The sequence below is a fragment of the Enoplosus armatus genome, chromosome 10, assembly GCF_043641665.1.
Source record: "Enoplosus armatus isolate fEnoArm2 chromosome 10, fEnoArm2.hap1, whole genome shotgun sequence".
In the NCBI taxonomy this organism is placed as follows: domain Eukaryota; kingdom Metazoa; phylum Chordata; class Actinopteri; order Centrarchiformes; family Enoplosidae; genus Enoplosus; species Enoplosus armatus.
Window position 1 is genome coordinate 20,135,481 of NC_092189.1, and position 67,231 is coordinate 20,202,711.

General features: G+C 39.1%; 2 protein-coding genes across 2 annotated transcripts; one reads left to right on the forward strand and one right to left on the reverse strand.

Annotated features, from left to right (window-relative positions):
• Nucleotides 1-18,576: 18,576 nt before the first annotated feature.
• gask1b (golgi associated kinase 1B) lies at nucleotides 18,577-25,935 on the reverse strand. Its single transcript, XM_070913714.1, has 4 exons — nucleotides 25,016-25,935; nucleotides 23,219-23,436; nucleotides 21,264-21,490; nucleotides 18,577-18,820 (listed from the first exon to the last, which is right to left on the reverse strand). The coding sequence occupies exons 1-4, from the start codon at nucleotides 25,893-25,895 to the stop codon at nucleotides 18,613-18,615; spliced, it is 1,533 nt and encodes a 510-aa protein (XP_070769815.1). The 5' UTR covers nucleotides 25,896-25,935; the 3' UTR covers nucleotides 18,577-18,612.
• A 1,252-nt stretch (nucleotides 25,936-27,187) lies between these two features.
• Nucleotides 27,188-33,142, forward strand: tmem144b (transmembrane protein 144b). The gene is made up of 12 exons (XM_070913706.1): nucleotides 27,188-27,278; nucleotides 27,380-27,547; nucleotides 27,669-27,791; nucleotides 28,400-28,499; nucleotides 28,648-28,728; nucleotides 28,863-28,941; nucleotides 29,173-29,252; nucleotides 29,810-29,928; nucleotides 30,221-30,340; nucleotides 31,349-31,446; nucleotides 32,805-32,858; nucleotides 33,059-33,142. The coding sequence occupies exons 1-12, from the start codon at nucleotides 27,188-27,190 to the stop codon at nucleotides 33,140-33,142; spliced, it is 1,197 nt and encodes a 398-aa protein (XP_070769807.1).
• The last annotated feature ends 34,089 nt before the right edge of the window (nucleotides 33,143-67,231 follow it).

Genomic DNA, 67,231 nt, shown 5'->3' on the forward strand with positions numbered 1-67,231 from the left:
CACCTCAGATCGTCTCTGTCCACCTTCCCTTCGGTCCTCTCTCCATTCTTCTTTCTTCTCAGCTCCTTTCACACACTTTATTTAGGCTTCCTGAGTGGGTGATATTTAATGCATTAACAGCTGGTGGTTGACACGATGTGCCTCTCGCAGCACAAACTGTTCCTCAGCAGTACATATTTGGCAGATGACTCATTTTATCTGGATCCTTTTTTTTTTTCTCCAACAGCTAACTGATGATGTGATGCCCGCTGTAATGGTGCATCAATAAAACTGCAGCTGGAAGAACAATTAAGTGTGAGAGGGTTATGCTTTGATGTTTCTGACATGATCGCAGGGGGAAAATAAATACAGACGTAAATCCATTTGCTTAAGCTGTAAAGCAGTGCCTGTTTTCCACTGTTTATGGAAAAATATTATAATAATATTTATAATAATGACACTGCTGCCGTTTGTTATTTGTTGTGTGTAGATGAAGCTGAAGTTTGTATTCATTCAAAGTTATCTAATACTGTATTTGACCACAGTTCACCCAAAATTTGGATGTCTATTTTATTACTTTTGATTGATCGATTCTTATTTGGGATAAGTTAAAATAAATGATAATAAAATATGAAAACAGAGATGTAGCCAAGCGCTTATGCAGCCACAAAATAATGAATTAATGTCAAAAAGAGATTATAACAATGACCAAAAAGGTGTAGGCAAAACTACCTACCATTCTTACATATCAACTATTTTAAAGGAGTCGTGCAACATTTTGGGAAATACTTATTTGCTTTCTTGTTGAGATGAGAAGATTTATATCACTCTCATAATTGTATGTAAAGTATGAAGCTTAAAGACAGCTTAAAGGCTGGAGACAGGGGGAAGCAGCTCTCCTCTAAAGCTCACTACTTAAACACGTTATATCTCATTTGTTAAATCTGTGCAAAAACCAACGTGTATTGTGGTTTTGCAGAGGGTTATGAGCTGAACCATTTTCAGCCATGTATCCATTACCTATTTCAGCTCTTTATCCATTGCTTTTAGCTAACTAACTCGTTTTCACACATTCTCCATCACAGCTCGTAGTGATCAGGTGTTACAGCTGACTCAATATGTGTATATACAAATATATTTAACCCTCTGATGCACAACATATTCAAAACCTTTTAATGCACAACATGGGTCAGAAATGTTCATTTTCAATGGTATTTAATACATAGCTGAATCCTTCTTTGTCATATATTTTTAACAAAATGGTGTCTTCACCCAGGATTTTAAGAAATTAGTAATTCTTTTGTTTGTATTGTTATAAGTCATTATATTATTTGCTCTGTCTTGCTATGTAGTGACAAAAAAAATGTTCTTTTCATGTCTAGCTGAGACTTGCAGACATGGGCAATTTCTACACGTTCAACATGTTCCTTTGTTGTTTTCTCATCACAATCATAACAATCATAACAAAAACCTCGGTGTGTTTGTGCTATGATCTTTGCACGTGGGTCTGTTGCACTTACTTTGACTTGACTCACTTTTTGAACAATGTAGTGAGCTATACTGATAAATACTGTGCTGTCGCAAAGCCCTGGTCCTCTTGTCATTTAACTGCAGAAGACTTTGGATGTCCTATCTCCTGACACTCATTGTGGCCTTATACAATGGACTTAACATCTCTCTCACTCTCTCACTCACTCACTCATGTTCTCTCTCACCAACTCACTCTTCTGGCTAAAACACCATAGGTCAACAGCTAGCTTTAACAACAGGTTACCAGCTAGTTAGCTAAAACAATAGCTCACAATAATGATTTTTAACATATAACTGTGCTTTTCTCATATCTTTATAACCTTATACACATTTACAGATATTATGTATGGGTACATGATGTGTATTCTGAGGTGAAAAGTATAATGAAATTAAATGTGTGTCGACAATTCCATTGAGAATACGTACAGATCATTTTTGACCCACATCAAAATAAGTTTTTGTGATGTTAAAAAAATATTGAGAAATAAAATGCATAACATGCAAAATAATTTGCTCTGGTCACTTTTTAGGGTTCAGAGGGTTAATCAAATCGTAACTTCTGTCTTTAATTATCTTGTTAATTTACCTACTTTTTATCTTTCTACATACTCTTTGGCTGCTGCAGAAGCACCTCGTATAAGTACCCCTGGTTGGGAATCACTGGAACATCAGTCTTTGGCTACTCTGGGTAATAACTCCTAATTATTCCTAAAATGACATAAGATTCCTATATACTTATTGTGAGAGAGACATTGGATATTACAGAAATGAAAACATGATACCCATCTAACCTGTGTATGGGCTTCCTGGGTGCACTGAATGCCAGAAGATGTGTGGCATGTAAATGAAACATGATATCAGGTTTGCTGTGATGCAGGTGGGAGGAAGCAATCTCATTCTGACTGGGACATGATGGATGTTCCTCCCACATATCCAAGGTTTCAGCCCTGCCCCCTGTCATGTTCAATCCCCCAAAGCAATGACATCTCTTTTTCTTTCTCTCTCTGTCTTCCCTCCTTCTTCTTACTGTTTGTCTGTCTTACTGCCTTGTTCTTTTCCTATGACTTTGTCTGTGTCACCATTTCTGTAGAAAGCCTTTTCTCTACTCGCTGTCTTTGTTTTTCTATCATGGTGTCAAGTGTGTGGTGGGGGTTGTGTGTGTTAGGTGTTGGTGGCCGGAGTGTGTATGTGTGTGTTTGTGTGTACGTGTATATGTATATGTGTGGGGTTGAAGGGCTCTTGCAGTTTTAAACCCTTAACGCTCAGTTCATTCAGATTAACACGTTATTTCTCACTTGTTTGATCCGTACAAAAAACCAAAGAGTAAAGATGCCCAACCAAGAAACAGCCTTTCACATCAGTCCCTATAAAACCACAACTTGTAATTTTTACACTGGTTTTGTACAGATTTAACAAAAGAGATATTACATGCTAATTGATGAGCTTTAGAGGTGCTGGTAGGCAGATTTTTGTTTGGACAGAATGGTCAATTTGAGAGTGGTATCAATCTTCTCATCCAGCTTTCGTCAAGATTACAAATAAGTGTAGTTTAGTGTAAGTGTTCCTTTAAGATGTTAAAAGTTTTGAAACAGGTTATAAATTAAAAAAAAATCTGTCTTTATGAATCTTTTTTCTCTGCCTCTTTCTCTAGATATTTCTCTTGTATATTCTGTGTGTCCCTGTTTTCTGTTTGTCCTCTCCTCTGAAAGATTAACACAGTATTGCAACTCTTCCTTTTCCTCCTTTGTCTCTCGCTTTCTCCCTCGTTTCTTTTACTATCTCCAGTCCCCAGAGGAGGAGAGAGCAGAGGGAAGGCCCTGCTGCCGACTTTGTACTGTCCAAATGTTATTTCATCTCATTTATCAGTGCCAGCTTCTCCCCTCAGTGGAGAGGCAGGATGCTGGAGAGAGGGAGGTGATGAAAGCGTTTTGATAGACAAGCTAAATTACCGGCAGTCCCAATTCCCCCTGGACCTTTTTCTCTTGGATACCATGAAATCTGTGGTGCCATAATTTCAGTGTTAATTAAGCTTTCTTAAGATGTCATTTGAAATATAGCAGCACTCAAAAGGATAAAAGAAATCACATTTTACAACAAGGATTGTGTTAAACGGAAATTGCCTCTCATGTGTGAAGAGAGGCAGGTTCTCACCATAAATGTGGCTGCGTGCGTTTACATTGCAAGCTGTGTTTAAGTCCAAATTTCCACTAAAATTAGATTCTTCTATTCTAGGATGAAACCCATATGCAGAGTGAATGGCCAGTCAAAAACCTCATGCAACGACACACCTGTTTCTGTACCATTGCTTCTGCTGCTTTCAGAATGTGCCTTTGAGGCATCTCAAGGCATCTCACACATCAGCGTCACATCAGCTTTCCTGTTTTTGTTGTCTTAATTCTGTCTTCCATAATGGCACCAATGGCTCAGCCCATTTGCTGTGTCACCAAACCTAAAATATATATATAATATATGTGAATGATACAGGATTTATGTTTTGTCATGACAGCTCTGACCTAGAATTAAATATGATTCAGAAATTAAACATGTTATTCCAGCTGCTGCTTTTTGCTTCAAATCAGAAAACATCAGAGCAGTGATGAAAAACATTTAACGACTGGGACATTTTAGCTGCAGTTTGGAAGTAAATTTTATCATCCTGTGCTTCAGTGTCGGCACGTGAGAAGTTCCCCTTCGGGCCACCCACATAAACATGCATGTGTGCTGTTTAAATCAGCAAGCGGGTCACTTTGACACATCTCAAGCCCGATACGGAGCAATTAATTTCAAGAGATCAAAACTGCTATTCATGGGTGCATATTTAGCATTTTCCAACAGTTTCTGGAATGAGGCATTTATGTCAAACTATCTGTGTAAAGTGGTGACAGCTGCCTGCCAACTGGTGTCCTGTCTCATTATCTCACACCTATCTTGAACTCATGCTGTTAAGAAAAGTACCTGACATCCCCAAAGTCAGATGAAGGGACTTTACTGTCGGATGTATTATAGTCAATTCGGAAAGATCTACAGGGTTCAAAAAGTCCATAAGAAAAACTGCAAAGAGGACGACACCAAAGATTTTGAGAGGAATTAATTGTGGAAACTGGAATTTCAAACTTGGCACACACACACATAGAAACAAATAATGAACACACACATATACTGAACGCTTTTAAAATGTCCTACACAAGAGATTTACTATATTTACTACTTGAATAAACTATCTCGCTGTAAGATTCTCACAATCCTTAACACCAGGGTTACAAATGACCTTTACTTTAAGTTGTTTTTTGGTTTATAGGATAGCCGGGTAGCCTGGTGGGCCCTGCTGTTCAACCATGTGTCCTTGAGCAACACGCTGTAAAACTACCTGTGACATGTCCGTCATATTAACCCATGTGTCTTCATGTAAAAAGTCCATGGAGGGCTAAAAGTTATTTATCTCAGTCAACCTTTGTCCTCTCTCTCTGCAGCTCAACAGAGAATTGAAAACAAAAACGCTGCATTTTCAGACAAAGGTTAGAGATGTGAAGTGGAGCATTCAGCCATTGTCAGTTTGTCACTGTCAGCTGGGCCACCAGAGAGCTTCACCCTGTGAGGCGGGAGGGGTTTGACACAAGGAGGTCAAGGTATTTCTAGTTTCTCATCTCCCAAAGGAGAAGGCATCTTGTCAGAAAACCGCATGAACAGAGAGACAAGAGAGAAGACACTCTGTGGATGTAAACGATGCATTTTTCATCACGCAGCGTTCATGGTGGCCCTGTTTAGCTGGGTGGGTAGAACATGGCACTGCAAGAATTTGAGACTATTAGCTCCCTTGTTCCAGCCATGCAACAATAATTTGAAATCATTGGGACATTTTGGATAATAGCATCCACCATCATGTAGTTAACCCTTACCTCTTGTATACTGTATTGTCTGTATTTACTTACTAATTTTGATAATAAAAATATTATTATTATTATCATTATTCTTCAGGCAAAGCGTAAAAAAACATTTGGAGGGAAGGCTGTCCTCAGAAAACACACTGAGCAAACTTCCAGGTGCTGCCAGGAGTGTGTAGGATGTTAACCACAAAATCTGGTCTGCACCACAGAGACCTGGATCAAATCCACAAGAGCCAGAACTCAAGGATACCCTTCACACAGAGGACAAGAGATGAGAGATGCTAAGAGGGGGTAAAGCCTGCGAAAAGCAGCCAGGGACTGAAACCTGGCACAACATTGTTTCACGAGATCGCATCTGGAGGATTGGAAGGCTTTGATCGTTCTGCCTGTTATTAAGATGTGTTTATTACTTGAGGTAGAATATTAATAGTATTAACATTTTGTAAGAGGTGGGAGGGGGCTGCGAGTGCGCATGTGCATGCAAGGGTGCATGTGTCTGCTCACATGTGTGAGACACGACTTCCCACATCCAGGCGGTTGCTATGGAAACTATCCCACAAGTGCAAGAAACACTTCATTACTAAAGTGATTTGAGGCAGATAGAGAGCGCTGTTGAAAACTTCTTTGGGCTTATATTTACTAGCCTCCCGGGAAGCAACAGTTCATCAGTTCAGAGTGAGCATGAACAGAAAAGACGGTACAATCAGCAGCCGGAGGGAAATGCCGTTCGCATTCAAGGTTAATACAGCAAGAATATCAACATGTAGCACCGTCACTACATCCAACAAAGACTTCAACAAACAATCTTATTCTATATTATCAGACTTTCCAGTGTATGAACCAGAATGACATGTTTCTCTCCTGCTTAGTCAAAGTCAAATTCAACTAGATTTTGACCATTTGACCTCAGGGTACAATAAATCTATTTATTATTATAGTTTTGTTTTGTTTTTTCATAATGTTTATAATCCTGTGTGTACACCAAAATATGTAGCACAGTTTCTAGTATACATTAAATCCCAAATTGCCAACCACTCCCTCCTCTGTTTTCTCATTCACTTTCGGCTCCTGTTGCTTCCCCCAGTGTATGCATAAAGAAAAGCACTCACAGCTGCAGCCTAATATCTTATTTATGACACTTTTTATCCCATTTTTATGCATATACAATATAATGTGCTTTTAACATTGGAATCCCTGCATACTAAGTGCTTAAGCAAAATCTTACTTCATTACTTATGTTTGGAAATGTTGGGAGTGAGCTGAGCTGAGGGAAGGATGACTGAATAATTAATCAGCTCAAAGAAGAATGCACAATGCACAAGAATTGTTGATATTAGGAGTGTGTGTAGTTGCTAGATCAAAATGACTGCATGTCTGAGTTCACAATATTCTCACTCGTGAAATGTCTCAGTTTCTCTTAAAGTTGTACATAATCAAGATGTTTAACTTCCTGACTGGCTCACAAAATGTAACCCTGCCTGAACCCCAAATGCATTTTTTTGGATTGTAAAACATACTAGTAGTTTATTTGTTCTTATTAATCATTTATTATTTATACTTCTTTTGTGCATGAATTATTCAGCTAAATGTTTAATGAGTCTCCTTTGCCACTGTAGTGGGTCCTGCTGCTTTTCCATGGTGTCTAGAATAAAACTTTCAACTTTGAATTCTGAGACATTGTGGCATTTGAATAACATAAAGACAATGACAATCATTTCAGAATATTACTTATTGGTGATTTCAGTGTATACCTAAATCCTAAAACACTTTTAGGGCACAAAAACATAAGGTAAGGGATGGTTTCTGGTCATGGTTAAAAGAAACTGAATTTGGAGACATGATTCAAACCACAGTCTCCAGTTTCAAAGTCAGAAACTTTGTATATCCAACCACTGATATGCTCCCTAAGGGGTTTTGCTATACTTGTGATGACAGTCATTCCCACAATCACAAGATGTCAGAAGAATGTAAACAAAGGTTGCTTTAAGCATCTGAACAAATGACCAATGACATTGTTCTTGTGGAGAGGACAGTGTCAAAACTGGCTTTACCAACGGACTCAATGCACACACTCTAACGGGTCTCTAAAGACCTGTATAAATTAATAAACCCTTATTATTCACACATCATATCACAGGCACTGCACTCATTTCTGATCTGCTTTGTATTCTCACATTCACCTGCACTCATAATACCTGTATTAACTTTGCTAAGTTTGATTCATTTTGCTTCAAAGACCACTGAAACCTGATCTTATGTTATTTCAGCGTCCTCATTTTGTCCCTCACTGTCTTAGCAAAACAGCTCAAACTGTTCACTCATTCAGCCACTAGAGGGCAGCACAGTAGCTCTTTGAAAATGACTGTCCTCAGAACTCCAGTGCTGCCACCAAAATAACCTCATTAATAAGTGAGTTTGTTCAGCTTCCACAGGGACACGCCTGTGATGACAGACTGGAGAGGATCACTTCACTCTGCCACGTACCACTGACCAGCTCATTTATCTGACGTCTTGACGGTCTGTGGTATGCAGCAGCACCCGAGGCGCGTGTTGATGTAGGCCGTATCAGTGTTGGAGAGGATATTTTCCGCTGTGAATACAATGAAAAGAAGAAAAGAAAACAGAATCTGCTGCTTTGAAGATGGAAACCTTTACTGAGACTTTAGGCAGTTAAACAGTAATGTGTGGCCAATACTGAGATCTTCTGTTTGTAATTCTCTAGGTGGCACTGTTGTCCTGTGTTTATGGAGGATCCTTGTACTCATACTGTGGTTCTTCTTTGTATAGAATAACTGTACACTGCTGTTCCCCTTGTATGATGTCACTGAAATTTTTATTTTTTTCTTTCAGTTACATAAAACATCATATAACATGTAAACAAAGATGGGTTTTCAGTTGCTTAGAGAAGTATTCTTTTACACTTTTTTAAATAAACGTTTTGACTCTCTCCAGTCCCTAAACAAGGCTAAATATGTCCCGCACCTCTCTGTATTGGACATCCAGACATTCATTTGTTCCATTATCTTCCCTTTTGACATGAGAAACAAACTTATTTTTTAAATGTCTGACTGCTCCCTTAAAAATCCCAGAGTTTTGAGTATTGTGTTTGTTCAGGCAGACTAATTAAGTCACACTTGTATTAACTGATCTGCATCAGCTGTTTCATTTAGCATCAGTTGCTCATTGATACATCAGCTGATCAACTATCAGCTTACTAGTAACAACCCATTATATTCATACAGGTGTAACTGACAGTTCTCACTATTGTCACTCTGCTGATGCCGTCAAGCCAAACTTGGAATTGGTGCAACTTGACCGACCCAGCTTCATGTTTATGTCTTGAACCACTTTGGTGTTGTTGACTTTGCTGATTGCCATCTGATGTTCATAGATTTACAGCTGCTTATCGCTCAATCTTGTATTTAATTCGATTAAATCCTTATTTTACACATATATAAACAGCATAAAAACTAAAAATAGGAGTGAGACCTCATACCAAATAAGAATTAAAAAAAAGACCAATATAAAATCATAGATTTGTTCAATTAAAATGTGCATGAATAAAATGAATGTCAAGTCTTTTGTTCCATCTCTCTTTCCCTTGTTTCTTGTTATCACTCTTCTGTGTCATAAAGGCACAAAAAATGCCCAAAACTACTTTAAAAAAGACACCCACAAAATGAACAGAGCAATGCAACACCACATGTCTGTGACTGAAATGAACTAATAACTGACTTGACCAGCAACTGAGAGTAAACAGCTATACGAACTTCACCGAAGAAGACATGAAACAAAAATTGTTGCATTTTCAGTTTGAGTTTCAGCCACTGTTTATGAGTCAGTACAACACAAACTAAGAATCTTCCTGTTCAACATTTTCTTGGCTTGTGATGCCAGAGAGGACGGAGACTACTGGGCATGACCACTGCACTGAACCTGCCGCACCCTGAGGCTGGTCTCAGTCATTTCCTTTTTGGCCTGCTCTGGGTGCCTGCTCAGCCCGGGCCAGACTGTTCCTGTTTGGATTCCTGCTGGAACGGGCAACATTCACCATGGAAGATTTAGTTTGGAGCGTTGCCTCAGCCACAGTGGTGATACATTCTTCCCTCTTCCTTCTTCATACATGCTGAAGAGGTGAAGCCCCGCCTGAGACTCACATGAAGTGGAAGAAGGTCTTCCTCTGCTCTGTGAAGCAATGCCTGCATAGAGTCACTGTGTGCTGTTACTGGAAAATACAAATTAATGTTTTTCAAAGAGTCTTCATCATTTGATATTTTCATGTTCTATGTGTATGTAGTATATTTTCTTTTATGTCATTCATTTTACAAGTTCTAAATAAATAAGATTGTATAAGGAAGGTCACATGGTGCGGCTGAAACAAAGGCATTTTCACAGACATAGAAAAAATCGCCTCCATCAGTTTTAGAATAAAGAGTTCCTGGATGTATATAACAGCTAGCTCTTACAGAGCAGTTTACGATGAGTTTTACAGAAGAGTAACAGCTTTAATACAGTTTGAGGCCTCAAAGTCACAATGACCTGAAGTATGGAAATAATAATGTTTTATTTCTTCCTCTAAGACTAGTCTTAATTCACGTCTTTGAGAGCAGCCCAAACAGTGAAAAATAAATCCTGAACTCTGTCCCCTTCTCGTCTGCAAAAACTTGCTTTGCTTCTCCCCCGCATTCTTTTATTAAGTCATCATCATATTCTTCTATCGGTGACATTTCCTTTGAAAACAGTTGAGTCATTGTCGCAGGGAAGTTTGCAAGACACTAATAGTGTCTGGCAAGTTTAGATTAATGGCCTTTTTAGTTCTAAAGAGAGCTGTGCTCTGACTAAGGCCAAGGTTTCCCAGGGCTCATTTTATGCGCATGGCCTCACCTTTATGCAGCACTTTGCCAGAATAGCACCTTCATCATAAATATTAGCATGGCAGGACTAACTTTATCACTGAAGCTGTTGTCTTGGTGGTTAATGTGTGAAGACAAGCCACTGTTGGACATTAAATCAAGGGCAGTAGGTGCACTCAGCACAGTGCACATTACAGGAATAACCATACCAGTGACCACAATATATAAAGTGTAAATTATCAATGAAATAACCAAACAAACTTAAGGTTTTGCTGCCATTTAAATAAATTCAGGTGTCAGATGAAAATGTGGTCCTATGCTTCATGTGGCTAAGTGTATGAAGCATGGTTATGGTTAAAACAATAACATTTAGTTGGTAGGAGACGGGACATTAATCACAGTCTTTGTACACTTTCCAAAAGTGTGTTCAAATTGTACTGCTCTAGAGTGCTTTACAGTGTTTATTCCCCCCAAAAAGCCAATGTACCACTTGTTTAGAAATTAGCTGTAGCTAGCTAGCGATGTGAGCACCGACAGTGTGTGTGTTTGTGTGAAAGTTCAGCCTCTGACTGAACTTCAATAAAGCCTCGGGATGAGTACATTTTTGCTCAAGTTAAAACATTTCCAACTTGCCTTTGTGAATATTTGCACCACCAAGAGCTCATTCAGAGCCCTTTAATTGAGTTTTTATGCATTTGAGGAGAATGTAATCCGTGATATCCCCTGCTGTGGTCTTTGGATAGACTGACAACCTAGATACTCTCCTGCTTATATACGCATGCCTTGATTTCCCTTCCCTGGTATAGAATATACAGTAAATGCCTCCTCTGTGACATAAGATCTTTCTATGGCCCATGAGTGAGGCCCAGTCAAGTTCAAAGTGCTGCTGCTGGAACAGTTTTGACCCCAGATAGACGAGTCAGGAATAGGGTAGGTGAGGAATGTTTGGTGCCTCTCTCTTCAGGCTGTTCACACCTTCAGTCAGTGACTGCACATGGTTGTGTCAGTTTAATAGAGGAGTATAGTGTCTTGTGTTTGGCCAGTTTGCTTTATTAGGGTTGTTTTCTGCCTTTTCCTCTCCTCTGGCTGCTCGTTTGTTTGCTGCGACGTTTGCCTGTAGAGATGATTGGTGGACTGTTGGTCGCTGAGAAATGCACCATGTGAGTCTCCAGGGAACAAAATGGGACTCTATTATATAGACACTACAGCACTCATAAGCTCTACAGCACATGTCGAGTGTTTCTAACTGTAGGTTTTTATTCCAAAAACAATGTCAGGTCATTTCAAGAGGGATGACTAACCAGTGAAATCGTCTGCTGTAGACTTTGGGTGGAAACAAAACCCATATTCTCTCTTTTTTATATTGGGTGCCTATATGCATAAACTAACTCTAACTCTAAACACTTCTGACTCAGAAAACAACTATTGAGAAAAGTGGTAGTTGAGGATGTTTGAATCTTGCAACCTGTTATTTTGGTTTGAGATGAAGGCTTTGTCTGCCAATTGCAGATATTTTAGAAAAGTGGACATCACATGCTCATGAAATGCTGCCAAGTAGAGCAGAGCTCTTAACTGTGAGGAAAATGATTGCAGCATTATAAAGGCAATCACCGTGCTGAGCCCCAGAAAAACAGTTCATGTTCATGACTCATTAAGAAGATATCACCAGATTTGGAACCATCGCTCATCTTATTATGTTTCCTTCACAATCTAAACTATTTTCCCATCATGTGATACATTGGCACCTAATGTCTTAAATCATATGAGCAATCATCCTCAATGGTCTCATTCAGAGTCTGCTGCATGCTCCACATGCCACACCTCTCTCATCACAAGATCTCTAAATATAGAATGTGACATATTCAGCCCACAACTGTTTGATTGCCCCATATATCTCTGGGAGCAGATGTTTGAAATGCCAGTCCACGGAGATGCCTCACCCCAGTTTTCAGGATGTACTCTCATTCCTTTAATGTAGCTTGACGGCTTTAGATGTCTCTGACCTTAAATGATATGATGACCTGTTACAACCTGTTACAACCTGTAAAACCTGCGATGATATTCTATTTTCATGGTCAGCTTGTATGTTTTTATGTCATTGCTCATTATTTTTTTTAACATGGACTACAGCAGATGTGGAGGAGTAGTGAACCATCGATGAATTCCATCAATATAAGCTTCGGTGGAGAGTTTTAGTCATCCTATTCCCCAGGGGAGAGTTCCCCTGGAGTGTTCCTGGGTATTATTTGGGGGAAAACACTGAATAGTATTTTGTAATGAATAATGTTAAATGTAGAGATACTAAAGGCTGAAAATGTGAAAATATTGATAACTAACTAACTAACATTAGTCTCTGGAGTGCCCAATACACTTTACACTTTATTCAACAACTACAAACCATATATATGCCTGTACTTGAAGGCTGGAATACCAACCAGGAAAAGTGGGCAACTGTGTGTCAAGTAGTTTGTGGTAATTTACTTAATTCAAATTTGTTTGTTAATACTGAACCACTAAAGTACATTATAAGGCAACAACTAATTAAGACTTAATAATAAATCTTGCCCCATCTCAGGGGCCCTGAGTTAAAATGCAGTTTTAAGGCCTTCATTATTTTATAGTTTATATTGTACATTTTATTAATAAATGTGTACTTAATCAAGTTACCACAAACTAACTACCAATCACTAAATAATACAATGCACAAAGAGTGGGCTGTGCTGTGTTTGCTGCAGTTAACATAACAATGGGCTTGACATGCAGTGCAAAGAGACCAAACCAAGGCAAGTACAAATCACAGTCTACGTCAAGCATTCATGTCAAGACTGTATTGTCAGATTTATATGTTAACAGGGTAATTACTCCCCTAAACATTCCCTTTGCAGTTGTAAAATAAAAGCGGGGTTGGGGTAGACAAGTGGTTGGAGAGGTTGCCTTGTAACTGACACTTGGATTGATCCTCTATGACCTCAGATGTCTCGCTCAAATGTCCTTGAGCGACACACTGAATTTGAACCAGCTCGAGGGAAAATGATCTGCCACTGACCTCCTTCAGAATCAGAAATATGAAAAGTAAGTAGGAAACATGAAGCTTAGTTCTGGTCTTACATGGAATAATTCATCCATGCAGCTGGCAGGAGCCTTTGCACTGTGCTTGTATTCCCTATAATCCTATCTTGGATGTGATCAAAGATTCACCTCATCGCACTAAAGAAAGCTGCTCACTCGCCTTCCTCTTGATCCGTCACAGATGAGCCTTTAGCTATTCACCTTCACCTCCTCACATACATCTCATTCCATTAAAATCAATTAAATCAATTAAAATCAAGGTCTGTTGCTATTACAGAGCTTGAGTAAAGTTGTTTCTCGACCCACTGCTTTCATTAAATCGGCTTTAAAATATTATTGACAAAGAGTGTCCGTACACCACCTCTGGCAAAACTATTTCATTTGGTTGCATTCTTACCTGACAGAGAGGCTTCTACTTGAATAGGCTTCAATCTGAGCTGCAGCCATAGTTTTAAGTGAACTTTTGGCGGGATTATTCACTTATTTGTGACACGTATTTACTCATGACATTTATTTCTAAAGAATCAGACGACCAGAAACACAATAGCTGCCCCAGGAGGCTACGCTTAAAGTTTTCAATGATTGGCATTACACAAAAACTGTACTTATGGAAACAGACAAAGCTATATGGTTTGGACAATAGGTGAAACAAACAATCAATATAGCCTGAATCAGAAATGTGCTTAGAAATGAACAAAAACCAGGAAGAAACAAAGGTTTAGTTTTTGTCTTCTGCTGCATTCAAACAAAAACAGAATAAAAACAGATATTTCAGAGAATAAACAGAAACCAAAGTTATAGGAGGAGACGTGTGTCATTTCAACTGACAAGTGGTAGGATATTGAAGTGAGAGGTAAGATTTGCAGCATCAGATATTTTCAGAGTTAAATCCCCTCAGACTGGATCTTTTTCACAAAGAGGGTGTGAGATTAAAAGATCCTGGTAGCTTGCCAGGCCTGTAAAAAATGTTTCTACATGTAGATAAGTCATCAATAAGTCATGTCATGTTATTCACTGTGTGCCCTGATTCCATAAATCTCCAAGTAAAGAATGATGTGGCTATTTAGTGAAACAAGCAAGCTTTGACATGACTTCATCTGACACATGTTGACATTCTTTCAATTTCTCCTCTAAAGTCCTTATCAGCATGAAGAGAATTTCCTCCAGCAGTGTTGGAGGCAACGTGGCAGGACATTTTGTTGTGTCTGGTGGTTTTTTTGTTAAAAGGCACAAAAGAAAATCATTTGTGGGATTTTTTTGTTATCTTCCCATGTAATCTACTTCTGGAGAGCTCAGTGATCGCCCAGGTTCTGTGTTGTTGAAACACTCCAGGAGACTTTTGGCTGTGGAAATCAGTGAAATGTTCCAGATGATTTCCAAGAGTACATGGTTCAAGAATTATAAAGGCCTTTAAGAACACAGCGAGATATGTTAGCTTCAAAGAAACACTAAAGTTGCTCTGGATGAAATGGAAAAGCAGACATGTCTTATCAGAGTGAGTGGGACTGCAACAGATAAAAGAAATCCCACAACACAAAATGGGTAACCCATAGATTTGATATGAGAAGACTGATACCACTCTCTTATCTCTCCGTTAAGTGTGAAGCTGGAGCCAGTTAGCTTAGCTTAGCATGGGGGAAACAGCTAGCCTGGAACACAGCCCCACATTAAACCACAAATAGTTATTTTTACACTTGGGTTTTTGTATAATGAGTAAGTCACTCTCAACACTATTCCCTGTGGGCACATGATTTTTTGTCAGAGTTCAGTGAGGGTCAGTGGCAAACTCCGGAGAGCAGGGAATGGGTAAAGTGACATCATGGTAAACCAGAGTGATTATCAGCTCTGAGCTGAGGTTACGAGTATAAAGAGCTCCTCTGTTTGGAGTCTGACCAGGCAGCAGCCAGCTGGGCACAGCTGAGATGAACCGTCCCAAATTATTCTCATCCACTGCTTCAAAGACAAAATCTTCTCAATTTCTACACTGCCTCGGAAGGAAGAAGAGCAGAAATGTTTAACTGAATGTAGGGTAAGACGAAGAGGTGAAGGGAGAAGAAGAAAAGCAGATACACTGTAAGATAAATATAGCAAAAGGCTCATTATCTGTGGAAACAAGAGTGAACATGCCTGTCATATAGAAAAAAGAAACATTCATTTAATACACTTCACAAAACATTCCTGAAGATAAACTTTGTTAAGTTTCTTCAAAACTGTTGAAAGAATGATCCAATTTACCAGCTTATCAAATACACAGACTTCCTCTGTACTTGAGCCAAAACCTGCTTAATGAAAAAAAAAGTCCAAAGCCCAGTGCCTATTTAAAGTTTCTGTTCCTTAAAGGAAAATGCAGTGTTTGCAAATCGTATGTCCTCAGGCAAGTTGTTCGAATTTGAATACTTTAAAGTGATACTTTTTTTTTTCATCTTATTAAACTTTTACAATACATTTAACTAATTCATTCATTCGTCTGTTCACGATAAATTACAGTGTCTGTGTTTTGCTAAATGAGCCTTAACCTCTAACAGTTAATGTAATCAGCGAAGTATGTTAACAAATATGAGGGGCAAATGTAGCTATGATAATGAGCATAGCACAGTGTTATTCTATATCACTGCATTGGTGCATGCTATTATATCTATTCTAGAAAGGCCAGTAACTTCTGGTCCCAGCCAAGAAAGAGTCCACAATCCATGAAATCCCCCATGAAATGGTGAATTGTCAAGTTTACACTTCACTTTTTGTACAGATAAAACTAAAGAGATATAATGTGTTCATTCGTGAGCTGTAGAGGTGCTACTCGGCAGATTGTGTTAACTTTGGAGAAAGCCAGGTTACCTGTTTGTCCCTGTTTCCAGTCATTAGGTCAACGTGAGAGTGTAATTTCACCACTTTAACAATTTATCAAAAACTTTTAAGCACATTTTTATTCAGCGACCCAGAGAGTTGTTCACACACTTCATCACATGAGACAAGGTCACAAGTGCAACTATTGCAGTAGTTTGGACATCATGTCAGTTCCTTCTCTCCAACCAAGTGTGGAAAAGATTCCATCGATTTTAAGGATTTAAATTTCTGGATTTCAATAACGTATCACTCTGAAAAAGGAATAGTGTCTCTGGAATAAGTCTTTTTTTTCTCCATACCTGCAGTGTATTTCTCTGCTGATATTAGATAATGCTGCACACTATTGCTTACTTGAAGAGAGGACTTTTACTTCATCCTCATATGCATTATGATAGAATGATATTTTTCATGAGTGAAAACTAAGACTTGGCTGAGTGTGTCTGAGTTGACTGGCTAAGTAGCTGCTTGTAAAGGCTTGCTTGTCAGTTTGGAGTGCAGCACTTGACCTGCAGAACTTAACACACTGTTTTTGCAGTGGTCTAATTTCACTGAGTGGGACTGAATGTGGGGACATGGGAAACTGTCCGGGAGGGTCCAGGTCCTAATGCCTGTCTATGTGTCTGGGCGTGTCTTTACGTATATTGTTGCATAAATACGTTGGTCAAAAGTCATCTTTTGTCTGCGTGTATGTTATTGTGTGAGAATATGCATACACACGTGTGTAAAGAAAGTAAGTTCCGCTGCAGAGCACTCTGGGAACTAGAGGGGTCTTTCTAACACAAACACACCGAGGCATGGACCCCAGTGACGCACTAATGCGGGTGCAGAGGGGTTAAAATAACAGCCGAGTGAATGCCCGGCACGAACACGAGAAAATAACCCACAAAGCCCCGTCGACTCCATCTCTCAGAGCCCAAAGCACACTGTTTACGACAGCATGAAAAGCAGTCGCCACACTCTAGCTCAGATTTCAGAGCCACAGACTATTTCTGACCATGCTTTGACTGATACTGAGTGGACATGAGAGGAAAAATGTCTTTGCTAATGTACTTTTATAGATTGTATATACTTTTAATAGGTATTTGACGGTGACTTTGTCATTAAAGACAAGTGCCAAACGTTTTATACAATCAATGCAAATGAAATTGCAGGCCTCTCTGTGACGGACAAATGACCTGACAAAGTCTTGTCATGTTACAGTGAAATTGAAATGAAAAGCTAAAAATTACTGACTGAAAAATGTGCTTAATTCCCTTAAAAATTATTTTATTGATGAAAACTCAAATATTTGACAAATAAATGTTTTTATTGACCATCCGATGCTCAAACATCTTTCGACAATTGAAAAAAGAAAGTACAAAAATAAATAAATACAGTGAAATTGGTTACAGCTAAAGGTGTTTTTGTAGTTTTGTATTGTAAATAAGAGTGCATATAAAAGAGGATTAACACATCTGACTTCTCATTGTCTCACTGAAGTTCTTCAGTGTATACAGTCACTAGTTATTTCCAAACATGTTTCATAACATACGTTCATGACAATAAGTGATGTTGTATTGGATCTTAAAAGCATAAAATTGTGATAACTCTTTGACTTCTTGAGAGTTTTATAAAAAGAAAAGAATAAATGTTTAAGACTATACACGAGATTAAATAACTCATTCAATACTTTTTTTCAGTGTATAATGTGTGACCTCAATCAAGCTAAGTGGGTCTGGGTTGGATCTAAGGCTTTATAAAGATGTCAATTCCTGACACAAAGAGAAGAAAATAAGGTATAATTTAGTGCATTCCATTCATACGCAATGCAAATTGCACTTGCTTGAAGGCCTAAGCGGGAGTTCAAACTGCAGCATACTCTGTACATAATGACGGCAGCGTATTCGCCTCTGGGGGAGAAAGACATGAAGACTCGAAAGAAGGACAAGTTTCCTTAAGTTCAGGCTGATTTTAAATGTCAAAACTCTCTCAGTATCTTGTGCAAATGATGATGTTTCCTTAACCACAAATGACTTGAATGGCTTGCTATTACGCAGCTATCAACAACACAACTTATGAAAGGATAGTGGGCAATTTCTAATAAGTCCTTCATTAGCAATATGATAACTGTTATTTTTACAAATATATAAAGAAAAAAGATATAATTACTCATTAATCTTTTTTTTTTCCGATATTTCACTGTGAAATTAATAGTCCTGAGGATTAGGGCCAGTTTTTCTTGACAGCATATGCTCTCATGCCCTCGTGATATAAGATGATATCAAAGAATTGCAGCAAATTACAATTTTAGACATTAGCTAATGTTTTTATCCAGACCCACATAGAAAATGTGAGTGGATGAAGCTCCAGTGTCTTCTTAAAGGACATTCTGAAAGGACACAGTGAAGTCACAGAGATAAAGCCATTACCTCATCTGTCTCAGTAATTTGGCTACTTGGCCGGTGTGACTCCCATCACACATTCATTGTTATGACTTTGATCCCATGAGCGTTGATGTAGGTGAGGAGGACCTTGGCCCGCCTCTCAACTACATCGATCAGCTTGTCGATGCCCTGCCGGCCGCCCTGGCTCTCCCAGTATATCTGGTCAAGGAACAGAGACTGGAGGAGCTTCTCCCTCAGCCTCCTGCTCCTCAGCACTGATACTGCCTGCTCTGGAAGCCTGGAAAGACAGAAAAAGAGTCAGGAAGAAGTGCAATCAAATTAGAGTTTTAGTTTCAGGTATAGGTCTCAGAGGCAGAGCTGCTCTTGGCTGGGAGCAGAAATAATTTGATTTGTTCTCAGTGGGGGAAGCCATAGTACCTTGTTTTTATGGATTTTATATGTCAACCTTGCCAAAAATAGAAACAGCAGAACATTGCAATGTTAAGAAGGTAATTGTAACCAGAAGAAAACAATAACAACAGCTGTAGAGAAAGAACAATGAGGAAAAAAGCAAGTTGATAACCTTATAACTCCAAGCTACATTTTCTGCCCTCTATGGATTACATGTAGGTGCACAGCTATGCAACAGGCTAATCAAAGGGTCCAAGACAGGAGTTGGCGTTTGCACCTGCAAGAGCTAACTTTGTGTAGTCTGTGTTACCATTATTACTGCTGACAGAAGTAGCATTTCTGAGCAGGGAACCCATATAGCTTCAGAGAGTTATGGCTTTGGAGAGTATAAGGCTGGGTTGGTTAGCCCCAAACTGATCACAGGAAAACATATTTAATAGTAAAATAGTTATGAATGAAGCCCCAACAGATAGTTCAATGTTTACTTGGTCATAGATTTAACAAAACACTGCATGTACCAATGTCAGTTAGCTAAACTGTGGTTGCTATGGAGCTGTGCCTGTGGGCGTTGTTAATAGCAACAGCATGTTTCACTAAAACCACCTTCTGCTGTATGTTGACTACAGCTTTCCATTAGCTTTACCTAATTCAAATCATACAAACAGTGTTTCTTTGCTTCTCTGTAGTTTAAATTACACTTACTCAGTCACATCTTCAGCACTGGTGGCCTCTGAGGACATTTGTATGACTAAAACTTCAGTTTCAGTGACAGTGATAGTGCAGGCTGAAGGTTAGTATTTATTATATAGTATTTTTTTGACATTTTAAAAGCTTACAAGTGGGTAAAAGCTCCACTCATGCAAATGAGATACCAGCAGAGATGAAAAATGAGACCAGTACATCATGTTAGGCTGTGCGGCAGCTGGCTGCAGCAGTCAGGTTTGGAGTTTGTTCGTAGGCGCAGTCATTTTCTTTCACTGAAGTATGAATGTGGGCGACTGACACCTCATATGTTTTCAACAAGAACGAGACAAATCTACCTGAGATGCAGCATGACTACAAGCCTGTTCTCAGTATGGCTGGTAGATGGTTTTGAATGAACAAAACTAGAAGTGCTATTCTCAGCTTGACCCGATTTTGAGTGGATTTTATGACTGCCTGGAGTCCTGCCTCAGATAAACAAGAGAGAAAGATGGAACATGATCATGTGGACTTTGAAGATGACTGGAGAAGAGCCACGGAGAGACTGCTAAGCAGTTGTTGAGTAAGTTTAGGTTTTCAAGCAGCTCAGCTATTCCAATAAACTGCGATACTGAATGTTGTACATGTCAGTTTGGAATGTGCCTGAAATAAAACGTCAAACATCAGTTTATTTAGCTTTGATAAAAGTCAAAGAGATAAACCCTCAGATATTAATGACATCTTGTGGTCTTGCAGCCTAAAGTCAACAGCTAAATTTTGACTTATGTTGCCTTTATACCTGATTTGAATGACAGAAGCTGCAGTTTTGATGAGGATCACAAGGATCCATGAGTGGGGAAGGGACAGGAGCGTCCCTGCCAAACCACAGTTTCCGTTCTGTCTCCTCAGTGGTATGACTCATTGATTTATTGATCAAAAGATAGATGAAACGACAGCAATGTCTCTGCAGAGTAGTTTGGAATCGGTGGATGATAAACAGAGAGATCACGTTATCATGCTTCCCAGATTCATCTCCAAAACACACATTTATTTGGTTGACCCAGATCTAAATATTTACAATTCTGTGACACTGTCGGACGTAAAAGGTTAAAGGATGTTTTTTTTTAACATTTCGCCTAGATCAAAAAGATCAAAACAGGATTTTTAAAAGTTTAAAAATGACATTTTATAGTTTGTAGGAACTGCTACTTGTGCAAAACTTTAAATTGGAAGTGGAAAAGTGGAATTTTTTCAACCATGTTGTTAAAGGGGAAAAAATATAGAAACTCAGGAAAACAGCTATTGAAAACAACCCAAGACACCAATCACTTGTGCTCCAACAGGATACAACCAATCCTCTCTATGGAACCTGTGGTGGTCCTGACCTCTCGTAAATTTCACCTACAAACACAAATGAATCTTAAAAGTTCTTATTTTGCTCATACACACTCCAAGTTAAGTTATGTGTATGAACTGTCATGAACAAGGCCCATTGTTTACTGAAATACACGTTGCTGTTGACTTTTTCAACTGTCAAAAGTCTGACTGAAATGTTTAATATATTAATTTAACAGAGCAATAAACACAAAACCACTGAAATCATCAGTACTCACCACATAATAGATGTTTTTTTTGTGATCCAAACTTACTCTTTGATTCCTTCAAGGAGCCTGAAGTCCAGGTTGTCCTCATTGCGGTCGAAGAACCCCCTGTTGTTGGTGAAGACCAGGTGTCTCGGGTCATGACCCCTGTGGATGATGTTGGTCAGTTGTATGTGGTTCTGGTCCCCACATTCAGCATGGTGGCCAAGTTCCATGCACACATCCTCCTGCCTGGGCCTGAACCCACAGCAGCTCTGATCCAGACGGCTGTGAATCTGAAAAAGAAAGTCCATGTTTCTTCAGAGAATATTTGTAGTTGATTGAGAATATAATCACTCAGCTTGATATTCATAGAGTCCTTTGTGTGTTTGATGACCCTGATGTAAGGGTTCTTCTGTCCTTGAAGAAGCTTATATTGCCGGACTCCCTTTTATACAGTCTCACAGACTACATAGTCATTTTATTACAAGATAAAAGAATTAAAATGGTTGGGCCAAGAAAAAAATCCTATAAAATCTCTTAAAACTTATTCAACAGGTTGGTCTGTGTAGTGGCTCTTTGGCATGAGTACTGCTTTTTTATTAGACCACTGGACTGCTGAGTGACATGACTGCACAGGGAACTGCTTCCTCCACAAGGCTTCAACCCATCCTTCACTCTCTATATGTTAAACCATTTGATCGGCGGATGTTTTAGAAGTAAAACCAATGGTGCAGCATCTGAGATGTCACTCATAGGTTTCAGCTTCAGGTGACACCTGTTTGAGAAACCTGGGGGTTGGGGGTGACTTGGGTCTATGAGCATCCGCCAAGGCATGGAGCTGAAATACCTCCAGGATACCTGTCAATCACGCCAACAAGCCCCTGAACATACCTTTCTGTAAGCCCTAATTCCTTCAAACAAAAACTTTTAGCCTGTCTAAACCCAGCATCCATTGTAATGCACTTCAAATGTTTAATGGCTTCAGCCAATGAAAATACAGTTTTAAAATTTGACTTTGACTTCAGCCTAGTAACTAAGGACTCTAACTAACCAGTAAATGTCAAGTTTCGACATTTCAGTCAACGCGTCAACACTATCATTTCAATCTAAGCATGTTTTTTTCACAATAGTTACTTTTACTTTTACTGAACTTCCAGAAAGTGAATACTAGGATTTTGGGGATGAGAAGGAAAATCCTGTCAGGAATTAATTCAGTTAATGTGGACATTAGGAAAACGAACAACTGTAATATAACATGTTATATGAAAATTATGATATTTCCTGTGTTATACCTGTAAGTGCTGGGGGAACTGTCTCTAAGATCTAAAACCACCAAGACACTCATCACAAGAGGTGAAGTTATCTGTTAGATATTTATAGATATCATATTTTTAAAGAGAGATATGTTGGATGTTTTCTCACTCACTTCATAAGGGCTATTAGAGGAACCGCAGGAGTTCCACTTTGGCTTCAGTATTCAGCCATGGTTGTCACTTGGACTGTACACCGCCTATGACATCAATAGTTGTGATTTGTCTGTTATCCAGAATCAAACAAATGGAATCACTTCTATATATCAGTTCACTTATGTCTTGACAAGATGTTTTGTATGCCCTGTGGAATCACTTTCTCTTAAGCGCTGATTTAGTAGTTCTAAAGGCATCAAAACTATAATTAAGTATGTATTTTCCAATTCCTCACCCTACTATGTTTCCTACTATGATGTGTTCTCAATGCTAACATCTGATCAGATATCCAGGCCTCCCAGACAGGAAACAAGACATCTCTTCAGCCAAAGGACAATACCTCTGAGGATATTTAACCTATTTTCTTCCACAGTAACAGCTGTTGGAGCATATTGCTGATGTCAAAAAGATGTTTGCTAAGTAATTTTTGGAATTCAATAAAGCCTGGGGAGGCTGTGACTGCATAAAAGCAAACAGAAGGACAGGAAAGTTGCAGACATGATTTTTTCACATTCAGAGAAATGTTTTTTTCATTTTTCAAACTGCTTTCGTTACCTGTAACAAGAAGTCAAACAGAGCTAGTTTACTCCATTCATAGTGATGAACTGTGGAGCAGCCGGAGTCAGGCTTTGGGCTGATGTTTTTATGCCAACACCTCTGTTTCAGTGAGCTCTGGTACTCCCCCCACGTTAACCTCACAGCGGACCAGCCTACAGCAAGGCCTTCTGGGTAGAGAGATGCATCCCATGACACCACTGGACAGGGTTGGCCATCTGAAGAGGGAGGATAAAAGGATTATATCATCAGGTTTCAGCAACTGTTCGGTCTCAGTGAGTTTTTTTTAACCTATTTTTATCCAGGAAAAGCTGACTGAGTAATGCGTACACGTCATCAGTGGTGCTCTCACTGGCTTTTATTCAGTCTACCTTGATGTAAATGAGCAGATCAAGACAGGAGAGAGACAGTCCAGGAATTGCAAATGGTGACCAGTCTGCTTCGTAATGTAACACACAGCTACCACAACTCACTATCCTCAGTGATGTTACTGTTAGTGGAATGATGTTTTCATTTTGCTTAATACTTTTCTCCACAACCCAAGGCCCAAAACTGGACTAATATGCCGTTTATGGTTCTCAGTACAACCATAAACGTTTTATACAGCATTTATTTTAAGATTCAGCGTTGATGAAACCACTAACAAATCAGACTCTCAGAAACTTGATGTTGCAAAGTGGAAATAAAATGGAATAATGGTGACGTGGGAAAGAGAGGAAAGTGCACAATGGTTCTCTGTCTCCTGCTGTGTTTATGTCCCTTAATTCTTACTTACTTGGAAGAGCTCATTACAGTGTGTTTTTCTTTTCCGCAAAACTTTGAGAATGGCAAAGAATGTTGCAATTACTTTCCCGGTGAATCATAATACATTTTATTATACTGCTTTATGTATTTTTAAGATGTAGCACAGCTTTTGTAATTCAATCTGGTCTCAAGACATTTGAAAATGAAAGGGTATGAGGAACAGGTCCGGTCTATCAAATGAGGATTCCCTCAGTCTTATGCATCTATTGGCAACGCTCTGTCTTATTACTGTAGTATTTTGCCATGGAAATGTATGGACATTGTTTATTGCCAATTTCGGCATTGAATACGTCTACACTGGCTCTGGTTTCAGTCTGGTCTCCAAAGAATCTAGTCCTGACCCATGTGGTCTTGATAACCATCCTGCTGACACTCAGGACAATGTGCAGTGTGTGGCTCATACGCACACGGCTGTTGGGTCATCAGTGCCCATCTCTTCCACAACTAGACCACAATTTCAGAGCACCTGATTTAATGGATCCTTTATTTAACTCACCCATTGCATTCAGTGACTCGACATTCAAAAGGGTTAAACTGTAAGATTAGTCTGTAGGTTGCAGATACAGGTACAGGTTACAGGTACTTACAGTATAAATGGTAAAGGCTTTACCTCCAGGACAACCTAAATCTATGACAAATCTGCACAGAGCCACTTAATCAGGCTGGTATTATTCATTCATTTCGATCTATTTCTCCATAGAACTGATTACAGTGCTGTGGCACTGCTTGTTTCCTGAGTACGTAGAAAGGAGTTCCACCCTGAGTGAGGAAACCAACCCATCAAATTAGAAAATGTCATTTATTTTCCTCAGACATAACCATCCCCACCTCCCTAGTGCTCTCTCTCTCTCTCTCTGTCTCTCTCTCTCTCTGGTGATGATCATCATCAGTGAAACACACTCAGTACAGTTATGTATTAACTTGGTTTTGAAAGGTTTCATCCATCTTCCGTCAGGAAAAAAGGAAACTTTGTCCTCGTGTCTGTTGACATACCGCGTAAAAAGCTGAACTTTCTGCTTACAGCTGGTAGTGTCCTGTTGAGCCCCAGCACTCTGTCCAGATGGAAAGCGAAGACCTCGGTGGTGTCCACGGGGCTGTTGATTACTCCACACTGCCCTCCACATACATTGTTCCGTTTTTGGTTGGTCATTGAAACGTTTGTCTCGCCCTCAAATAACAGAAATGATGGAGAGTCTCCATGAGAAACTTCTTTGATGCGCAAAACTTTGCCATCCGCAAGAAAGCGCATGGCTTTCACGTCCTGTGGACTGAACCATGGCGGTGCCCTCTGGCTGTAAATTCGGATAGAACTAACGTGAGAGTCTGTCTGTGCATCGTTATGAGATTTATGGATTATATCCAAAGATTTATAATCAACATCCCTGGTTTCTCCCCACGAAGTCTTGGGTGCAAAGTTGCGCTTGGTTTGGCCCGCGTCCCGCTCCAAAGTGCCAAGTTTGTTCTGCGTAAAAGCTGAATTAGCGGACTTGTTCCTTCTTGCTTTTCTCCTCAGTTTTGGTCTGATTGTACCCCGAATATTTGCGGGCTTCCGGCGCTTAGACTTTAGCGTTATGTACACCACGTTGGACCGTGTCGGGACCACAAAGCTCGCACCGGTCTGCAGTTCCACAGAGTCTGGCAACGCATCACTGATATCCAAATTGTACAATCCACGGGTGTGCCGGTACTTGTCTTTATCAGTCCTTCTGTCCCGATGCTGCTGGGAGTATCCAACTTGTGAAACCACAAAAAACAAATAGACAACACAAACGCTCGCAATGATCAAACTCCTTTTTGAAAGAGGGCACCTCCGAAAGCTGCTGGCCAGTCTTAGAAAAGGGAAGCACAGCCAGTGAAAGCGAGACTTCCCCATTAGAACTTATGGTATGATCATGGTGGAGTGTCTCCTTTGCAGCAAACTCAAACCAGGGAGGAGCGCACAACTTCCGAAACTCATTTTGGAAGGGAGGATTTGTGGCCACACAGTGCAGGAGACAACAGTGTAGGGGATGGACGGCCTGGGAAACCACCCTCCAACCCAACATGAGGCGGCCGGATTTTTTTCCCTTTCTTCTTTCAGATATGATCCTATGATGTGGTAAAAAAATGAAGGGACACCTTATGCATGTAATTCACTTCATAGTCTGCATCAGCCTGATGCTGCTCATTGAACAAAGCATCGGATTCCTGTGAGAAAACTTTAGAAAATGTTCAGCAAAAGCTAAAAAGAAAAGTAGCATATGAAGTTGTCCTATATTTTGGATAGCCTCCCGTGCAAATCCTTCAGCCCAATATGAGCTCATACGAATAGGAATATTAGTGTCAGTATTAAAATGCCATAAGAATTATTACACATTATCTGATTAAATCTAAACACAGAAGTTTCAGGTGATGTTAATGAGTTACATGCTTTAAGTTGAAGTACAAAGAATATTTGATCCATTACACATCCGCGCGTTTTAGGCGACATCTGCTGGTCCATTTCTTTAATTCTTAATTAGCTGAGTGCAGACTATTGCGATCGTGGAGACACGGTGGAACAGAGTAGAAGGGTGAAAGGGGAAACAGCAGGAAACAAAATATCCCCTCTTGTGGTAGGGAAGTGCATGCTACAGGATTTCCTGATCAGAATAAATACAGGTTTAAATATAGAAGTATTGTGTTGTGGCCTATAACGACTACTGATGTCCAGATAAGCGCTGTCCTCCTCAGCATGCAGGCGAATGACTCTTCAAACCCGAACAACCATATCCTTTGTTTATCCTTTGCTTATTTAATTGTTAATCGTTCATTTTATTTAGTTATTTAGTTATTTAATCAATTTCACACTAATTCAGTCAATATGATATTTTACTACATGCTACAAATGTGAGTAAAACTGCAACCTGTAATTTATTTACAGTCTCTCGGCAGATAAAAAATAGCTCATGAAATCACAAATTATTTCAGACAACCGACATAATGGAAGTCTTCATATTGAAGTGCTTTTTTCCCGCCTGCTCCTCTGTGTTTGCGTCATGGGCATGTGTCCACTGTCAGACTGAGTGATGAGATAATTCGCAGCACCTGGCTGAGTGTCAGTCACCGCTGCAGACACACACGGCCTCTGGTGGTTTTTAACACTGTGGACCGGCTATATCACGGAAACAAATATTAAGTTTTAACATGCTTGAAGCTAAACACCCACCTTTGCTTTTATTTGTTACCGCATTATTGATGGTGAGCTGTCACAGCACTGAGCATGCCGCTGAACCAGGTATGTAAACTATAATTGGTCTGTGATGAGGAAGCCTGAGGCTGCTGAGTTGCCAGAAATCAACCATCTTGGATGTTTGTTTTGCTTTAAAATTCCTCCAGCTGCCAAATGTGGCGAAAATGCCGCAACTTGCAAGCTGGAAACATCTGATTTCACCTTTAACTCAACCAATATGACTCAATTCGGTTATGGAATTGCTGCAAATGTGGTTGCTGTGCTGTTGTATGGAAGCAACTTTGTTCCTGTCAAAAGAATAGAGACAGGAGATGGTAAGCATACAGGGCTTGCTTTTCTTTACAAAGGTTTAACATTATTAAATACTTTAATTTAATTATTAAATCGAGTTTTGAGTAAAGGCCCTCATGAGAATTTGCCCTGTTGTGTTTACAGGAATGTTTTTTCAATGGGTAACCTGTGCAGCCATATGGGTTGTATCTATGGTTGGAGACTTGATGCTTCAGTCGCCCAAATTCTACCCTTTTGCAATGCTTGGAGGTGTCATCTGGGCTACAGGTAATGTCTCAAGAGAGCAAGACTTCAAACTCAAGTGTTTCTTCATGTGGTTGAGTGCAGTTTGGTCTCATAGGATCAAGTGTCTTTCAAGTGTCCAGCTGGACGTTGGGATGCAGCATCTTAAAGCATCCAATTTAAAGAGTCTGTCTTCTGCCGTCCACCTTAAAATGATAACATTGGTACTCCTGTGAGAGATGACACCAACTTTGAGAACACTGAAAGACAGTGTGTCCCAATTTCATTCAATATATTAATACTACAAAGTACACTTTAATGTTGACAGTGCACTATTTTGGTTTAGTTTAAGCACAGTGACGGAACGCTTTATTTGTCATTTTTTACTTAAAACATGGTTAGAACCAGCACAGTATGAAACTGGGACATTACCAGATTTACTGTAAGCACTAGACATACATCTTTTGATTTAGAGTTGACTGATACAGGGAAAACTCAAATTGTATGGAAAACTGATTCATCACTGAATGTGCACGGCAGTCTTTTGTCAAGAGAGTAGACGGCACCAGCCTCACAGAGAGAAAACACATGGGAGGTTCACACTATCTATAAGACATGCATGTTGCCAACTTTTTCTCCCATGTCATCTGCAGGGAATATAGCAGTTGTTCCAATTGTTAAAGCGATTGGCCTCGCTCTTGGGATTTTAATTTGGGGATCCTCAAGTTTGTTGATGGGCTGGGCCAGTTCAAGGTGAGTCTGGTTAATATATGCTCTTCCAGCCAGAATGGAAAATAAAAGTCCTTTCTTTTGGTGACTTTTAAATTAAATCAACTAACTTTAAAAAACGGCATTCTGGGACATTCAGGCATGTGAGTGTGAGTGTGTCCGTCTTTCACAGATTTGGCTGGTTTGGGATTACTGCTCAGGATGTTTCCAGGCCGATATTAAATTATTGTGGAGCTGGGTTGTGTGTGCTCAGGTAAACTGTATATGGAAGTAAAATCTCTTGCCAGCAGGATTGTCTAATAGCTGCAACAAGAACAAAAAACGTTGGTGGTGTTTCATTGTCGGCTTTGTTTTGCATGACAGACATGACTTTTGTGTTTGTTCCAGTGGCCTGATCTTTTTCTTTGTGAAAACGGACGTGGAACTGCATCCCAACTCTGAATCAATGCCATTACTTATTGACAGGGTGAGTACATTGATTGGATGTCAGTTTATTTTTCGAGAACAAATTTCTGACATCATACTTAAAGCAAATTTAAATCTACCAATATTCTCTCAAGGAGAATCTAGATCAATTCTTGCCACATGGTTTCTCAAAGTGAGTTGTGATGACTTTGTCTTGTTTTGTGTGCTCTGATGGTGTCATTGTTTTGAAAGACAACATGACTCCATATTAGGATGCTGTTCCTTTCTGCAGAGAACAAATTCAAGCAGCTATGGACCAAGTTCTTCAGAGTTCTGGATAGATGTCATCGGACCAAAGACCAAGCGGTTCATGTGAGCTCAACTCATTTGCAGTCAGTGGGCTGTGTGCACAAACAATGCGCTTGCAAGCTAAAAGCACAGACAAGGGAAGGTTGTTGAAACATTGATTTTGATTAAAGTATCAATAGAAATATTGTTTCCCAAAGTGTGTCTTGTTGAGCTGACAAACAGGAAGCCGTTCTTTGACTTAGTGAGTAATTTCGTAATTAAGACTTTGATCCCACTGGGGAAATGGGCTGCAGCAGCCAAATAATACAATAAGCAGGGGGAAATGTAAGCACTCAATGAAATGAATAATTCAAACAGCAAACATGATAGATTAAAAGTGTGAATGAGTATAGCATCAGTAGTGTAAGAAATGCCGTCTCCATTGTCCACTTTTAAATTGTTTGCTTAAAATTAAATGTTAAATATATGTATACATATACACATGCGCATTTAAATGTAAAGAATCCATTTTCATCAGCATTGTGTGTAATGTTTAAATTAGTATTAAAAATTCAACGACATGTCAGTGGAGATTTGAAACCCATCCATCATGCAGTTTCTCAGTCTCATTCTTTCATCAGTGGCTGCCTGCTTGCCGTTGTGTCAGGTCTGCTGTACGGGTCCTCCTTTGCGCCCATCCTCTACATTAAGAGCCATTCATCGAGCCATGACAGCATGTTCCATGGAGCCAGTGTCTATGGTATGTTTGATAACTGCCTTCACTTCTACATTTTTTTTAAGCTACTATTGATATATCTTACTTAAAGACTAAATGGAAAAAAGATTGAAACATCCTCTCAGGTTTAAGACTGTACCACATTGTAATAAATAAAATGTCTTGCTGCTGTTTTTATATCGCTTCAGCTCTTGACTGCATTGATTGATCTCTTTAAAACAAAGGAATGCAATAGATTTTAGCTGTTTTTAATGTAAACCTACAGGGACAAACACAAATGATGTAAAACTGTCAATTCTTGTTTCAACTTCTTCAGACCTCGACTATGTTTACGCGCAGTGCTCTGGCATTTTTGTTGCAAGCACAGTGTACTTTGCCATCTACTGTGCTGCCATGAATAACAAGCCCAGGGTCTACTCCAGAGCCATCCTTCCAGGTAACGCGCAGTTTACCAGTACTGTGACATAAGCATTATCTTTTGAGTCATTATTAATTTAAGATTACTTTACACTTTATAAGGGGGGACCTGTACAAGATAAATCTGAGGAGTCACAAGATCACAAACATCTCCCTTTTTTTATTTTCTTAAAACAAGTGAAAAAAATCTGCCAGTGTAGTGAGAATGTTTCTTTTTCTTTCCAACGTAAATTCATGATCAAAGAAATATTAAAGAAAAACACAGCATTGTGTGAATTCCTTTCGGACATGTTTTCTTGTCAAATACTAGATATTTTCACCTCTTCAGGCCACTAAAAATCATGCAAATGAAACTGTCTAAAAAGGAAGTCTGCTGATGACTCATGTCCAAACTCAGCCCATAACTTGTGATGAGGGGTTGCAAGACATCTCTTCATTTTAATGGGCCATAAGCCAACCACAAACTGCTTCCTCAGAATTGGCATCTGGTTTTTCACACTGTTCAGCTCAGACAGGGAGTCTAAAACTAGGGGTCCTGGCTATAGTAGGACACCATTTTCCGTCAGCTGACTTATTTCTGTGAACCACTAAGCTGTCATGCACAAGGGGCCAACAGAGTGTTTAATAATAGCTCCAGTTTGACTCTCACCAAGTCAGGAAGAATAAGAGGAAATGCAGAAGCTTCCTTTGCCAACCTGCATGTGCAAACACAACCACTCAGGGGAATATTTGGAAATGTTGGTTCAGGCAAAACTGCTTGGGGCAAACATGTCCACTCGGGCCCAAAACCTGGCATGCAGTGTGGCTTTTGAGTTTAGATAAGTACTTTGGTTTACATCTTCGTGGGTGGCCTACAGAGGCTACCCACTGAGCCTACTTTCATGGGAGCCACTCTTCAATTTGTGAGCCTGGCACTTATTCTCATCTCCATTTGTTTTTGTATACTTTTGTACTACTGTTATACCTACCTATATTTTGCACTTGACTCAAGCAAAAGTACACTCCCTTGTCTCCTTTTGCTCTTCAGGTCTACTGTCTGGATTGATGTGGGCATTGGGCACATACTGCTGGTTCCTGGCCAATAACTACCTGAGTGCGGTCATTACCTTTCCTATCGTCAGTGCAGTAAGTGCATCACATCCGAACAGCTGAGTGGGCTGGTTGATGGAATGAACACTTTCTTTAAAACCACTTGAACTGGCAGATGCAAATTGATTATTTGCATACTGCTATATGTTGAGAGAGAACATCACACTGAGTAACACTCAAGGCTTGTTCAGAGGTTTCAGGTATGCTTAACATCCATCAACATCCCAGTGTAATCTGATGAAGAGACACTTGAGATGTTCAGCTGCAAACCTAAACAGACCAGCATGGTGAATGGCTCAGGTCACCCAAAAGATTTCTTTGCATCTGCTAGTGGTATCGGGTAATGCATAATTTATCTGTGGACATTTTGAGTGTCCAGAATAAAAAAAAAGTTAATGTCCAAGAAGAGCATGACTATTCAGTAAATGCAGTGGCAATCTGCATATTATCATTTTTTGTGTACAAGATTTTTTGGCCTGATGGTGTAGCAAAAATGTCAAAGGCACAAAAAAGGATTCATCCTCTGGGGACCATAGAAATCGAGCCATTATTTTTCATTATAGGTTTTAATGAAAGAAAAGTGTTGGTCAAGGGGGATATTCTGACCCAAATGAAAGGTGACAGGGTCACCAAAAGTCATCCATAGGTTTTTCTCTGGGGCCAATTTTAATGGCAGTTGTTGAGACGTCTTGCTCCAGACTCAGTGTTGGATGGATCAACCTGCTGTCCTTGAGCCCTGGTGAGGCAAAACTAATGCCATCCTGCATCACGTTTACATTCATGCTTTTTCACTTGTCAGCATATAGTTTGGTTCAGTCACTGAATGTAATGAACATGGTCGCCTCTAAAGGCCACTAACAAACCTTCAGATGTTTATTATTCTAATCCCTTATTAAAGCAATGCAAATATTATTATTGGCATGTTAAAACTGGCCCAATTAAAAGTATTCATTAAAATGGGCTCAAGGAAAAAGATTCATCCATCCATGCTTGTTAAGACAATATAGACAGTCTATATAACCTACAATATGTTAATTATCAGTGACTACACAGTACCATGTATGTGTATGTACAGCTGCGGCATAACTGAAATAAACTGTCGCAAAAGTCCTCAACATTTCTGTCCTCCTTTTCCCCCTTCCTCCTCGAAGTTGCAGAAGATGTCACAACAAATAACCAGCTTCAGTTACATTCACACATTGATTCATTTTTGCTCGGTACTTACTGGTAAATGTGAAAGGGGGAAAATAAGGATCACTATACAAAGTAATATGCATGAGTTTAAAAACCTCCCTTGCAAGACCCTCAAGATCTGGAAGCAGATTAAAGGTAAATAACTTGAATCATTGGTTCATGCTAAATAAATAGTTTGTTGTCTGCTTTCTTCTCTGTAGGGTTACGGTCTGGTTGCAGCACTGTGGGGATCCTTGGTGTTCAGAGAGATTAAGGTGAGTAGGTGTACAGACACAGTTTACCAAGGAGAACATTACTTTAAGCGTCATCCAACTGAAGATTCACTGGTGAAACTACTTTATTATGAATCTGAAATGGAAAAGCTTTCATGATTCAGTTCCTGTAAAAAAAAGAACACAATAGAAACCAAACATTTTGAGTAGAGGTGATGTTAAACACCTGTTTTCCCCCTCAGGGGTTAGCCAACTGCTTCATCTTTTCCTTGGCCTCCTGTGTCGTGCTGACCGGCTCCTTGCTGACTGCCATCTCAAAGCTCTAATAATGTAAATCATATTTTCATTATATATTTACTGCTGTTCTCTAATTGACTTACAGTAGAAAACAATGTCCTTGGTTTTATAAAACTCTTTGAACCCCATTGAAATAAACCAAAATGCATGGTGAATGTAACGCTTTCTTTGTTAGATTTTGGAAATGTCCTAATGAACCAGCAGGGTTTATACTCTGAGCTAACATTTGGTGGCAGTGTCTTACAGCAACAACCCTCATTCCTTCTGGTTGGTTATAAAATGTACATACATGTTTAACACGTCACTCACAAGCTAACAGTTGTTGTCAGAGCGACTGTAATATTAAGCTATTGCACGTTTGTTTGTTTGGCTTTTTTGTGTGTTTGTTTGTTTTGGCTCACACATGCTGCTATCAAAACATCTATGATATTGACACATAACTGTGTACATCTGCTCCCACAAACAACATTTTATATGCATTTGTCTCATATAGAAATCTGGCATACAGTACTTATATTCCTGTCAACAGTGTGGTTGTTTTCTCGCAGTTCCTGGCCTCATGCCCGTCTTCTCCCCATACAGCTCACTTTGTGTGCAGTGTAATGTCATTGAAGCAGTGTGCTCTGATTGGTTTGGATGGTGCATATGGGGGAACATAGATGATGGCACAAAGTTGACTGGAGTGGCCTTCCTGAATAAATATATGGTGTTCATTAAATCACATTGGAGGTGGAGGAAGATGTGGTACTGAGGTTATGCTATGTTAGTCAATTAAAAGTGTGACTAAATATTACAAATAAAACAAAAAGATGGTTGATGCTGTTGCCTGGTTTGCTTGAAAGATGTGCCAACAGTAAGATTGACCTTTTTAAATACAGTGGTTGTTCACACATGTTTGCAAACAAGAGCTTAGCCCTCAGTCTTGACAGACAAAAGCAAACATTAATTATTAAGAGGGAGCACAAGTGAGGGCCGTATCACTGTGCTGATTGTATAACTCGAGATAATTTTGTATTTATTACAGTTAAAGTAACACAAAGATCAATTGTTTAATTGAGAAGAGAAGCTGTTCTCTGAAGAATTTGATAATTTCAGACTTTGGTGCCCCCTAGTGGTGGTCTACCAGAAGCTACAAAGCAATGCACACAGCTTAAATAAATTAAATGAATAAACATGGTTTGTTGTGGCTATTGTCCAATGGTTCAGACCAATAAAGAGTTTCAGTTTTCAGTGTAGAGACTAAAAAGCCAACACTTAACATATATAACAGTTTAACTATCAATTATTTCTATTTCACAACATCACAATGATTTGTTTGACGGTGCCTAAATGTTTCATGAAAACACTAATATTAATCATGTAAATATCTATGCATGGGTTTTTTTTATAAATGAATAATGAAAATCTAAAGACTGGAACTACTTTTCACAAGAAAACTCATGTTTGTGTTTTTTTTTAGCTTTTCTGAGAGTGCCCTTTTTATGGACATTTTCTTTTGGCATTTATGCTTCAGTGGACGGGTCACAGTGACGAGACAGACATCATAGAAATGAGAGATGACACAGGTTTCCTGGATGAGACGGGTTTTCACAGAAGGAGATGACATTTGGCTGGAACACTTATCTAAACAGTATGCCTTTGTTTGTCTTCCTCATTATTTTCAGATCTTCTCATCTGTTGCTTTACAACAGCAGCTAAAATGTCATAAAATGTCCTTATTGCTGCTGATTGGGCCCAAAGAGAGTACTGCTTGATTCTTGATGCCTAAATTGGGTGAGAGAATAAAATCCAAGGCTCTATTTATTTATTTATTTATTGGGTTATTTTATGTGGCTATGAACCACTGTAGATGACATTTTGAACAAAGTTCAGCATAACAAAGTATTCAGTACTACCATGTGATCTTAAATGGGAGCTTGAAGTTGTGGGTTTGAACGAAGTTGTCTGCACAACATGCATTTTTAATTTCAATTTCACTGTTCGAGCATTGATTGTAGAAAATCAGATCATTTAAAATCAAACTGTTTGCCATTAGTGAACCACCAGCGTGGCACTGATTTAAACCATTCATGCTAATTAGATTTTAGCAGCAGGAACCCATGCTTGTTTTCACACAGCAACTATGTTAAACTTGGCAGACAGCTGTGTCCAAAACCATTGAAACTGCTCTGAAACGCGGCTAAGCTAATCAAACATTAAAAGTAACAGCCCCCTCAGCTCCCGTTTGTTTTTAACACACACAATGATGTGAGCTGACAAGCTCAGAGATGCACAGCGCCTTGATATGAAGAGCTGAGTTTCTGCAGACAAGGACTGAGACCAGAGCTGTTATCCTCAGTTCCATTCATCAAAGTTAATCCAGAATCCAAATGAACCCATTAAGAGGTTCTGAGCAGCTTGTGTAATTCATTGCAAAACATATTTAATCTCCAAAATTGACTGGCCCACTTGACTCTCCTCATCTGTTTCAGTGCATAATTGAAATTTGCAAATAAAGTGAAAGGGCAAAACATGAAGTGGGAATTGGACTTTAAAATCCCTTCTTGATTAGAAGAATTTAACTGGCATTTCCAACTCTGTGTCTTCTCCATACTCTTCACACATTTGATGATCAATATATTTCAGGACGGGAAATTTGAAACACGGTCATCATGGAAGGTGGATCCAACTTCTGCTCCTCCTGAGAGTGAGGAGTGAGAAACAGTGTTGTTTAAACTGGAGCAGTATTTGCCACGCTCCGTGACTGTTTACTGAAGAGCTTTAGGTTGAAAAGAAAATTTGTCATAATGGTGTTATGCTCTTAAACAGGATTATCACACAGAGGGAATCCTATCCCTTTAGTCATGTAAATCTCGGATGCACACAGAGGCAGTAAAATGCTTTTTCAGCTTATTAAGGCAAGTTCATTTCCACACACACAATTAGATGTGCTGTAGGTACACATGATGCAACGAGGCCCAGTCGTTTCTAAATTAGGTGCCGCATGTTTTAAAAACAACAGTTTGGGTACTATTTAAAAAATCGAACTTGTAAAACTTCCCTGCCTGCGTGTACTGTATTAAGACCATGTTTGAACCACATTTGTAAATACTTATTTTTCCACTGTAATTAAACTGGATGCATACTTAGAAAAAAAACATACAACTGATTATAATGTAATTAAAGATGTAAGAAAATATTAAGGAATAGTTTAACATTTAGAAAATAATTATTTGCTTTCTTGCTGAGAGTTACATAAGATAGATATCACTCTCATGTCTATAATAAATATGAAGCTACAGTCAGCTGCTTAGCTTAGCTTGACATAACAACTGGAAACAGGGGGAAACATCTGGCTCTGTCCAAAGGTTACAACCTCCACCTACCAGCACCTCTAAAGCTCACAGATTAATACATCGTATCTGCTTTGTTTAATCTGCACAAAAACGACGTGTAAAAATGACAAGATGTGGTTTTACTGGAGGTAATGTGACCGATTGCTTTTTGGTTGGGTGCAGTAACTTCCTCGACTCAGTGTTACCTTTTGACAGAGCCAGGCTAACTGTTTCCCCCTGTTTCCAGTGCTTATGCTAAGCTAAACTGCTTTATATCGAAGACAGATATATGTATCAATTTTCGCATCAACTCTCACCAATGAAGTGAATAAACATATCTCCCAAGATGTTGAACTATTCCTTTAACAGAAAACATTCCTTCTGACTTTATGTGGTTAATTTTTCCTGTTGAATTTTAAATAGAACTGTGTCTATCTGCATAGTCGTACGTAGTTTTTTGTACATAGTTTTAACCATTTATGTGCGAAAACAAACAAATCCAGAGAAGAGCCAGTAGTCAAAAGGCAGACAGACGGTGATCGGCCCGGTGCAGACAGGTAACTGATGATGGGTGGATAAACAACCTGGCAGGAAGTGATTGATAGCTGTCCTCTACATATACACAGAAGCTGGACAGGACAGGGTCAGGTCGGCTTCAGCGAGCTCCTCAATAGTGACAGCTGGTGGACAGGTGTGGAATGAAAGGTCTGAAATAACAGGAGAGGTTTATATGAATAACAGATGAAGAGGAGGGACGAGGGAGGAGGATGCAGCAGCTGTCATCATGGCATGTATAAGGAAGGAGGATCTTATGCTTGGATCAGTTTCACTGTAAAATGAATAATTAATAGAAGCACATAGCTACAGCATGTGTAGGGACATTTTAATATAAACTGTCAATTAGGTCAATACCTCATTTATACCTAACATTTGTAAACATGTTAAGAGTAATTCTTCTTCCACGTCTGTCATCCCGTCAAACAGATTTCTGCTTGGTTTTGGATGAAATGTCAAGTGCAGATGGACATAAATCCGTCTGGATGTCAGGCAGGTTTAATGCATGCACAACTGGGCTCGGGATAGATGTCATTCGTTGAAACTTCATGGTCGCAAATCTCCACACCTCTGTCTATAAACCTGTCCACAAAATGTCTTCATAGGCAGATTAAAGCTGCATAGACCAAAGGTTTATTTTAGATGGAGTGGTTTTGAAAGATGAAAGGATCAAAGTGCCATTAATATGAAAGGCTACACTGAGTCCCCCAAAACCAGTCGACCACCCCAGCCTCTGAACAACATAATTACATGACTCATGCCATCATAGCCATGCAATTTTAAAGGGATTGTCTGTCACATTGTACGTCACACCAGACACCACAACTTTGACTTGACAATATCCATTCATTTCTGCGTGACCTGAAGTAATTGTAAGCAGTAGGCCTATATAAAAACGTCCATTTTTAGTATTTCACCCATGTCAGTACAACGTTGTGTAGGAGTCTGTAACACCATCAGGATCCGATAACTATGATAACTGTGCAACTGTTCAAAGTTTTGACATTTGGTCTTGTTGTTTCTGTCAGTGTTTACATGACTACAACTGGATTTTCATTTACATCGCAGATGTTTTGGACAAATAAATAATTGGAAGAATGAATGAACGGATTTCTTGCATCACCTCCTTTGAAAACAACCTCCAGAACTGTGATTGGTCGGTCATCTTACTCACAGCCTCTTACTGGGTACAGTATAGAAATGTTTCTTGTGAACTTGTGAAGCTCATTTGGCATGCAAGGTCCGCTCTGTACTGGATGGTGTAAATAACACACCAGAGCCAGCCTGCAAAAGGTCTTTTTGTAGGTCACCTTTGGGTAAACTTGTAAAATGCAATTACTGTTCTACTGATGTTTTCAGAGACTTAATTAAAGAGCAAATTTCCTTCCCCGATATCAACTCTAGGCTTTTAATACTCCCTATATTATGACTTTAGCATTATCAGCATACTTTCTACTAGCAGTTAATTTCACCCACAGAGAGGGCACAGCTTTGTTCTCCTTCATTTATTTCATGGGAAACCATAGCCATTCTTTTCGAGTCACAACAGGATGTCAAGCTGTTGCTAAATCTGCTACTGAGGGTGTCTCAGTGGAAACAGCTACTGTACCCAGGGTTTCATTAAAATCATTATGGTTATATTTTTCTCCCCTCATCTCATGCTTTCTTCCTTAATTTCTCAGATAAGACCAGATCCCAGTCCCCTCCCCCTGAGCTCTGCAGAGGTTCTTAACAGGGGACACACTTCAAATTAGGCCTTTCAAGTGGGTAGGACATTATGTCTGAAACTGGAGTTCTTGTATATGAATCCATGTAGACTCATATTTGCACAGCTAATGGTCATTAGGGTCACTTTTCGTAATGAGAATGGTTACAAATGCCAGTAATGTAAAAGCTAACAGTGGCATTAATTAACTGAGTGCACCATTTGTCTAAAGTGTATGCCATGAGGTGGGTGGTTTTGCATGAAGTGCTTTGTTAGGTTGGGACACAAATGAGAATGAAGTACATTTAAATTGGACAAAAATAACTACATCCCTACATTAACATTAGGTGCTGATTTAAATTGCTTTATGTTGGTGTATTGCAGCTTTAGTCCAGGCAGTTAAGGAAATCTGTGCTCTGTTTTTTGTGGATTACCTACACAGGTAAATGCATCTCATTATTGCTCATTATGTTAAACTTAATCACAAATTGGTCACAAAAAAAACTAAAGATGCAAGTTGCAGTCACTTTAGCACCAGCCATCACCATCAGTCAAGACCCGACATTATCTAATTCTCTCTGCACAATTATCTAAAATATACACATGAGGCAACCAATCAGTTTTTTTGGGATGTGAATATGACTGCAGTACCACTGAATGTGAACCTTCACTTAGCCTCAACTGTAAAAACTAAAATTCAACCGCACTAACCAACTTTACTTGTAGACCTAATTCTTGAAAAGAATCAGGTTTGAGTTGTAGTTTTAGGTTACATGTTGTAGGCAGAGCTTCCATTTTGGCAGAGTTAATAGGAGAAGTCAGTTAGGCTCTCCAGCCTCCAGAGCGGCTCTGTTTCTGAGAAATGATTGTAAAACTCCAATCTGCTATGCAAGCTGTCACTGCATTACAGAATAATAGCATTTTACTGCAACTGTTTTACACGTTAGATTTGTTTAATTTAGAGTCATAACGCATACTTTATTAACAAAAATAGGGACTAAATAAAGACCACAGCCTCATGCAAATAAATGCCATCTGATACTGACAGTCTTACAGATATAAAGCTTTAGTTGGTATGGCTCAAAGTTTCATCGCAGGTTAAAAAAGTGAGGACCTCTGAGGTGAATTTCACCAGTCATGCTTGAAGTCACCTGTGTGAAGTGGGCATCAGTGGAATTGTAGGCTACCACGCATCATAATACATCCATCTGCTGATGCTTCCTGTCGGTGCAGACAGAGGGATAGAAGGAGAGAGCCAGAGTTGGGTGCTCAGCAAACATTTTGTATTTATAAGAGCTGATAGGACATCCTGTGCCGAGGTTGAAAAGCTAAACTTGACAGTCATTCACAGCAGCTAGGTGCACCGTTTTGTAAAATTGGGATCTTTATGCATTTAAAGGCCAATGAAATGTAAGCCCAAAGCATTGTTGCAACCTTGTGCTTCCTTGAGCGGATGTCAAACTTCGCATCCTGCTTGCAGCCATTAACCGAATGCTTTTTGGATAGTGAATGTGGAAGCAGTGGGGTGCATGAGTCAAGACAAGTTGATTGCAGTCAGACATGGGATAAATACATTAGCAACTCAGGAAATCAGTATGAATGGAATAGGGAGATGTGGCTGGACAGAGATGAATGGTGCCTTTACTCTGATGTGTAAGAAGTGTAGTGCTCATTTGCCCTTGTGCACATACTTTGAAATAAAATGGTTAGTGTTTTGCTGTTGTGTTGTTATCGCACATGAACCAACTGTGCCCAGTGGTGCTCAGGGTGCAGTATGTGATGCTGATTCTGCCTGGAGTGTGGCAAAGGCTATTTTGAAAGTGGGAAGGTCAGTGTTTCCTGCCACAAGACAGCTCAGACCGACTGATTTTAAAAGTGACCCAGAAAGCCATTTTTTTCTCTCATGTTGTTCCAGGCTCTCTTATCTTTGCTTATTTCTTGTTTGTTTTTGAGGTGATAGGAGTTACTCACTGGTGATACTAATATATAGACTTAAGCTCAGGCCACCTCAAGATGTCATATCAATGTCTGGAAGAGCTAGCAGCTTGCCAGATAGAAATGAACATGGGCAGCCCCATGAGGTTGCATGTGTCATTACACAACAGGCAACAACATGTTTGTGGATGTATGTAAAATGAAGATACGACCACTGTTTTTCTTAGATCTTTCTCACTAATGGGTCTGGCCTGCAGGTGGCATCGACGCCAAAAGTTAATTATGTGCATTCAGCTGAATGCTAACATTCTGTGACAGCCCCTGACTCTGTCAGCGCTCCTCCTGCCGTCTTGTGTTTTTTCCCTTTGCCTATGTCTGCAGGTAGAGATGGGCGGAGCCATCTAACCTGATGCCTTGCACCGGGCTGGGTTTCGGTTATTTAGGCTGGCTCCTCATTCTGTCTCTTTCACCATCATCATCTATCTTTTTAGTTTGGTTTTCCTTTTTGTTTTGCCTTCACAACACCACACGCACATTCAATACTGCAACTACCACTGACTGACAAGGTTAGTGAGGCTAATGAGAATTCGGCCAATGGTTTGAAAAGTATTTTGTCATGAACTTTAGTGTGGGAATGGTGGTTCAGGGGTTAAGACACAGAAACAATTAGTCGCTTAATCAATTAAAACAAAGCGTTAAATGTAGGACATTTGTGTTGCACCAATAACTGAAAAACATAGAGGCAGCAGTGCAACCGATAGTCAGGAGCCCTGTGCTAGCAACACGCCCACTCGTCCTCTCCTTCTCTCTTGAGGGTCTTCTTGTGCTGTGTGGTTGACAAGCTCAGTCGCAGTGATTGACACCAGGGTTAGTCATGGTTCTGGACATTGTGTGGTAATGCACTGGCATCCTGTCCTCAGTCCTGAGGCTTTCTTGCTCAAGGATGATAGAAGCAGAACGGAGCCTGCTTTCGTGTAACAGTAACTGTGTTCAGATTTCACACAATGTCATTGAGCTGTGGTTTTGACTTCATACGAAACCAAGAACCTCTTTGTTCACAGAAAAACCTGACGAGAAATGGGGGAGAGTAAAAAATATGAAAAGGAGAGAAAGAAAAGAAACAGAACCCAGAGACACTGATAGGCAGCTTTGTACAGAACAAACTGTCTATACTGCAGATGATTTGAATCAATATCTGGGAGATGCAGGCCTACGCTGACTGAGGCATGCATCCATTCAGTGTACATCAATCTCCCACTGAGGGCTTTTCACCTTGAAAATGACCAAATATTATCCTAATTATAATCCATACAGAAGCCAACCTGACGACTTGCTTCACAGCTGAATTTCAAAGACAACATTCAACCTCTAATTTCCTGTTATGAATAATAATAATTTTAGTTTGACTCCTAATAAGACATTGCCATGTGCCTATGTATTATCGATGTGTCTTATCTAGAATAATTTAATCCTTCTATAAATTGAATGGAACCAGAAAGTGCTAGGAAAGAGATGTGATAACATTGGGCACAGTGACTGCAGTTACATCGCCATAAATTTTTCTTATTTCTCAGAATTAAATCAATATGAAGACGGATTAAACAAAAGTCACAAATTACACTGATGATTTAAGGTTTGCTGTTGATATTTCTACACTCAGTAATCAAGAACAGGAGTTCTTTAATCCAGCACACAAAGATGGCAAACTTGGAGATGTATCCAGTGTTTGGCACTGTTATTGCTTTACTGCTGTGCTTTCTACTGATAAATCATTTTATTACACCAGCAGTACACATGGCAGGAAGGCCCTGCACCCAATATTATTTCCCATCACATCGGCAAGCATGCACAGAAAGAGCAAAGATATTACGAGCATAGAACATAATTATATGGTCTGCTGAAGAGATTGCTATAAAATTCAATTAAATTTCTTTTGGAATTGGAATAAAGTGTTGTTTACATGACAGGGTTTTATTCAGATTTTGTTCTTACTCTGTTTCAGAGCTGAAACAATGAGTCAATTAACCCTTCAACATTAAGTTCACCCATTCCATTTCAGTGTCGTATACGTTCTGGATCAGCTTGTTCCAGCTCTTCATTGAAGCTACATGATGTTTACACTGAGGGGACATATTCAAGCCTAGCCTGGTTTGGGACTGTCTCATACACTGTGTGAGAGACAGTGCCGGATGGTCACACAGGATGTCTCAGGGAAGCGGCTGTGCGCTCTGCTCTTTAACAGAGGTTAACCAGACGTTCATTCACCAAACCAACCAGTTAGTCTTCATCCCTCAAGTCTTTCCTCTTGCAAATCTGAAAAATACTGTTTCAAAACACCTGAGAATAAGCATAAATCTCACCTTTGTGTTGCTTGTCAAAGTTTATTTTGAGTGTGGAATGGGCTCGCTGTTGGCCCTCGTGGGGGGAAAACACAGTCTACAACTGCGGTTCTCACCACCCGTCAAGTATCAGTGGGTGATTTCTGCCCACCGGCTTCAGGGGGCAGTAATGAGCCCATTACGTTTTGACACACCACAAGAAGACGCTGCACTAGGAAACTTACTTGGACAAGTGACACAAAGGTGAGATTTACGCTTTGTCAGAAGTGTTTTCAAACAGCATTTTTCAGTTTTACTTTTCTTGGGAATCAATCTTGAGACGGTCCTGAACCGGGCCAATTCAAACCCTTAAAGACTCAGGTGTGTTTTTTATGGCTGCACCATTTAATGTGCATACTATTATACACATTTCCCCAAATTCAGCCTGAAAAACAGTATTTTGGAGACGCTGGGATCTCCACTAGAATTTAAAATAAAGTTCTTGACTTTGAACAATGTTTGGATGCACAACATGAGTGTGTGAAGACTTACGTGTTGAATAGATTGACAGAAAATGTATCGCCAACTATTTTGTTGATTGGTTAATCATTTAAATAACATTCTCTAGTTCAAGCTTACCAATCATGAGAATTTGTTGCTTTTCTTTGTATCATCTGATTGTAGATTAAATATCTTTAGGTTTTGGACTGTTGGTTGAACTTGTTTGAAATTGTTCCAGTATTTTTCACAGTTTTCTGGTACCTCACAATAATAATCTTCAGAATAATTGATAATGAAAATAATCCTCAGTTGCAGCCCTACTCTGATTATGAGAATGAAAAGAAATGATTAGATAAGAAAAGTCAAGGCATATAACTTTCTGCTTCAGAGAGTGAGGGAGCGCAATCTTCCTGTGACATTTCTTTTTTTCTGGTTCTCCCTCTCACTATGCCCGAACAGCTTTTCAGTCTCCACCAGAACACAGACAGTCGTTACATGTGTATTTGCTGTGACAACCTAACTATGTGTAACATAAGTGACTCAATTATTCAAAGGGTGCTTAGTGTTTCACCACCAGGTTGTTATCTTTACACCGTGTTCGTTCATTCATTAACCTTTATTTATACTTGAGAGATCATTGAGGGGTGATGCTCATTTACAATGACAACGCGTCAATAACAAAAGCAGAGAAAAGGAAAAGAAACAGCAAAGAGAAATACTAACAGAGAAACGGCAATACACAATTAGCTAATGAAAAGCCGTAAAAACTTTTAGGGGAAACAATTTGATAGCTATATTAAGATAATTAAAATGTAGAATGAAATACAGTTATGTTACACGTAGAGGTTGGGAGGTTTGAGATCAAATTTCTAAAACGTCCAAAAGGTAAAGTGCATTAAAGTGAGATGCACTAAAATTAAAAGCAGCGGCATCCCACCCTGTTATATAAGATTCAAAGATGTGTACCATAGACATCACTGCTAATAAATCTCAAGCCAGAGTGATAGACAGAGTCCAGAAGTTGAAGAGTTGAAGAGGATGCATGCAATATAAATTACATCACCGTAGTCCAAGACTGACATGAAAACTGCCTCAACAACCCTTTTCCTGCAAAACGTGTGCCTTCTTTTTAAATAAAATGTGTCTTTCAGAGTCCTGATAACCAGACTGACCTTCTCTGAAACCATACTCCAGTGTATTAGAATTTCAATACAGATAATTGGACAAAGGCAGTGAAGAATTGCTGAAATAGGTTTTTAAAATTGCCATTTCTTTATCTTGTAGAAAATTGTATAGGACAATAGGTTTCCAATACATGAATGAGATCTTTTTAATGAGGACTTTTTCTCTCTGTTGACACTTCAATTCCAGGGTAGTGTATTTTGTTGTTATTGAAATTCTCCCTCTATTCTTTTCTGTCCTCTGCACGTTATAGTATCTACTGACTGGACTAAGAAAACACTCTAGGCTGCCTGTGGTCTTAATGAATATACAGTACAACAGCCACAGTTCACACACATGTCTCTGAGTAGGCGGAGGTCCAAAACACAAAGAGTGTTTGTCGAAATGAAATGACACACACAAATATTTATCACAAGAAAAGGTGCAATTTGGTGTTTACAACAGCCCTGCTATAAATCCGACCTTCGTGAAGGTTATAATGTTCAGGTGATATTGAACCAGAGGTATGAATTCAACGTAACTGTTTTTGGATATATATGGTATAAATGGGGTGGATGAAATATAAGAAACATTTGTCAGTATAAATTCAATAGCACCACAAACTGTATCCTTCAAAATGACCATGAGGTTGAATTAACACCTTTAGAAAACTATTTCAACAAAAGCTGAACATTACAACCTTTTATCAGGGTATCATATTACGTATTAAGTCGCTTCTAGGTATATTGTTAAGTTGCATTCATTATTGTCCTTGCACTCTCCACTGCAAAACAATGTAAATTCACATAATAATCAGTGATCTAATATGCAAAAGCACACACGTAGAAGTTTGTTCCTAATGAGGTGCACTTCCTTAGCAACCAACAACAAGGAGTGAATTTAACTTAATTTAACTTCTGATTTCTGATTTATACTCAACATGCAAGATTTCATCTCGGTAAGAATTGTCTTATTAGTCCTGCCCTCCTCCACCTTAGCTGGTCCATCTTGAGCACTTATACTCATCTTGATGAGCTGTCAGCCTTAAAACACCACATAGCCTGAAAGTAACTCAAACATCATCTGAAAAAGCCCCCGTAGGTGCTGAAAGAGCAGATGGTGAATGTAGGATTTGTCATACATGATGTTGTGCGGCAGTGTTTTGAGGGAGGCTCGTCTGCTGCAAGTTATTTTGTTTCTGACGTCTTTCCACCATTGTTGTTGCTAAGGCATCAGTGTGTATTCTTTTCAGTTATTTGAACTTAAAAGATGAAATGCATTTTAGCTTGACAGCTTATCTGGGTCATTTCACACGTTGGTGGCTTCATCAGGCAGCAAGTATGAAATGTTTGAATTTTGAGGACTGCATTACCTAGAAATCTTGTAAAGCAAAGCCATAAACTGTCCGTTCCTTGGAACTATACTGTCCGCTGGTGGGGATGGAGTTGGTGAAAAGCAGCTGCTCACATGCTGCTGTGAGTTTTCTATTTCAATCTCAAGTTTGACTTCATTACCTCCTGTGCAACAAATAGGTTCCAAATCAACAACCATGTCCCACTTTCTGATTGGACAGCCATGTGGTTCCGGCCTATGCTGTATGAACATATTGCCTTGTGCAGATTTAAACGCGTTCATTCTCTTGGAAAATGCAAATATTTATATACACATACATCAGCAAATCACTTTTCTGCCCTCCATTTGGGAATTGGCAGCCCACAAACTAGCATGTGATGGTGGCACATTCTTCTCTGTCAGATTAACACCAAAACCCAGTCCTCAGCACTGACTGATGTGACATCATGTTGGTTTATTACCATTCTCAGTTATACTGAAAGCTGCATATTTTTTGTATTCTGCTACTCTAACACAAATGTCCACACACACAGGCAGTTTTTATTAGATTGAACTTTTGGAAGTGATTTGAGGAAGTTTATTTTCTCGTACAGTTTCTCACAAACAAAATGAAGGCCCGCTAGCATGCTTTTTATTTTTATTTATTATTCATGTCATTTTATTTATGGTTATTTTCAATTTCGGTAAACCATTTTGTGGTAAAGCTGTCCAAGCGCTTTTTATTTTGATTTTGATTTGACTTATCGTTTATACCATTAAACATGTTTTGCTGTGTCTGAATGCCCCTTTTTTGTACAATAAAGAGCCTCCGTTTGACAGTGTGTACGTCGGCCGCAGTGGAAAGCTTTCCCGCTGTACCTTTTGCTGACATTTGTTTGGCAGCTATTTGCTGCTTCTGTCCATCAGTACATTACTACGTTGCTACTGGCAGTTCTTCATTTTGACACAGGTCAAAATACTAACTGACACATGATTCATTTCTACAGCCAGTTAAAGGCAATTTTCTCTTCAATTTAAGTGACAGAAAATGTTGTTTGCTTTATATATATAATCAAGGTCTGGCATTTTGACAATATATATGTCTATATTTCTTTCGTTCAGCTCTGGTGAAGGACCAGACTTATCAATCCTCAACTGTATTCAGCAAGTAAAAATACAAGCATAGCATAAAGAAAACAAAAATATCACAAACACAGTTAAGAATAATAAAAAAAAGACGTCATTACATGCTCATATCTAATTTACAAATAGAGAAAATGATTGCCACCTAATCATTTATACACATAGCCACAGTTTACACTTATTATTTGTTGATAATAACATAAATAGCATGAATAAATACTGTTTCAATGCCTCCTTAAATATTGTAGTTGCCCTGGGCTGTACTCTTACTCATGTGTTCATTTGTTAAACACCTGTTTAAGTAGTTTTGCCCTGTGGCCTGTCAGTCACCCTCACAAAAGTTGTGGGAAATATATTCATAAATTGTTAAATCCTTATTTTAGTGCAGTGTAACACCATTAACTGTATTCCCCCCCTCTGTAAGACAGTGAAGCAGATGTAAACAGAAGGAAATTCAACTGGACTTGACCAAATATGTAAAATATACATCAAATCTATCCGTCTGAGTCCTCCAGAGAAGGTCCATCAAAGGCTACACAACCAGATTTAAAGGAATATCCATGATATTTACAGTCAGACACTGCTGTTAACATCATATACTCACCATAAATCTCCAATGCAAGGAGTTTTAATATTATCAGTTTGCAAATGATAGCAGCATAACATAAATAATTGACCTAGTTTGGTTAGATTAGTAAAATGCAAGTTTACACAAGACAACATGTCCGTCTTCAAAAAGAAAGATGTGTAAATGTGTTCTCAGAAAACAGTAAACTGAAAATATGCTTTGCTCCTTCTCCTATGTTTTGCTTATTTCTGCTTCCTGGTTACTCATCCACTAAACTAACCAGTAACACCATCACAGCTGATTTCTGAACAGTCTTGCCCCACCATTAAATAAAACTGTCTTTTCCCTAAAATATATTCTCCATGATGGCGACTTAACCAACTCTGACAACTGCAAGCAAACTTTATTTATATAGCTCGAGTCGAAGCATAAGTTACAAGATGCTTTACAAGAAGAAGAAAAAAGGAAAGAGTGAGAAAAAATGATGAAGAGAATAGATACAGAATAGATCAAAACAACTATAGAATATAACATGTGAGTATCTGATATACAAGGAATCACTTTATTTACTACAAGTGTCCAGTTGTTCATCTCTTTTCTACAGTAGTAATATCTTTAATATGAAAAACAACACAGGAAACTAATGAAAGACTGATCTTGAAGTGTTATGGAGATATATCGATGTAGTTTGGGAGTCTTGAAAGTACCTGTCTTCAGGAGTCACTCTTTATCAGGATAGCAGAGTTGCATCATGATTTATCATGATGAATGTTGATGTTAATTCATGATGATGATACTTTTATCACAACCCCAGTCCTATGTTTGAACCAGCCGCCCACTCTCCATTCTACCGTCACGCCATCTGTATCGCTTCCCCAACAACATCAGCATCTTCAGCCGGCTGAAGCGGCTCCTTATTTCACACATTTCCGAGTCCTTGAACTTGATCCTCAACAAAGAGGCAGTAAGTTCCGCTTTAGTCCAAAGTCAACTCAGCTCCAAGGAGGGAAACACTCCTAAAGGTTTGCTCATCTCGAGCCGACACCAACAAAGAGGGAGCCGATAACGAGCCGGAGGAGAGAGATGGACAGCCTGTCCAATATTGCAATCACAGGGACAGCTGGAAAATCTTGAAAGGATGGGCTTTGGTACAAGCTGGAAGAAGATCTGTCCCCTTTTTAGTTTTAATAAATGTAACCCTCTGTGGACATAACCAACTTCTTTCAGCCCTTTGAAGACTCAAACGAGTTAGATTTGCATGTTCAGTTCCGGAGGATCGTTTAATCAATCACAGAGGGAGGTAAAATATACAGTAGACAGCTGATCAGTTATTAATGTACCTCACACATGTTTGATGCATCTTATACATAATACAACTAATTGAATTCTATTCATCCCATGGCTCAGCATTGTGAGTTTAGATGAGACCAGTAACACGAGTTATACAAGTTATACAAGAGTAGTTAGCCACAGTGATGCATTGTGCCTGTCTGTTTGCATTAATTTCAATTTAGTTTTCATTGTCTGATAGCGATGGTGACACAACTGTCTCCATCAGATTTTCATCCGTTTTGACAGACACAAAGTTCAACACATTTGAGCTTTTGCTGGGTGACAGACCTGACACCAGGCGCTCGGAGCAATTCCTATCTTGATATTAAAGCCATAAACAAACAGGCGATGCAGCGTACAGCAGTATCACCAAGAGACGATAAGCACAACTGCTCCAATTTTAAAAACATGTCCTGAAAGAACATGGACACAAAAGCAGGTCACTTGTCTGGTTCTGATTTTAACTGTTTACTGACCACACAAGTTTACAGCAGACAGATACCTAAACTGAGCTAAAAGCTAAGGCTCAAATAAGCAAAGTAATAGTAACAGTTGTTTGAAACCTTCATCATTGTGATTATTTTGTCTAAGAAAACAGCAAAGCCTGAACAATATGACAAAGTAGCAAACTAAGTAACCCACATCTAATGAATGTTCGAGCGAGTGTGGTGAAAAAAGTGAATTACTGGGGAATCTGAGTAGAGCCTGACTGGTGTATGTGTCAGCCGACAAATGACAAAAAATTGACGTAAAGAAATGCCAAGTGTGTGTTTTGAAACAGTGTCACCATTCTGTAGTTTGTCCACTGGAGTTTATTTTTCAACTGTAAAATGTTCTGCCCAATACATTTCTCGGTTGCAATTGTTAAAAAAAACAATTTGAGGGAACCTTATCGAAATTTCTTTCATTTATGTTGTGAGTTGTGTAAAGAAAATTAATATCGGCTGAAATATCGTTATTGGATTTTTTTTTTAACTCTCAAATATCAAAAATTAGCCACCTCGCCTCACCTCTACTAACGTCATAAAAATATGTTTACACTTTTATGAAATAAAAACTAGATTATGAGGGAGAAAATAATTTTGTCAGGATTAGCACCTCAGGTAAACACTTTCCTGGGGGAAACCCACTGTAGCAATGATAATCACAATAAAACTTGTAGTTTGCAAAGAGAGAGAAAGAGAAATCAGTAAGATTGACAACTCAAGCAACCACAGAATATCGATCATGTTTTAAAGTCTGTGAGCTGTGCAAGGGTGGTTCAAAATCTGTATCAGATCAGGAATTAAATATCTGTCTGGGGTGAAATATCCATTCACTCTACTGCCATCTACTGCATCTGCTACTGAAGACTTCACCGAAGTGCCCACTCTGCTCCTGATGTCCTCGTCTTTCACTCACTCACCACAAGACCTTTTCTGAATTGTGTGGTGCTGTAGGTGAAAACATGCTGAAACCGTGAGTAAAACGTCTCTTTGGTAAATAACTTCCCAATAGCTTTATATGTGACGTAATAACAAATTGGCCACATTTCCATGTAGCCATTGATGTGGAGACGCGTTGCTCCATTTTGCCTTGATATCAAATTTAAAAGTTATGGCACAGCCCCACTGAGGCCTGATTTGTCAAATGGAAATGTAAGAAGATTTTTTCCTCCATGCAGTAAAAAGAAATGTGCACATTTAAATACAAGAATTTGCATTTTATGGTTTGGTAAAGTCACAAAGAGGGAGTCATTTAAATAATCTAATTATAATAAAGTCCTTCTCCATTATTGTGACTGAAATTGTCCAAAAAAGTGGAAAGTTTGCAGCTCAGATTCTTCTGTAGTTTTTTAAAGTCTGTTTTTATGCACCCAAATGCATTTGCACCAACGCATTTCTGTTCATGTCTGCACACAGCATGAAATAGTGCAGACTGTTTAAAACGTTGAAAATGTAATTGGCCTAGTTTTCACACATAGCAATGCATGAAGAAGAATACAGCACCTGAACATGAGAGCAGTAACACTGAAATGAACATATAATTCCATCATTGTTCCATTGTTTTCCATTTCTATTTTCCTCCGATGCCAGACCTCCTCCTGCACTAGGCCCCACCACACGGCTCCTGCCAGCATAAGGGGAAATATGGAATTTGCTGATAACATATGCACAAACAATGACATAGGTTTTAGAAAGATTTCTCAGTGTTGCTCATTAATTAATTAAGAAGCTCTGGGTACACATTTTGAAGGGAGTGAGTGAAGCATACATCTGTTTAATTTGCTCTTTAATTTGACTTTGCTGTTGGTCCTTGATCTGATACCTCATATATCTCTGGATGGAGGAGCAACTGACACAGTTCGAGCTTGACAGCCTTTTGCTGTGTGGAGATAATTTACTGACTGTTATTTTACTTCTACTTTGTCAAATTAGTTTTACTTTCCACATTTTATCAGGATTTCATTTCATTTATATTCTCAGTTTAGTTTTCTATATTGAGAATTTACTACTGCCACAGTTTTCACCCTAGGAGGCTGAATTTGGAATTGAGGTCGAGTGTGTGTGAAAGTGTATATTTGTGTTCATGCCAGTCGGCTAAATGGGGGTGTGATAATGGGAGTGGCAAAAGTATCGCAAAAAGGCACATAACTTCCAAATGGATTCATAGACTTGCACAAGATTTTGTGGAGAGGTTAGTCGTGAGCCAAAGGACAGCTGATTAACTTAACACATAACATGACCAAGCTTTGTAGAAAGACACACACACACACATAGACAGACACACACATAGACACATAGCATTTTGCCCATACCCACTTGTGGGAGGCATCACTGGACTAATCAGAGTTCCCTTATTAATTGGTGTGCCCACCCTATAGCAACCACACCTTTCTATCTATGAGGGTGAAATTTGCCTTGTAGGTGAAGTGTTTGTGAGGGTATGTGTGTGTGTGTGTGTGTGTGTGTGTGTGTGTGTGTGTGTGTGTGTGTGTGTGTGTGTGAATGCACGAACGTGTGGAACAAATCAGCACTTCCTCTGCCCTCTTGTGTCTGTGCTGGCTGCTCCGACCAAAGACTGCTGCTATTCCACTCATGCTGCTTCTATTGTCAGCCATCTTTTGGGACATCTTTTATCATCCCACAGCAGAATCTTATGCAAGCAGTTGAGGTGCATTTTGATAGATTTGTTGGGTTTTCCCCTCCTGTTGAAGTCTGCTGGCAGATGGGACTAAGCATCATTTATGGTACGGTTTGTATTTGAAATGGTGCCACACACTACTGTATCATTTGCCACAAATAATTAGATGCCTTGATTACAACCGTGTGCTCCTTTTCCTTTAGCTCGAGCAAACTGCTGCTGTCTGCTGTGTTTATTGATAATCAGTGAAGACATAGTGCCTCACTGGAGGATCAACACTTCAAAAGGACTGAGTTACCTTTGATGGATGTACATTAGTGATGTGGTTGACACTGTACCAATATCCGTTCATCTATTAATATATGCGTCCAATAATGGACATGGATACTATATATAATACTATACTTTATATTCAGATACAAGATGAATATGTGTTCTCAGATAGACTGCAGAAAGAGATCACAATTAAGATAAAGAATTGGCTTTTTGTTTCACATATAGACACATTTTAATCAGCATCATAACATTAAACAGTGTATTATCTGTTTCAGCACTCGTGTTCGTGCTTGGCATTTTTACCTCTCTGACAGGGTGCACAGAGTACATCATTAAATGGAAGTGCAATATATGGCAATGCTGGACCAGCTCCACAAATTGCATTAAAAAAGAAAAACATAGTCAGCTTCAGTTCCAAAAATATGAACATAACCATCCACCTACAAACATGTTCCCCCACACAACCAGACCTGGGTTCAAAGTGTGAAAGAGCGGTCATTCTTCTTGTGGAGGTTGAGGCCACACAGGTTATATTGATGGACATTCAGTGCATGCAGTGGCTCTCTGCACAGTTTATCAGATGTGGATGTACAGTAGAAATCTTCAAATTAAAGCTGAAAGCCAGCACTTTATATATATTTGGTATATATAACCAATGATTTTTATTCATATTTCCATTTCTTCTGTGAATTGCATTTTGGGATAATATTATCCACCACAGCACAGTCAAAAATCTATCATATTTAGAATACATTATGTCTGGTTTAAGTATACTTTATTTTGTCACTTTTCCAGTGTGAGCACGAGCTGCTTATGATTAGTATGTATTATGGATTTGAGACACAGGGTTAGGGGTCAGATTCAGTGCAGTGGAGAGTGGTGAGTGACAGCGAGGGTTTGCGCCAGTGAACTCCCCCAGGGCCACACCATTTCCAAATATTAAGACAAGGTAGCCAGCAAAGTAAAGCATACAGCATGGGTTCCCTCTGTGGCAATCATCTTCAGACTTCCCTCCAACAGGAGGTGTTATTTAACAAAGAAAAGCAGAACTGCTGTGAGAGAACTAAATACATTTAAGACTCTTTCTTGGTTGCAAACAGTATACTTCATAGAATACTGTATGAAAAACACTGTCTAGCCCTCATGTTGCTCATGACATCTTTATTATTATGAACTGAGAAGACAATGTTATGTTAGAAGGCATGTGACATTTCCCAACCATGATTTCTGTCTTCATGTTGAAACATTGAATAAACTCGAGTAGTCAGCCGGGTCTAGTCCCTTCATCCAGTGGGTACTTGGCTTTTTGTTTTTTTTCTTTCAAAAATCTTTCGAATTATTCTGATGCAACCCTATCTCCTAAAATTACATTCATGAACAACTAATTTGCATTAGCAACTATTAAGATAATGACGAAATGTTCATTTTGAACATAAAAGTAGGTGTTGAAACCTTCCACAGCCTAAACCCACCACGTGTCAGATACAGGACTCAGACCTCGACCTCTGATGTGAAAGTCTTTGTAGATTCAGCCATCCACCCCGACTTCCAACTTATCATTTCTCAGCATTACAAAGAAATTTCTTGGATTGCCAAGCAACAATTAAGTTTTCCCACAAAGCATATCTGTCAAAGCAAAGTAGAATGTACATATTGTGAAGGAGATGGCAAAAGCTTTTATTGGTAGAAAAATGAGCCAAAAGTCAGAATTGTTTTGTTATTTTGTTATTATTGTGGTAGAAACCAAAACCAACATTTTGTTCAAATTAAATGATACACAATACTATAGTAGTAAAAACAGTAACTTTATTTGGATTTTTTTTTACGAATAATAAATAAGTCGTAACACAGCATCATCTGTTTGTTTTGTTTTTCTGTATCCTGGTTGTGATATAATAACTCATTATCTAGAAGCTATCTCTATGTGGTAACTATTATGTAAACATAGAATAACAACATGTGCAAGGCTTCTTTCCCCTGTATAGTTTAATGGATGTCACACAGCAAACAGCTTTAATGCAGCCATCACTTTTGAAGCAACAACATGATCGTACAATCCCATTTCATGTCAGACCCTAAACCAGAACACATTGGTTGACACCTTGATGCTTGTGAGGGGCACACAAAAGACTGTTAGTTTTTTTTTTAAAAACCTCAATTATGAAACTTTTTTTCGCTGCATGTATGTAGGTCTTGCCATAAATCTTAATTGCCATCAGATTTCTTAAAGCTGGTTTGGAACATGATTCAGACAGCAGATGAAAGGACACGTCGCCACAATTCATCATCATTATCTGCCTTTTTGCACCTGTGAATGTGCCAAATTAACTGTGAAGATGCTTTGCATAGTTGGGACTTTTTTTGTCTCTTTATCCTTCTCCCTACAATTTGTGAAATACATTTATACATACATACATTTATTTGATGTATTTATTTGAAAAGTTTAACTTCAAAATGCCATGTAGCACAATTAAATGGTTGATACTGGCAGACAAAAAATAATTAAGCTGCATCTTTCAAGACATACTTTTAAGGCTGACATTACCTCAGGTTTTAATATATTTTCTCAGTATTTGTTTGGTAGCAGCAGTGTCTCTGTCATGAACCAACTCAGAGTTCAGACAAAACAAGGGAGACCACACAGATAATGATGTCTTAAACAAAACAAATGTATTTAACCAATGCTAACCTATACACAAAAAGTGACAGTGAAACTAAACTAAATCAGTATTATCAGTGGTGCAGTGAGAGCATGGGTGTGGGCAAAGGTAATGTAGGCAAAATGTAACACAAAGGAAAACACATACCAGGAGCTGCAAACAAGGGTGGGAGGGGTCATCACACTCTCCAAATACTGGATGTTGTTTGAAATAGTCAAAATCATAGTAGCGGGAACGTGCACATGTACCAGAATTTTTCGTTTCTTCCCAGATCCACTAACTAACAACTGTAGCAGTCCTGATTATAAAGTACATTTAGTTTCAGTCTTGATGAACTTTCATAATCAGAGAGCGTCAGTATGTTAATGTAATCTGTCAGTCAGACTTACTGAAATGCTACAGATCACTGCGCAAAGATAAATGTACAACTGAAAAGGTTGAGGTTGTTTCACTGATCACGATCTCCTGAGTCCAATTTCAATATTTCCCTCTCTGCAGCACTTACTCGAGATTAGAGATACTGTCAAAACATTCATCTTCTACCTGTGCTTATGCCTCGGTATACGGACTATAGTCTCCAGTCATACAATTATGTGTGCATGGAAATGATCTTTGAGCACAGTAACAAATATACAAAACTACCATAGATAAAACATGTAGCTAGTTGTGCTCTTGCCTTCAGGCATATGATGATTTTGTAATTGCCCAGCATATACCTACAATTTTCATTCAGCAAAGTACAAACTGAGGACCTGCTTCCATAAAGCTCAAAGACCCTTGAGTTATACATGGGGATGGATGCATTGATCCGATCCGCCTGATTGGTTGTAGCGTTGATACGGACTTCATTAAGCTGATCTGGTATCAGTCACAACAAGACTGATCCACAGTAACTACAGTTCTGAACAGAAGAAAAACTCTCCGCTGTTAATTACATTCATTCAGGCCCATCTGGTTGCCAGCTCAGTTTTAGTGCCATAGCCTTGTGTTACCTTACAGAAACATTATTCCAATGAGTTCCCCACGATGCGGATATCGGAGTGGTAGTTGGTATTGGCAGATAACTTGAGTTGAGGCATTGGGAGAAGAAAAGTGGGATCAAGCAAACAGGAACAACAAGTCCTCCAAATTAAACGAACATGTACTGTATATTGTGTTGTAATTGCCCTGCAGAACGTCATGGTTTGGGTTAAACTTACTTCTTGTTTAAGAATAGGGAATGAATGTGGCCATTTGTCTGTTGGTTGGAAACAGGAAGCGAACAGCCGTCTCCTGTGTCAAAGTCAGATGTTTTGTTGTTCCCTTCCAATCAGCCTGACCTCCTCCCTCCTCTGACTTTGTGGTTGTACAACATTGTCACACTATTTCCTCCTGCTTGCCTCAGATGGAAAATGATCTTTATTCATTAAGCTTCTAACAGAAATCCCTGGAAATTGTATAGCAATCCAATGCAACAATCTTGCAATAAATGTTACTTTGGATGAACCATAATGCAGTTGACACTGTCAGAGATGTCAAGGTTCTGAGCGCTGGCAGCAGAAAAAAAACAAATTCAGATGCTGCAAACACAGCAGGTAGAGTCAGTGGTCAGTGGTCAGGCTACAGTACAGGCAGTAATCAGGCAGACAACTCGAGTCCAAAGATTCCTCCATCCATTGCTGCTGATACATAATCCAGAGTATGGTAAGAATATCCTATTATCTGTAGAAATGATCGAATAACAGTTTGAACAGTAATATTTTATTATTATAATATTAAGTGTGTGAAACGCTACAGGTAAAGTAAATCTGTCCTTTTCAAGCTAGATGTTATGAGACTAATTAAAGCTGCAACATTGCACTATGGAGGAAAATGTACAGTGCTGCAGTAATGATAAAAATATTAATATTGCAGTAAAGTTGTTGACTTTACAGTCCCAATCAATACAAAGATCCATTGCTGTATATCCATTAAAAGACCTGTGTTTCCTCGCTCTAAGCTCCTCCTACCTGTTCTCTCCTGACTCCTCTGAGATCGAGACCGAGGATCGGAGGAAGGATAATTATCTGAATTAAAGGCACCCATACAGTCTCAATAAGAGGTTTTTATTTGTGGTGTGTTTGTTTGTGGTGCTGGTGTATTGGATTTGATTGTGAGTTGCATGATATTGGGAGGTGGTTTCTAATTTGCTCTACAAAGTGTTAGCAAAGCCTTTTCATATAACACCACCACAAAGGACAGCCTCAAAACATATCAGAGATTTGAATCAACACATCTCTGAAAACAAAGTCAACAGAAACTGAATATTAACAGTGTATGTTGCAGGGCTGTTCGGTTGCATTGCATTACATCATACGGGTGTTGGTGTTTTTTTGTGTATAGCTTTCTGGTCATTATGCCCATGAAGTGCACGTAGTATCACTCACAATCACTTTCGGCACATAGAAGAAGAAGCAAAAAGAGGAAAAAGTATGACGCATTTCTGCCATTATATTAAAAACAAGACCTAACATAAATGGCTCTATTGTAGGTCTATAATTTCAATAGATTTGACACCCCCTGCCCTCCACTAAAGCTGAGATGTTTCGCAGTTTGAGACTTGACTTTGAGAAATATCTGGCTCTTTAGCTGTTAAAAGTTCCTCTTTGATCGCGAGTTACTAACTTTGTCTGTCTGCTGTTCAGAGCTGGGTAGGTAGCATACAGTCATAGTTTTATCAGAATATTTTTTATCAGAACTTTTTTGCTGAAAACTGCTGCCTGCGTCTTTAAATGACAATAACAGCTTTGAAACTGAACCAAAACAGTAAATCTGCATGAAATCAAAAATCAAAACAACAAGCTGAAAGACGCTAAGAGCAACCTCTGGAACAGCATTATCTATCGATCATATATCGAGTGTATAGCTGCAATGGCCAGAGCCACACTTTAACTAAAGATTGTAATTGTATTTGTATTGTTACTATTACTGTGATCTCAAAGTAATCATTTCACAGAAGGGAAGAATTATGAGCTAGGGCCCGACTTACTGTACTTCTTTTTAGGCGCTTTAATTTGCAAAACGTTACTGTACTGTAAACACAATGCAGCTTTCCAAAATAAATGGATTGTTTATCTTAAATAAAGGAAGGCACAAGCATGTGATGGCTTCATCCAGGCGTGATTGTTTCCCTCAAGTACCCTGCAGTTTTACAATAGGTGGCCGCAAGAAATGAATTGGCTGTACACGCGGACAATTTAAAGCACAGTGTCAGCAGCATTCATTCCCACTGATTCGTGTCTTTCTATTATTTAAATGACCACCTTTTTCACTTTCCCTGCTCTGTGGTGGTCAGCAATTCACATCAGACAAAAAACGAGCGACACAAAAGGACCCTGCTCACCACAAGAAGTTTCAGATTCCCACAAATTATCCCAGACAGAAGGTCTGTCATATTCAGACAAGCGAGCCCCCACTACTCGGCAGTTCTATCTTCATATTCATCGAAATATTAGCTGGTGTCATCTGTGGCAGAAACTAGGCTTCCAGACCATTGACAGTATCTGTACACCACAATGTATAGATTGTACAGTTTTCTAATGAAGCAGCAGAAACAATGACATTTTCCTTTCTTATTTTTTATTGACGGACCTCTCTTTGCTTATTTGCTCTCTCTATATACATCTCATACTGTATCCTGTCCCAGGTTTATTTCCTCTCTGATTAAACATCAGATGTAAGTGCCCAATGGAATAGTTTGGAGGAATTTTTCTTCGTGATGTGTTTCATTTTTGCATAGAGATTTTTCCTTCCAGGCTGTAATATTTCCTATATTGTTGGAAGAGAATCAAATCAGGAATGTTTTCCAGGGATATTTCAGCCTTTCTACATTATACCTCTATACTGCACACGTGCTTCTGGTGATCCAGTTTTATGCTATTTTGATCATGGCTCGATTGTTTGGTGAATCCACGTCATCCTCCATCATTCTACTATTTATATTCGGGCTGTAGCTGTGATTCATGACTATTTTACATATACATAAAAATCAGAGAACACGTTACATGTACTGCAGTAACCTGGTGACTGTGAGATCCATGTTTAAATGCAGCTGGTTGGTATGGACTCGGAGCTGAGAGCCACAGACAGGTGGTCAGAAAGTACTGAGAGATGAGCTAATACATTGTCAGTCTTGGACAAAAGGGTTGGTTAACAATAAGGAAAATATCAAAGAATGCTAGCCTTATCCTTTGGTATTGTTCAACAAGTACTATTGTCATTTTTACTTAATTTTACAAATAATATATTGGCTGGTGGACCTATTTGAACGACACTTCATCAGGGAATGCGTCCTCATGGCACCCCGCTGCTTGTTCCCGCCCTTTGTCTTTTTAACGGTGTTTTGTTTCACATTTCCTTGTGTATCAGCCGAAGCTTATCAGCCAGAGCCATTCTCTGCCTCGCTGCAAGAGCTTCTCATGTGAAGACATTTTAAATGAACCTGGTGTGACTGTGTTTGCATCCAAATCTTGCAGCCATCGAAAATGTAATATTGTATGAAACTACACCTGAAGTTCTTTGGTGAGATTTAACATAATGAGATTGTTTCCACAGAGAGAGCTGCCTTCCCTCTGAGGAATGTTTATGTAACAAAAACTCATATCTGAAGTGAAAAACCCTCTCCAAATGAAAAATAAGCAGATGATGTCAGTCTTGCCTCTTGACTTTGTTGTGTGTGTGTGTGTGTGTGAGGTGTGATTTCGGAGACACTGACAGATTTGCTCGGAAATGATGGGGTGGTTTAGAGGGTTTGCTGAGACACTGACACAAACAGGTTTTTTTCTTTGTGTGAGTGGGGGCAAGGTATACCTTCATGAGCTACATACATTATCAGCCTTACAGGAAAAAATCCACCCCAAAACATTTAACACAGCTTACCAACAGCTGTTTGTTCTGTTTCCAGGGCCATTTTATTGTTTGCTTGTCTATTTTTCTTACTCCTACAAATAACTGTCAACAATAATATATCAACAATATGACAATATATTAAGGTATTGCCAAACACCACACATCAGCTTTAGTGCCCACTGATAATGATGATACAGGAAAAAATCTAACACAGAAGACAGTTGCCCTGGCAAAGCAATGCAGCTGCCATTTTCTCCTTTAAATGAAAGATAAATCACGTCTTTTCAGACATATAACTCCTAGTTTAATGCAACAAGTCCACACCTGATGGGGTTTTATTAAAATGATCTAGACAATAGACAATGACTGATGTACAAGTTCTTAAGGAAATTTTTCAACTGGTCTTAAATTCGGACAAAAAAACATGATGGCTTTTGATGGTGAGAGAACGGTGCGGTTGGTTATGTCAGAATGCCTATAGTGCAAGCAGTGCATGACATGCTAATGTGACAGCATAATATTGAGGTCGACTGCAAGAGACTTTGAATCAGTGTCTCAAGTTTGTCTCACATAATCAAAACCACTCGCTTTCATTATTCTATTTGATTGTAACCACGTGAAGTCAGATGGAAAAGCAGGTGTCAAAGATTACAACAAAGAAGCAGTGACAGACACACAGAGACAAGACGAGAGAGAGAGGTTTGCACATCAAAGACCCCCTCTTGGATATCAGGCACACAGTACTTGGCATGTTGCTAAGACTCTAGGGTGTTAGTGGAATACCTATGACTTATCTCTCCAACTCCTCCAACCATTTCAAAGGAGGGCATGACACTTGTAAGAAATTTAAAGATATCTATTTAGTAATGTAGTGCTGTCTTGCATGTAATAAACCTGAAAAAGGCAAGTCAATTTTATTTATATAGCCCAATATCACAATTTGCCTCAACATGCAACAGATGTCGTGTGTACAGAATAGATTCAGAAAAAACAGAAAAATCACAGTATATATAATTATGATGATGAAATGTAGATTGTGAAGGGGTTGGGTCCAGGAGAACAATTGAGAAGCTTCAGGTGTCGGCCACTAGATAGGACCTGAGCCACACCACCTCTTCTCCACCATAGAGACCTGGAAAAAGGACCGGCCCCACAAACACAGAAGAGCACAACAGCATTCACACAGAGAGGAGAAACAAACACACACGGAGTGGTATTAATGTTAATAGAATCATTGAGACTGAGACCGACCTGCTGGAGGTAAAGAGGTAACAGGTACGAGGCCTGAAGTATGGAAGGATAAGTACTGATTGATTGAAGTTAAAACATGAGTTTTCATCTTAGATTTAAAGGCCTCCGCAGAGTCAGACTGTCTGATGTCAGCAGGAAGATTATTCCAAAAAAAGGAGGCTCGGTAGGAAAAAGGCCCTGCAGCCAGCTGACTTATTTTTAACTTTGGGGGACACATAGGAGCCGGTATATTCTGAGAGCAGAGAGCACTGGATGGGACATAAGGTTTCATGAGATCAGAGAGATAAGAAGGGGCAAGCCCACTTACAATTTTATCAGTCATCAGAAGCACCTTAATGGATAGAGAGCCAATGACGTGAAGCTAAAATTGGTGAAATATGGTCAGATTTTTCAAGATCCCAACTGCAGCATTCTCAACCATTTGAAGACTTTTAGTAGTAGTGCGCAGTAGGCCGGACAACAAAACAAAACAGTAATCCACTCTAGATGAAACAAAGACATGAATTAGGATCTATGCATCAGCCGGACAGAAAATACCTAATTTTGTTGCATAAGTGGAAAAACGCGAGCTTGGTGATTTCTGTGTGCTGATCAAAAGAGAGGCTATGATCGAGCGTAACACCGAGATTCTTGGCTGTCGAACTTTTCCGAGATCACACAGTGATTTTTGCATGAATTCAGAAGCTACACTTACTCAGACTAACTCATGGACTGTGAAATCCACATGCTGAAAGTGAACTGTCAAGAAAGTAATCTGCATGCAATAATCGTCTGGTAACCATAGTAACACATATGCGCACAGCATGGTAGTTTGGGGATTTGATTATCTATTCGTTTATTTAAAGGATCCCCATTAGATGATACCATAGCAATCAGCTATTCAGTCTTCCTGGGGTCCACACCTGACATACAATACATAACACATTACATAATGAATATTAATTACATTAAGGTGCATAAAATTACATCAATATACAAGAATGCATTACAACAAGCAACAGTGTACATACAATTTAAAAATCTCTATATAAATGGTATTTAAAAAAATGAGAATTATACAATTCATATGAAGCGAAACGCAAATATTGAGAACTAGTTATACCTCCTACTGTTCGGTCTGTCATCTGCATGCCAATAAAGGCCTCTGCATATTCTTTTTTAAGGATGATTTGTTTAAATTTTCACTATGCTTTCCCTGATCAATCAAAAAAAACTGCAGTGCCTTGCAGTTTGTCTGCTAGTCAGAGTAAGAGTGTTTCGCACTTTCTCATTCAAAACTGACTGAAACAAGTGAAATGTAGCGACTGCACAGTAAGTCCCCCTGTAATATTATGTCACCTTTCTATCTATTTGTCATTGTTTATGATGTATGCAGTTTATAACATTAATGCTCATGATCAATTATTTCCTTGTGAGCTCATCAGAGAAGATAAACACATACAGTGCAGTTAAGCACAGCACGACTTGCTGTTAGTCGCCTGAATTCGATTTCTTCTCATGGATTTATGTGGTGCTGATGATGAGAGCTGAAGACCAGAGCTAAAAGGTAACAATGCATTTCTTTTTCCCTGGTGCAGACCGAATGACTACAGGTGTGGGAGCCCCCTTAGGCTTTCTGGGGTGCAAGAAGTAGTAAACATCATTTCCTTTAGTTTGGTAATGTGTTTGAAATGTAATTTGGTGAACGAGGTAGGCGTTTTACAAAATACAAATATCAACATGCGGCTGCTCCATAAAAAAGTCCAGGAATATTCTGTGTACACCAGACCGGTTGCCTGGTTTCTAATTTCAGTTTATCAGTGCTGATTAAGTACTTCAGTTATGTAGTTGTCACTTCATGCAGTCATGTAAACATGTAATGATATGTAATGTCATATCATCACATATACAGCAGTGGTGACTGGGAAGTATTTTGTGCGGCCAGTTAATTTGCATAAATTAAGCCATTTTGCTCTCATGGAGGAGGAATAATTTGCTCCATCAATTAAGTTCGAGTAAGTGTGCCCTATGATAGTAGTTCGTTGTAGCTGTTAAACACTGAGTGCAGTTTCAGATGAAATGGGCCCCTCCATTGTGCAAGCTAATGTTTCCATTCCTCAGGTTATATTAGTTAGGCAAAGGATGCTAAAAGTATCCTGCCAAGAATCATTTCCATATACAATACATAGAGCTTTTGCAGAGCTTGCACAGATTAGTAGATAACAATCTGGAGCTTTATGCATTTGTGCCCAAAACCCTCAGAGAACACATCCCTAAACACCCACCTGCTCGCTGTCAGCTAAACGCCTGACAGTAGCTTCATTGTCTGTCTTTTGCATGTTTTTGTTTCTGTACATGGGTGGCCTCCATGGGAGTCGAACCCCAAACTGTGGGCGGTGTTAGTGTCAGTACTGATCCAAGCAAGACCATCTAGCACACATAAGTGTGACTGAACCACTGCAGTTCTTCATCAATACCGATAATGATTTCTCCTTTTTTTCAGCAAGTTCTTACTTATCAAATTATTAGATGTGGCAGCCAGCTGGAGTCCTGTCAAGGCTCATTTCGGCAGAAGATTGAATGTGTTTCTTTTTTTCTATTTTTGTCTGGTTTTCAATTGTTGTTCTGTTGTATAGTGTAAATAAAATGTGGCCTTCATGACGTTTTATGTTGAAGGGGTTCTTTGACCTGCCGGGTAATGGACAGGAGAGCTACAGCACTGTGCCTAGGCACCTTTTACTATCACATTTCACACTGCACTGGAGCTGTTAGCCCCAGGCTAAGAAAGCTTTCACACTGGCAGAATCCACATTGTAAGTGGGCTAACCCTGACTTTAGCCTAGGGCTTGCTGGCCCTGCTCCGGAGCAGGGTTAGCCCTGATTTTGCAGGGTTATCCCCTGAAAATTGGCTAAACACTGCAGGTGTCAGTGTCAAACAGGGCTCAGTTAGTCTTGGACTAGCATATGTAGTAAGAAAAGTGTAGCAATGAAGTAATGTAAAAATGACATGTATCCTGCTAATGCTTAGAAATATACAACGTATGAAGTAATAGACTTGCTAAGACCTGGCTACATGGACATTAGTCAGAGGTTGACAAATAAATGTGGCTCAGTTTTAGCCTAGATGCATTTTATTTGTATCAGTGTCTCTTTGAGTTTAAATGAACAACTATGCAGAGAAAATATCTACAGTATAAATACAGTGCATTTCAGGGATAAAAGTGTCTTGCCTTATGCATTTCTGCTGCATACCAAAGTTGTGTGCTGGATGTGCAAGTTGAGTATCATCAAATATAGATACTCAAAATTATGACTGTTTCTGTATTTCAAGAATTTCCAAGACTAACATACTTCTTATCCAACAGCAAAGCATGACACCTAAAATGATATTTTCAGCTATTTCTTTCAACCTTTGTTTATGTTCTGCACAATCAGGAACAAAAGTGTGCAGATTAAACAAAATCAACAAGAAGACAAAGAACATAAGCACACACTGCTCAAAACATGCATCAAAATGCAAATGTATGCATTCTGAATCATAAATTACACAAGTAAGATATTCTCTGTATAGCTCGTCTCTAAGCTTCACCACACAAAACAGAGAGAGAGGGAACATACAGAAGTTAACTCGGATAACCTCAGAGGTTTGTGGCGACAGTTGAACATCATGACCACAATTAAAGATGAGATAAGAAAATGAGGAGACTTATGATACTGACAAGCTTTGCGACTCCCGAGATGTGCACGTCATATCATAACAACCCCACAAACATCAACACTGCTGCTCTCACTCAAAACTTACAAACTTGTAAAACGCATTTTCAATCAATTTTATCTTTACTTGTCTTTGAATTATTGATCAGTTTTCTAATTCATGGGGGGGGGGTTTAGGAAGCTGTAACAAAAAATGTATAATTTATGAGCAACACTGACAACAGACAACTTGATCCAATCATGCTGTTGGGTTTTGAAAATGATTCCTTCTCCAATCAGTAATTCAATTTTAGCCCTTACGAGCACTCTTTCTCCTGCCATATATATCTGCAGTGAACTGGAAAAACAACTTCAGTAACTTAATGCAGAGCGAGGATGACAACTCCAGCTTCAGCCTGCCAAATGTCTTCTCAGCACAAAAACTGTTCCAATTCTGTAGTAGAAGTTTTAAAGTCATTAGGTATAAGCTACAAATGTTTATCAAGGAGAGGAAGAAAACAATGCCTACTCCCACCCAACCTTCCAAAAAACCTTCAAATTAATTTCCCAACACGAAGGTCTAAAAATTCTGGTAGAGAAAAAAAGGGTCCTTTATGGAGCTGAAAAAGCAACAACTCCTACAAATTAAACAGCAAAATACACCTTTTGTAACTTCCCTTTAGAATGACACATTGGCGTTTTCAGCAGGACGACATCTTTTGTCTGCGCCTTCCAAAACCGTTACAAACCATTGTTAAATATAAATCTGATTTATGATGCAACAGCGCATAACAGATCGTGGTCTGAGTTAAAATAAGTATTAGTTAAGATCAGGGAAACATCTGGGCTTGGTTTAAAGTTATTATTTTGCTAAGATTAGGGGGCCATCTTTGTTATGTTCTGTGACGACTGTCATGGTTAAAAGAACCCCGTATTAAAGTCCAGCGTTTCATTGACACATCCAACCGTGACCTTTGCGCCCATCATAACGTTGCCTGTGAACATAATCCCATCAAAACATAATTGGAGTTTCAACATGTTTATATTTATAAAATAAGACATTATAATGGCACAGATAGTAATCAGCCCTAGCCTTTTATTTGTTTTTTGATTGCTGGCATAGTCGAAGTGAAGTACAGTAAAAATACAGAGGGGCTGACTTTGTGTCCTCAGTGGTAGCTACCGCCCCGGTTACAATAAGGTCTGGTGTACACATTTCACCTGTTAAGCAGGTGATTGTTCAGGCTTAAGTCGAGCCTAATTGGGAAATATTCAATAATTAGCTCTCTTCAAATCTCAGGGAAGCTAAATATGTTTTGGTCCACACTTCCTGGTCATGCTTGTCCTTGTTTATCCCTCTCTGAATCTGTAAAAAGAGATCTAACACGCATCCACCAGAACCAACTGAGGGAAATTTTGAATACTGAAGCAGCAAAACCTAAAAATAAATATGCAATCCCCTTTTCGAAGAACAGAGAAAAGATTTGAAGACGTGTTTGAGGATGCCTTCAGTGGTGTAATTCAAGTAATTTATTGACTGCCAAAACATTTACAAGCTACTGTAGCTTGCCAAACACCCACAGGGCTTGTTTGTATCTAATGATCTGACAATCTGAGGCTTGTCAGGCGCTCTAAACTGCTAGAAACAGACACATTTCCTGTTTTGAAAGCCACGTGTTTTAGGATGGTGCAACCTCAAAAAGCCCTTGACATGTTTCAGCCTACTACAGATAATAATTGTCTAAAGGTCCCTTGCAGACTCTAAAAGGCTTTGGAACAACTTCAGCCTTTCGGGTTGGTGAGATTTGGTGAAGCTGTATTTCCAGTTCAGATGTGTTGTATATAGGGCGTATATGTTGTATGCTACTGGTTTGTCAGGAGTTTTAATAAATCAATAAAAAAAACTTGCCTTAAAAATGGTGGCTAACATGTTAGCAAACAGTTGTTTTTTACACATCCAGCAGAGCAACATTGGCATTTATTTGGGAGTCCAAGTCCAATGTTTACTCTCCATTTAGGCTGCTGATTGCTTCGCTAAGTTCACCAACCATTCGCTAACTTTGTCCGTCTGCTGTTCGGTGCTGAGCAGGAAGCGTACAGCTGCACTAATGAGAGCAGTGAGAGTGAACTGAAACAGTTGCAGGCTGTAAAACTAAAACAATGAGGTGAGAGAGCTGAGGGGAAGTGCAGAATGGGGGGGGGTAATTATCTGCGGGTACTTTACTGTGAATGCAGGCATATAGACTGAGAAGATGCTGTGTGAGGGGAAAAAGATAAGATGTTCCAATAAACACTGGGAATCAGATTTCAGGCGTGGATCCTCTGGACTCTGCTGCCGATCACTCTGAAGATTTAAAATGCACAGCGAAGGAGAGAAATCTGTCAGGTAATCATGCCACTATTGTG

Excerpts from the sequence above, each read along its gene's own strand:
- gask1b (XM_070913714.1), bottom strand. The coding sequence starts at position 25,895 with ATGGGGAAGTCTCGCTTTCACTGGCTGTGCTTCCCTTTTCTAAGACTG. Across the intron at positions 23,437-25,015 it reads AAAGTTCAGCTTTTTACGCG|ATGGCCAACCCTGTCCAGTG; the intron begins GTATGTCAACAG and ends CTCCCTCTTCAG. Across the intron at positions 18,821-21,263 it reads CTCCTTGAAGGAATCAAAGA|GCTTCCAGAGCAGGCAGTAT; the intron begins GTAAGTTTGGAT and ends CTGTCTTTCCAG.
- tmem144b (XM_070913706.1), top strand. The coding sequence starts at position 27,188 with ATGCTTGAAGCTAAACACCCACCTTTGCTTTTATTTGTTACCGCATTA. Across the intron at positions 27,548-27,668 it reads AAGAATAGAGACAGGAGATG|GAATGTTTTTTCAATGGGTA; the intron begins GTAAGCATACAG and ends TTGTGTTTACAG. Across the intron at positions 29,253-29,809 it reads CCAAAGACCAAGCGGTTCAT|TGGCTGCCTGCTTGCCGTTG; the intron begins GTGAGCTCAACT and ends TTCTTTCATCAG.